This window comes from Hemiscyllium ocellatum, chromosome 3 (assembly GCF_020745735.1).
Source record: "Hemiscyllium ocellatum isolate sHemOce1 chromosome 3, sHemOce1.pat.X.cur, whole genome shotgun sequence".
Classification (NCBI taxonomy): domain Eukaryota; kingdom Metazoa; phylum Chordata; class Chondrichthyes; order Orectolobiformes; family Hemiscylliidae; genus Hemiscyllium; species Hemiscyllium ocellatum.
In genome coordinates this window covers 134,894,411-134,947,770 of record NC_083403.1, presented here as the reverse complement: position 1 = coordinate 134,947,770, position 53,360 = coordinate 134,894,411, and the positions used below count along the sequence as shown (strand labels likewise).

The window sequence follows — 53,360 nt, the reverse complement described above, 5'->3', positions numbered from 1 at the left end:
TCCAATCCACCACAGCCAACGTCCTTCTTCTTGATTGCTCATGCTTACATTTAAGATGCGAAATACAGATTGAACTACATCTTTTTCAAACTTAATGGAAGACTATGAGACTATGCTCACTCTTACTTAAAAATTATCTTACAACAAAATTACTATTGAGCCCTTTACCATTGCATAGAAATAGATCCACAATAGCCTGTACCCTAATTGGTTCCTCAACATATTACTATGAATTATCAATATGTTATTGTAAAACTGTCAAACACATTACAGGAATGATTCATCCACAGCACAGATGCTCTTTAGATTTACTAAGTCCAGATTGAAGTCACTTAATTCCCCTAATTACATGCACCTCAAATTTTCTTATTTGTACCTTCCCTGCATTATCACTCCTGACTGATAGCCTATAAAGCATTCCTACCAATGTTGGCTGACACTTGCTGTTTCCTGATGAAGGGCTTATGCCCGAAACGTCGAATTTCCTATTCCTTGGATGCTGCCTGACCTGCTGTGCTTTAACCAGCAACACATTTTCAACTTGCTGTTTCTACATTTTTTTCTAATTAGAGATGCTCTCTCACTAACACACTGATTCTCTCCCCTACCATCAACACTACCCCCGCTCTTTCCCCTTTTTGCCTATCCCTCCTACATGTCAAATGCTTCCGGCTAGCAAATTCCCTTATTCGCCAGCAAAAATATAATCCCTTTAACCAACTGTCACAGCTGCAACCATTTCCCGACCCCTGCAGGCACTGAGCAAAAGCCAACTGACTCACTTTAATCTCTTTATGAATATTTAATCAGGCTGACATTGAGAAAATGGGCAAAGTCAGTTATGTGCAATTTTAGCAAGTACAAAATTCACTATGACTCAGTTCTGTGACAAGAAAATGTCTCCGCATTTCTGTTCTGAATTTACCCCCTCTAAAAGCACCATTGTGCTACTGAGACTTTATAAAGCTCTGGTTAGGCCCCATTTGGAGTACTGTGTCCAGTTTTGGTCCCCATACTTCAGGAAGGACATACTGGCACTGGAGCATGTCCAGCAGAGATTCACACGGATGATCCCTGGAATGGTAGGTCTAACATACAAGGAACGGCTGAGGATCCTGGGATTGTATTCATTGGAGTTTAGAAGATTAAGGGGAGATCTAATAGAAACTTACAAGATAATACATGGCTTGGAAAGGGTGGAGGCTAGGAAATTGTTTCCGACATTAGACCCATGGACACAGCCTGAGAATTAGAGGGGGCAAATTCAGAACAGAAATGCGGAGACTTTTCTTCAGCCAGAGAGTGGTGGGCTTGTGGAATTCATTGCAAGGCAGAGATTGATAAATTCTTGATGTCACAAGGAATTAAGGGCTACGGAAAGAATGCGGGTAAGTGGAGTTGAAATGTCCATCAGCCATGATTGAATGGCGGAGTGGACTCAATCGGCCGAATGGCCTTACTTCCACTCCTATGTCTTATGGTCTTAAGAAAATACATTTTATCTTCTCTCTTTAAGCAAATGCTCTTACAGAGAGATCACAATACCTTGTTGGTTAAAGAGTATGAGGGGTTTCAAATTAGCATGTTTATTCCCTTGTCAGAACATAGATAATGCTATCTTGCAGATTACATCAAGACTGGAAGTGGCTACGAGTCACAGACAATAGTTCAAATATAGCAGCGCATATTGGACAAAACATAGTGAGCAGATAAGATTGCATTTAATGTAGGCAATTGTAAATGTTGCACAAAGAAAGAATAAACAAATCATCTGTACCATGAATGAACAAAGAACATCTTAAATTTCACTATCGTTCCTGCCCATACCACCTCCACTGGTAATGCATTCCAGCCACCCACCACCCTCTGTGTAAAGAACTTTCCACGTGTATCTTCCCTAAACTTCTCCCCTCTCATTTTGAACTCGTGATGTCTAGTAATTGAGTCCTCCAGTCTGGGACAAAGTTTCTTGCTATCCACCCTGTCTACACCTCTCATGATTTTAGGCTTCAATTAGGTCCTCCCTCAACCTCCTCCTTTCCAATGAAAATAATCCTAATCTACTCAACCTTTCCTCCTAGCTAACACCCTCCATACCAGGCAAAATTCTGGTGAAGTTCCTCTGCACCTTCTCCAAAGCATCCATATCCTTTAGATAATGTGATGACCAGAACCTTACGCAGTATTCTAAATGTGGCCGAACCAAAGTCTTATACAACTGTACTATGACCTGCCAACTCTTGTGTTCAGTACCCCATTCAATGTAGGCTTTCTTGACTAATCTACTGACCTGCATTGTCACCTTCAGGGAACAATGGACCTGATCTCTTTGTACATCAATTTTCCCCAGGACTTTTCCATTTACTGTATAGGTCATTCTGGAATTGCATCTTCCAAAATGCATCACCTCATATTTGTCTGGATTGAACTCCATCTGCCATTTCTCTGCCCAACTCTCAAATCTGTATATATTCTGCTATATTCTCTGACATTTCCCTTCACTATCTGCTGCTACTCCATCAATCTTAGTGTCATCTGCAAATTTGCTAATGAGGCAAACTACACCTTCTTCCAAATCATTTATGTATTTCACAAACAACAGTGGTCCCAGCACAGATCCCTATGGGAGACCACTGGTCACATGCCTCCATTTTGAGAAGTTCCCTTCTACTACTACTTTGTCTCCTGTTGTCCAACCAGTTCTCTAACCATTTAGCGAGAACACCCTAGACCCCATGTGACTTCACCTTCGTCATTAACCTACCACGGGGAACCTTATGAAACACCTTACTAAAGTCCAAGTTTATGACATCTACATCCCTTCCCTAATCAATAAACTTTGTCACTTCCTCAAAAAAATTCTATTAGGTTTGTAAGATATGACCTTCCCTGCACAAAACCACGTTGCTTATCACTGATAAGGGCATTTTCTTCCAAATGGGCATATATTCTATCCCTTAGTATCTTCTCCAGTAGCTTCCCTCGCACTGGCGTCAAGCTCACAGGTCTGTAATTACCTGGATTATCCCTGCTACCCTTCTTAAACAAGGGGATAACATTAGCAATGGTGCTGAAATACATATGTGTGAAGTTAAGAGACCAAGGAAATCAACATTGGTTATGTTTGATATCTGATCAATCACACAAATCATTGTCAACAAGGTCAATATGATAGTCAAATACGTACCTGAAACATTGGTAAATAAATCAAAGGACGTAATAATCAAATTTTATATTAGGCTTGTCAGAACACACATTGAATATTTTATCTAGTGCTGTTCTTAAAGAACAAAGGAAATATTTAAATACTGGATGAATTGCTGAGAGCAGCCACAAGGCTGCATTATGAGGAAAACTTGGAGAAACTTGGGCTTTTCAATCTATAAAAGATGTATAAAGTTGTGATGGATACAGATGAGCTAAAAATGTGTTGCAGGAAAGGCGCAGCAGGTCAAGCCCTTCTTCAGGACTCATGCCCGAAACATCGATTCTCCTGCTCTTTGGTGCTGCCTGACCTGCTGCGCCTTTCCAGCAACACATTTTCAGCTCTGATCTCCAGCATCTGCAGACCTCACTTTCTCCATGGACACAGACGAAGTGAACTCAGAATATTACAGATAAATTTAATTCTATAATGGCGGTTTGGGGTGGGGACTATAGTTTCAAATATAATAAAATTCAATTTCAGGGAAAAAGTTTAAGATATAAAGTGGCCAACATCTGGAACAGAACTCCAGCTAAGGTCATTAAAGAAAAGAAAATCACGAAATGATTTACAAACAATTTGATACAAAGGTTGGGGAGATGTTCTTATTTTACTGCATGTGTGAATGAAAATGGTTCAATTGACCTTACCCCTCTGTAACCATCTAACGGTTGGTTTCCACAAGAAATGGGGGATGCATGAAATAGGGAAGGAATCCCAATTGTCTTCCATATTGTCAGCAAAAGATCCACAGAATTTTTAAAGTGACATTTACTGTATACACTTTTTTGGGATTGCATGGATTTCCTGTTGAAATTATAGTGCAAAATGAAGAAAAAACAGCAGCGGTTAAACTATAGTGAGCCTCCAAAGTGGTTCGAACTGAATTGATGCAAATGCCTTATACGAATTAAATTTAAGAAATGTTAATCCATTCCTGAACTAACACTACAATAGATATCCACGTTGTCAGAAAACAGTTCAATACTTGTGGATGAACAATGCCAGTAATTAAATGTGTGGTTTGTGCTTTACTGGCTTGTAAACATGACACCAGCCACAGTTCTGAGAAAGATTCCATCCAGCCCAACAGAAAAAAAATCTTTTAACTGGCTGACTTGACAAAGGTACTGGTCTCAGCTGAAAGTGGCAGAAGATAAAACATGTGAAAGAATCAAAGTAGAGAATATTATACATGGACAAATTGTTGGACCTGAAAGGAACACTGGATCAAATTAGCTTTGTAAGTATGTTAGCTTCTGATTCTTGGTCTAGTTTCTTCAACTACTTATAAGCCAGGAAAGCACAACTATTTCAGTTCTCTGCTTCAAAGCAGGTTATACCCATAGGCTTCATTCCTGATGAAGGGCTTTTGCCCGAAACGTCGATTTCGCTGCTCGTTGGATGCTGCCTGAACTGCTATGCTCTTCCAGCACCACTGATCCAGAACATAGTTTCAAGATATCCATTTAATGGGAGGTAGTGGCATTGGGTTTTTTTTCCTTCGGGATATGGGTTTGAATCCCATTGTAGTACAATGAAACTTGAATTCAATGAAAATCTGGAATAAAAGGCAAGTTTAACAGCTACCAAATAACCACAATTGTCATAAAAAATAAACATCTGGTTCACCCACATCCTTTAGACAATTATATCTGCCACGCTTTCCTGGTTTGGCCTATATGTGACTTCAAAACTACAGCAAAATGTTTGACTCTTAACTGACCTCTGAGCAATTAGGAATGGGTAACAAATGCTGGCCTCGTTAGCAGCACCCACTATCTGTGAACAAATTTTGAACTAAAACACGACTAGGGTAAAGAGGCAGCTCCTGAAGCCACCTCAATTGGAATAGGGATTGATCCCCGTGTTATTGGCACCAACTTAATTCATATTGGCCATCCAGCCAACAGCCCCTCAAAAGACCATTACTGAATTTGTAACTGTGGTTGTAAACAGGCAAATTCAATCTATTCGTGTGCATGATTTTTTTTAAGTATGGTAACAATAGTGAGCATGGGTGGGACTCCATGGACCTATGAGAGAACATGCTGATTTCAAGAAATGCATGTTTGTGAGCCTTGGTTCAGTGGTATCACTTACATGTGAGAGTCATAAGGTTATGCAAGAATGAGACAACAACCATCATTTAACCAACTTATGTTCAATTTCAACTTTCTTCACCTCTAGTTTTGTGCCAGAGTTCAAAAGGTATGGGTGTTCTACTACTGCAGTTGTTGGTTCAATCTTTGCTGATATTTCAATGCTGTTATAAAAAAGCTAAAACTGTCAGAGGTGCTGTTACATAAAATGTTAAACCACCTGTCTGTTCAGTTGGTCACAAATGTAAATTCGGTGAGTAACTCACCTCCTGACTCCCCAAAGCCACCATCTACAAGGCACAAGTCAGGAATGTGATGGAATACACCCCACTAGCATGGATGGAGGCAGCTCTAACAACACTCAAAAGGCTTGACACCATCCAGGATAAAGCAGGTGACTCGACTGGTACCACAACCACAAAACTCACTCCCTCCACCATTGATGCTCAGTGGCAGCAGTGCGTACTATCTACAAGATGCACTGCAGAAATTCACCAAAGATCCTCAGACAGCACCTCCCAACTCATGACTATTTCCATCTTGAAGGACAAGGGCAGCTGATACATGGGAACACCACCATCTGCAAGTTCCCCTTCAAGTTACTCACTATCCTGACTTGGAAATATATCACTGTTACTGGGTCAAAATCCTGCAATTCCCTCCTTTACAGCATAAGGCATAAAAACAGAAATTAGGCCAATTAGCCCATCGAGTCTGCTCTGCCATTCAATCATGGCTGATATGTTTCTCAAGTAAAAAGTGAGGTCTGCAGATGAAGGGTTCTGGCCCGAAACATCAAATTTCCTGTTCCTTGGATGCTGCCTAACCTGCTGTGCTTTAACCAGCAACACATTTTCAGCTCTGATATGTTTCTCAACCCTATTCGCCCACTCTCTCCCCGTAACTCTTGATCACCATGACAATCAAGAACCTACCTACCTCTGTCTTAAAAATACTCAATGGCCTGGTCTCCTCAGTCTTTTGTGGCAGCGAATTCCATAGTTTCACCACTCTCTGGCTGAAGTAGTTTTGCCTTATCTCCATTTCAAAAGCCTTACCTTTATTCTAAGGCTGGGTCCTCAGGTCTTGCAAATGGCAACATCTTCCCAATATCCATTCTGTCTAGACCATTCAGTATTCTATCCTTCTAATCTTCATCGAGTATAGTCCTCAAACATTCCTCATACGTTAAGTTTTTTCATTCCTGGGACCATCCTCTGAACATGCTCCAGTGTCCTTCCTGAGATATGGAGCCCAAAACTGTACACTACTCCAAATGTAGTTTGGCCAGAGCCTTATAGAGCCTCAGAAGTACATTCCTGCAATTATATTCAAGTCCTCTCAAAATAAATGCCATAATTGCATTTGCCTCCATTACTACTAACTCAATCTGCAAGATTACCTTGAGAGAATCCTGGATTAGAACTTGCAAGTATCTTTGTACTTCACACTTCTGATTTCTCCCCCCATTTAGAAAATAGTCCATGCCTCTATTCTTACCAAAGTGCTGACCTCACATTTTCCCAAATTGTATTCAATCTGCCATTGCTTTGCCTGCTCTCCTAACTGTCGAAACCCATCTGCAGCCTTCCCACCTCAATACTACTGTCCTTCTACCTATCTTTGTTTCATCTGAAAATATAGCTGGAATGCCCTCAGTTCCTTCATCTAGATCATTACTGTATGAAGTGAAAGTTGTGGTCTAAGCACTGACCCTTGCGGAACACCACTTCTCACTGGCAGCCATCCTGAGAAAGACCTTTTACACCCATTCTTTGCTTTTCTGCCAGACAGTCAATACTCGCACTTTGCCTCTAACACCATGGGCCCTTATCTTACTCAGCAACCTCCTGTGCAGCACCATGTCAAAGGCCTCCTTGAAGTCCCAGTAGTTTACATTCATTGGCTCTCCTTGATCTAACCTGTTCATTATTTCCTCAAAGAAGTTTAATAGATTTGTCAGGCATGACTTCCCCTTGATGAAATCATGCTGACTTTGCCTTATCCGGCCATAAAATTCCAAGTACTCAGTAATATCATCCCCCAAAATCTTACCGACAACCAAGCATTCTGTGTCAACCCGCAGCAGGTGGACTGCAGCAGTTCACCACAAACATGTCAAGGGCAACTCTGGCTGGTCAATAAATACTAGCCAGCCAGCAAAGTCCACATCTCATGAATGAATTAGAAAAATAAAATTTGAACAAGAACAGGGGGTCTTTGAATGTTAGCTGAAAGCATATAGCCTGCTCAAAAGCCACCCAGTAAAGATCAAAGGCTTATTTATTTCACTGTTGTTTGTGACATTTTTTTTGTGCACAAGTTAGTCACTGTATTTGCCTGGCATGGCAGTGACAACACTCAAAAATAACGTATTGATTGTGAAGCACTTCTTACATATCTAGAAGATATGCAAGGTACTAAATACACAATTTCTTTCTTCAAAATGCTATAATTTGGTGAACATATTTAAACCCAAAATGAGTACTTTACAACATAAAATGCATTTACACCTGGTTACCCTTACAGATCATTCTTTTTTGCCAACTGTGCAAATTCACATTGCAAACTAGATGCTTAACGCAGCTTCATAGTCATGCAGGTTGCAAAATTGATTTCATCCTTTTCTGTCCACTTATTTGATTCCATGTTAAATCGAAAGACTTACTAATTAAATAATATAGCTAGAAGTTAATATTTTGTTATCTTTAAAGTTACACTTACAATTAGTAAATTATTATTTTTGTAGAGTGGATTTTAGAAGCTCAGCTCATAATCAGAATTGAAGATTTTAGGATGAATAGAAATATATTTGGGAATAAGGAAAATAAAAATGTAAAATATGAGAGCTCAACAAAATAAAGTAAATCTGCAAAATATTGTAATGGTGTTCCAAACATAGAGAATTCACTTATTGGATAAAAGAGTTTTAGAGTTCTTGGACAACGTAGAGCACCAAACTAAAATATTTTTCTAAGATCAAATGGGTAGTTCTCTTGGCCAAATTGAATAAAGTACAGATTCATTTTACATACAATTCATTCTCAGATCATTAAACCTAAAACAGCTACTTCAATTTTAACTTTAACTTCCTAGCTTAAAAATACATATCAGAAAGATTATTATAATTTCCAAGGATCATGTTGACTTGTCTAGATTGACAGGAAAAATAAAGGGCACTTTAACAGCAAGTTAAAATGTGGATTTCACCCACACAAAAAACAACGCAATCTGTCCCCACGCCAGCTGGTAATCAGAGCATAGCATTAGCTATCTCCCAGAAGACAGCATGCAGGAGAAATGTCAAGGCAGTTGAGTCAGATTTGACTCCTCGAGTCTTTTGGTGTGACAGCATTAACACAAAAGAATTAAGTTATGTGCCTATGCCTACTGCAATGTGGGTCTTGCAATCATATACTGAAACTCATCAGCACCCCACGGAAAGAAAGTGGGCGTTAAAAGAAAAATCTAGAAGTGTGGGAATTTGCAATATTCCCTCATCGGCAGGAAGTTTCCCCAAGTAAAAGGAATGTAACCTATATGAAACAAGTAGCTTGAAATTACCCTGATTCATTCTGTAAAAACTAAAACTAAACTGAAGTAGTAATTTTTCTGTTTTAAATTTGGTAATGCCTTGTTGTAATTAACTAAAGTACAAAACAAATCATTTGAAAATCAAATAAATTTTAGTTGAGGATATAAGTTTGCTTGCTGAGCTAGTAGGTTTGTTTTCAGATGGTTCATCACTATGCTAGGGAACATCATCAGTGAGCCTCCATTGAAACGCTGGTGTTCTGTCCCACTTTCTATTTTATGCATCTTGGTTTGTGCAGGTGGGTGATATCATTTCCGATTCTTTTTCTCAGAGGTGGTAAATGTTGTCCAAATCAATGTGTTTATTGATGGAGTTCCGCTTTGAATGCCAGGCCACTAAGAATTCCTGTGCATGTCTCTGTTTAGCCTGTCCTAGGATGGATGTGTTTTCCCAGTCGAAGTGGTGCCCTTCTTTGTCTGTGTGCGGTCATGTCTTTTGGTGGCTAGTTAGTACTTGTGTATCCTGGTGGCTAGTTTTCTGCCTGTCTATTCAATGTAGTATTTGTTGCAGTCCTTGCATGGTATTTTTTATATGACATTTGATTTGCTAGTTGCTGGTATAGGGTCCTTTAGGTTAATCAGTAGCTGTTTCAGTGCATTGGTAGGTTTGTGGGCTACATGATGCCAGGAGGTCAGAAGAGCCTGGTAGTCATCTTTGAGATGTCTTTGAAGTATGGTAGTGTGGCTAGAGCCTCTGGGCTTGTTATGTCTTCTTGTTTGGGTTCGTTATTTAAGAATCAACGGACTGTGTTTATCAACTAGGCAAAAGTGGGGATTGCAGATGCTGGAAACCAGAGTCGAGATTAGAGTGGTGCTGGAAAAGCACAGGTCAGGCAGCATCCAAGGAGCAGGAAAATCTATGTTTCAGGCAAAAGCCCTTCTTTATTGGGTACCCGTTATTCTTGAATACGCTGCATAAGTAATCTTCTTCTGCTGCTCATAGTTCCTGAACGCTGCAGTGTTTTGCGGCCCATTTAAATAATATCCTGATGCAGCTCCATTTATGGGTGTTGGGATGATTACTCCTGTGGTTGAGTATCTGGTCAGTGTGTTTTGCTTTCATGTAGACGCTGGTCTGCAGCTTTCCATTGACTATCCGTTCCACTGTGACATCTAGAAAGGAGAGTCTGTTGTTGTTCTCTTCCTCTTTGGTGAGATCTATGCCAGTAAGGATGTCGTTAATGATAGTGTATGTTTCCTCTAATTTGCTCTGTTTCATGACGACAAGGTGTCATCCACATAGCGGACCCAAAGTTTGGGGTGGGTCGAGGGGTCCAACTCGTCCATGCCGACCAGATATCCCAACCCAACCTGCCAGCACCTGGCCCATATCCCTCTGAACCCCTTTCAATTCATATACCCATCCAAATGCTTCTTAAATGTTGCAATTGTACCAGCTTCCACCATATCCATGCTCCTCATAATTTTGTAAACCTCTATAAGGTCACCCTCAGCCTCCGGTGCTCCAGAGAAAACAGCTCCAGCCTGTTCAGTCTCTCCCTGTAGCTCAGATCCTCCAACATCCTCGTAAATATTTTCTGAACCCTTTCAAGTTTCACAACATCTTTCCGATAGGAAGGAGACCAGAATTGCACGCAATATTCCAACAGCGGCCTAACCAATGTCCTGTACAGCCGCAACATGACCTCCCAACTCCTGTACTCAATACTCTGACTAATAAAGGAAAGCATACCAAACGCCTTTTTCACTATTTTATCTATCTGCGACTCTACTTTCAAGGAGCTATGAACCTGCACTCCAAGGTCTCTTTGTTCAGCAACACTCCCTAGGACCTTAGCATTAAGTGTCTAAGTCCTGCTAAGATTTGCTTTCCCAAAATGCAGCACCTCGCATTTATCTGAATTCAACTCCATCTACCACTTGTCAGCCCATTGGCCCATGTGGTCCAGAACCTGTTGTAATCATTGTCCACTAAACCTCCAATTTTGTTTGTGACAGTCCTTGCATGGAATTTTATAGATGACGTTGGTTTTGTCTATGGGTTGTACTGGTGTTTTAAAAGACTTAACAACTTAAAAGACCCAGTACAACCCATAGACAAAACCAACGTCATCTATAAAATTCCATGCAAGGACGGCCACAAACACTTACGTAGGACAAACAGGAAGAAAGTTAGCCACCAGGATATATGAACACCAGCTAGCCACAAAAAGACACAACCTCCTCTCCCTCATAGCCATACACACGGATGGAAAAAAAAACACCATTTCGACTGGGACAACACATCTATCCTGGGACAGGCTAAGCAAAGACATGCTAGAGAATTCCTAGAGGCCTGGCATTCCAACCACAACGCCATAAACAAGCACATAGATCTAGATGCCATCTATCAACCCCTCAGAAAACGAACAGGAACTGACATCACCACAAACCCAAGGAACCCCATCCAGGAGAAAGATATAAATAGAAAGCAGGAGACAACAGCTTCGCTTCACTTGGAGGTCGCCACTGATGATGTTACCTAGCCAGGTAATGAAACGTCTGGATATCAAACCTACAGCTCAGCGAGCAAACCTACACCTTAAACCTCAATCTCAACCTGTGCTACAAACCTTCACAAACCTTGCGAAAACTTAAGAAATTCCTCTCCATCTAAACCTTTAACACTGTGGTAGTCCCAGTTGATGTTTGGAAAGTTAAAATCCCCTACCATAACCACCCTATTATTCTTACAGATAGCTGAGATCTCCTTACAAGTTTATTTCTCAATTTCCCTCTGACTATTGGGGGGTCTACAATACAATCCCATAAGGTGATCATCCCTTTCTTGTTTCTCAGTTCCATTCAAATAACTTCCCTGGATATATTTCCAGGAATATCCTCCCTCAGCACAGCTGTAATGCTATCCCTTAGCAAAAAATGCCTCTTCCTCTCCTCTCTTTCCTCCCTTTCTATCCTCCCTGTAGCAGTTGTATCCTGGAACATTAAGCTGCCAGTCCTGCCCATCCCTGAACCATGTTTCCATAATTGTTATGATATCCCAGTCCCATGTTCCTAACCATACCCTGAGTTCATCTGCCTTCCCTGTTAGGCCTCTTGCATTGAAATAAATGCGGTTTAATTTATTAGTCCTACCATGTCCCTGCCTGCCCTGACTGTTTGACTCATTTCTGTTCTCAGCTGTACCCGTCTCAGATTGATCTCTTTCCTCACTATCTCCCTGGGTCCTACCCCCCACCTTACTAGCTTAAATCCTCCCAAGCAGTTCTAGCAAGTTTCCCTGTTAGGATATTAGTCCCCTTCCAATTGAGGTACAATCCATCATTCTTGTATAGGTCACTTCTACCCCAAAAGAGATTCCAATGATCCAAAAATGTGAATCCTTCCCCCATACACCAGCTCCTCAGCCATGCATTCATCTGCTCTATCCTCCTATTCCTGCCCTCACTAGCTCATAGGACTGGGAGTAATCCGGATATTACTACCCTTGAGGACCTCCTTTTTAAATTTTTGCCTAACTCTCTGTAGTCTCCCTTCAGAGTCTCAACCTTTTCCATTCCAATGTCATTGCCCACATTGGAACCAATGACCTCCTGCTGGCCCCTCTCCCCTGAGAGAACATTCTGCACCCTCTCTGAGACATCCTTAATCCTGGCACCAGGGAAACAACACACCATTCTGCGTTTTCTCTGCTAGCCACAGAAACATCTGACTGTACCTCTGGCTACAGAATCCCCTAAAACAATTGATCTCTTGGAAGCCGAAGTACCCCTCATTGCATTAGAGCCAGTCTCAATACCAGAAACTTGGCTGTTCGTGCTGAGAATCCATCACCCCCTACATTTTCCAAAACAGCATACCTGTTTGAAATGGATATATCCATAAAAGACTCCTGCCCTAGGTGCCGACCTCTCTTACCCTTCCTGGAGTTAACCCATCCATGTGACTGTATCTGAGACTTTCCCCCCTTCCTATAACTGCCATCCATCACATACTGTTGCTATTGCAAATTCCTCATCGCTTCTATCTGTCTCTCCAACCGATCCACTCGATCTGATAAGATTCACATCCAACAGCATTTATGGCAGATATAATCTTAAGCACTCTTTAAACTCCCACATTGAAGGTGAAGTGGGTAGTGAGACAAATGACTACTAGCTTGAGGATGCTGTCCTTGCTGATGGAGTTGGTGCCGTCTGGTATTTAAGTCCTTGGTTCGGCTAGCAGTGAGACCAGTGTTTCTTTGGCCAGGCTGATGTTAATTCATGTGAATAGGGTTGTTGCGTCAAAGGAGACCATGATTTCGTTATCTTCTACCTTGGTGCCTTTGATAATGTTCAAGAATTCTTGGGTGGAGTGGATGGAGTGGCATGAGTCTTCTACTAGGTATTTCAGTTTATGGCCAAGTTCCTTTGCTACTTTGTGCACTTCGACAGGGCAACACATCCATCCAAGGACAGGCTAAACATAGCCATGTACAAGAATTCCGAGAGACTTGGCATTTGAAAGGGAACTCCATCAACCAGCACATCAATTTGGACCCCATTTACCAACCTCTGACCAAAAGAACCAGAAATGGTATCACCCATCTTAACAGATGAAAACACATAAATAGAAAGTGAGACAAAACACCAGCGCTTCAACGGAAGCTCACTGATGATGTCATCTAGCATGGAGATGAAACGTCTGAGAACAAACCTACCAGCTCAACGAGCAAACAAACCTCAACCTGAGCTACAAATCCTCTCAAAAATCACAAATCTTAGTTGTTTAGACAAACAATTTTATAGCTTTGAAAAATGAAGATCAATAAGCTCTAACAATGCATTTTAATTATTTTGTTATGCAGAAATTCTGCAGATCTTTGATGATTATTCCCCAATGATTTTGTTACGGATGAGGTGAGGAGGCACACTGAGGGCCAAACTTAGTTAGAAGGGGAAACCAACCCCCATGATGGTGGCACAAACTTGATTCACATACTTGCCCATAGACAAGTGAACTAACTAGTCCCCAACCACCCATATCACTAGTAAAATTTGATGTTCCAGGTTTAGAAACAAAGTGTTAAAATATGAACATTAGCATGAAACTATTGACAGAAATAGTTCACCATAGTTTCTGACCAACAAACAGAAGGTCTTGACTTGCTACCTCCAAAGCTTAAACACCAACTTTCGGTTTTGAACAGCCATCTTAGAAATACTTCAGCAACAGATATTTTGTCCACTTAATAGTGTGGCAACCTCCCAGGAAAAATTAAAATAAAGGCAATTTAACAATGTAAACTAGTAGTAGGAAAGGATCCCTCTTGCTATTAGGTACACTGCAAATCAACTCTATTGTCTACAGTTTAGCCTGAGAAACAAACCAACGGTTTTATATATAGCTTCCACTTAGGTTAGCAAAATAAAACAAAAAAATGCAATATTAAGTGATCTTTCAATTTACAGAATTGTTCAATATTTAAGGTTTTCTTTGAAGTATGCAATACACAAGATGAGATTTCCCAGAGGTTTCTTGATACAATTCTCCGCTCAAAACTATTATTGGTAATTAAAAGTGTAGATACTAATGTAATTGATTTTAAACAGACAAATTAAAAGATCACAAAAAATACTTCATAACAGGAGACTGAAAGCTTTGGGTAAAATATTCTGTTTTTCATTGTCAGTCACTATTTCTTATAAATGGTATGCAAATACACTCGAATAATATCAACTGGAAAATATACCAAGCAGTTGAGGTAACTCCAGATGTGGGTACAACAGCTGTTGCCAGTATTTCCCCCGGCATGTCAAACTCTTCGGATGTTCTGCTAAAACTAATGGGACGCATAGAAAATATCCACCCAAATACTCAAGAGAATTTCCAAACATGACACAAATTACATGAAATGTCACCTGATGCATTTGTCATCTGCATCATAGTAAAACTAGACAACATTAATGCTGGTGTATCCAGCTGGTACAATATCAGATGGACCATTTAAAACTTATGAAGGAAAACATACATTCATTGAAAAAGAATTTTAAAAAAACTGCTGGCTAAGTTATGGAAAGAACCATGCCTGGGAACAATTGATCTCTGATCCTTCTAAAAACAGACTTTATGTCAGAAATAGAGAGTCCATTCAATTATTTAAATGACACAATATGAGAAAACTAGCCAGAAAATCATTGTGATGAGCTAATATGTTCCCAAACGAAGATGCAATAGCATGTAACCTAGTCTGCTGTCTTTAAATTTGAAAAGTATTTCCTTAACAATATGATGTTGGATTGACAATATGAATTGTTTCATTGATTTTATTGGTTATAATATGAATGCCAGACTTAAAACCTCCTTACATTTCTTGTAAATTTCATATTCTTGTTCTTTCCAATGCAAAGAAATACAGTTTATCATCAGTTATTATAACTTTAAAAAAAAAGAGGAAAAATAGCTAAGTGAGTCTTGAAATCATTCTGAAGACTTTGCACACAAAACAATCTGCTCCAAACCTCACCCTCAACTTTCAAGTTACTTCACATACATAAATGTCAGACTTCCAAGATTTATGATAGACATAGGTGATCTCTTATAAAAGATTTTGCTGCAGAAATCTCTACAACTTCTACAAGACAATGAGAAAATAATTCAAATGACTACTGTTCAAAGCTGTGATTTGTTTCTTTATCTCCAGTAATACTTCAATCTTCCTGTTACTACAAGAATATCAGTAATCAGTTGTCCTCCAGGAGGGCTGCAATTTTCAGCTTCTTCATTTGTCAACTGCAGTTCTCTGCTTGTTAAATAAATGGACAGGAAATTATAGGTTGGCAAGCATAAAAATGGCCAATCCCACTGTGATCTTTCGATTTTTCAACTTTAAATGCTGGCGTGGCTTCCTTGAGTTTTGAAGGCAGCCGAGATGGAAAGTTATTTTAAATTAAAATTGCGGTAATTCAGAAAATTACAATGTTGACAACAACTGAGTAGCATGCAAGACAAAGGCATCCATGCTTTCAAAATCTGAACAGCTCAAATAAGTAGTCTGATTAATGTAATATGTTTGCTTGTTTAAACTACATTGGCTCACAGTGAACGTGTATAGATTTTAAAATTCTGACCCAAAATTCTAATCCCTCCATGATTTCACCAATACTTTCTCAAAAATTTCCTCCAATCCCATTTCCTGCCGAGATATCTGTGCTCCTTTCAATTCAGTTCTCTAGTATATCCCTGATTTTAGTCAATCCACCAGTAGTGGGCATGCAGTGAGTTACCTAAGCCTCTGCTTTAAACTGTCCTCCCTGCCTCTCCACTTCACTTTCATTCTTTAAGAAATTCCTTCAAACCTAGCTCTTTGACCTAGATTTTGATTTTCTGACCTGATTTCGCCTATGTGGTTAAGGGTCAGATTTTGTTTTCCAATGATCCTCTCAAGTGCACTCAGATATTTCACACACAAACACACATATATATATACATATAAAACTCCTTTAATGTAATAAATTGTTGCTGTAAATATCTAAACAAAAAAATGAATAAATTATGCTAACAAAACCTTTTCTTCAAAAGTGAAATCGGTGCTGCGTTTTACAGGACAGCCATCAAAATAAACAAAATTATTTCTTAAAAACACTAAATTTTGCTAAACTTCCACTCAAGAAATGACATTCGTAGAAAATCAGCACAAAGTACTGAGAATGTTGGAAATCTGAAATAAAAATACAGACCTGGAGAAACTCAATAGGTTCAGCAGCATCTGTGGAGAATTGAAGAGTTAACGTTTCAAATCTTCTGGTTCTTCTTTGGTTTCAATGAGCAGTCATACTGGACCTGGAACACTAATTTTGTTTTTCTCTCTTCACAGATGCTGCCAGACCTGAGTTTTTCCAACGTTAAAAAAATAACATTTTATTTTCATAGAATTTCCCAAAATCTCCATGTTTCAATCCCTCCAGTCAGGTTCCAGCCATGGCACATTACTGAAACAGTTCTCATCACGTGACAAATGATACCCTGTAACACTGTGACAATGGTAAACATTTCCTTCTTGTCTTTCTGGACATGTCTGCTGGCTTTGATACTGTTGATCATATGACACACCTCCAACACCTCCCCCACTGTCGTTCAAATGCAAAGAACTCATCTGGCTTCATTTTTATCCATCCAAATCATAGTTCGAATAACATTAGGTATCTCTTTCTGCTGTTTCAGCATAACTTCTGATGTCCCTTAATGATCCACCCTTAGTCACCTATTATTTCGCATCTGCAATGCCCATCAGTGACATCTTCTGAAAGCACAGTGTGGGTTTTCACACATATGTTGATGGCACTCATCACTTCTTCTCCTGACAACTTCTGACACAAAAGCAGACAATCTGCAACCTTATTTTATATTTGACCCAAAGATGAACTGACCACATATGCATGTCATGTACTATTGCCAACTCTGTACCATCTTGGGACTTCATTAGCTCCACCTATCCCCTAATCCTTTAACATATCTGCATTGATCTAATTCAGACTCCTTAAGCAGTTTCAATTTTCAGCCATAGTGGCTAAACTTTCAACTATGTAGGCCCTAAGCTCAGGAAATCCTTCTCCACCTCACCACCATCATTAAGAAACTCCTCAAAACTCAGGATGTGACCATGCTTTTGGTCATCTGGCTTATCATATGGTTTGTAATGTCACTTTGCTTTATAAATTTCTGTGGAAAACTTTGTTACTTGAATTGCTCTAGAATAAAGGCTAGTGACTCGGGAAGCCTCTGTCATGACTAAAGAAAGTAATGGAGTGATTTGATTGAGTTTCTGAGAATGTGAAAGGAATTGATCAGGTGGTTAATGGGAAACCTTTTCAGTGGGTATAGCATTTAGGACAAAGGGACATAACTATAAAATAATCACCATCCTATTCAGAAGATGAATTAGGAAACATCTCTTTGTGCAAAGAGTGATAGTAGTTTGGAACTTTTCTCCCACAAGATGATGATGCTCGGTCAATTAATATTGTTAAATTCCAGACTGACAGATCTTTTCTTCTAGCCAACGGTTTAAAAGGATATGCATCAAAAACACAGAGTTATAGAGATGTACAGCACAGAAACAGACCCTTCGGTCCAACCCATCCGTGCTGACCAGCTATCCCAACCCAATCTAGTCCCACCTGCCAGCACCCGGCCCATATATCTTCAAATCTTTCCTCTTCATAGACCCATCCAAATGCCTTTTAAATGTTGCAATTGTACAAGACTCCACCACTTCCTCTGGCAGCTCATTCCATACACACACCACCCCCTGCATGAAAAAGCTGCCCCTTAGGTCTCTTTTATATCTTTCCCCTCTCACCCTAAACCTCTGTCCTCTAGTTCTGGGCTCTCCCACCCCAGGGAAAAGACTTTGCCTATTTACCCTATCCATGCCCTAAGCATTTAGAAGACAATTAAGCCATTGATTGACAGAACAGTCTTGAAGACCTGAATGTCCTTCTCCTATGTTTACATTTCCAATGCAGGAGGAGAAAGTGAGGTCTGCAGATGCTGGAGATCAGAGCTGAAAATGTGTTGCTGGTTAAAGCACAGGTCAGGCAGCATCCAAGGAACAGGAAATTCGACGTTTCGGGCCAGAGCCCTTCATCAGGATTCCATTTCCAATGCAGGCTCCAGCAAAATGAACGAACACTTTATGATCAGCCACCTGCCATATAAATTCGAATTACTTTGCTCAAATGTGAACACAATACATAATAGCTAAATTAAACAAAGTATTTCACTACATTCTGACCACGTGCAGCACAGGTCACATTGTTCTCTGAGTTTCCAAACTGATACTGTCGGTTGGAGACGGAGGTGGTGGGAATTCTATAGATCCTGTATTTAGCCTCCCATCACGAATAATAATTTCCTGATTTGGTTTGAATATTAATGGAGCAAATCCATCATCATCTGCTGTTAGAACAATCCAGTTAGAACCTACAAGTGAAAATAAAAAGATTACTTACAAGATGCTATTCGAAACAGTACCAAATAAGCTTTAATCGCTTAATGGCTATTAAGCGAGTAATGTTTGAAACAAAAAAGGTCAAAAACGGACCTGTAATGATTCTAGTTCCTACAATATAACTTCATTATAAATTTTCTTTCAATCTCAATTTTTTTTCCTAGTTGGTCTGGTGCCAAACATCGCAAACAAAACATTATATATGATTGGGTTAGGGTATTCTAATATTATCAATTTCACAGTGAATTAATGTTGTTGCCTTTGATTTAATGTTTTAAGGTATCATGATGCTCAAACCAAAACTACTGCACATAAGTTGCGTGCAGCCATAATCATCCAAGTGGTGGTGTGACTCTAGTGTAGTCTGACACCTGCAGCTGTCCCACCACTCAAGAAACTGGTATGTACATAAATCAGGATATAAACACGTTTTCAGTTTCCTTCTTGATTTACCCCTTATACAACTATGAAGATCAGCCAGCATGAAAGTAGAGTTAGGGATCTCCATTCCTGGGACAATTATCATCTTACAGTAGAATCAATGTGGTCTATGGAGATTAAGGTTAATGAACATTACCAGTAAGTTCATTTCTTAGGTCAATGCTTTTCAACACCTGTATGTCCAAGCTTATACCTTAGAGGACTGCTAATAAATTCTTAACTTTGTTATTTTGAAATGTATTGTGTGAAGTATAATTACAATATGCCATTTTCTTTCACCTGGTTTTTAATAGAAATTGATTTTTTTTTGTCTGCTGTGCAATCTATTAAAGTGTGTTCAGTACAGCAAGTTGTTGGTGCACTGTCCATTGAGGCATCCATTTTATCAGTGATGCTGTGCCATTGCTTTCCATTTTCAGTAGAAGACTAGGTCCACATCAGCCAGGATCAGTACACTACCAGTGCTATTCTGATCTGTCCATGAATCATTTAAATAACTGAACTAATCAAACCTGTGTCTATCAGATGTGGTGCATCTAGTGCTTAGGTTAAAAAAAATGTTTGATGCTTTTGTATGTTAGTTTATTTCTCATTTTCAGGCTAAATTGCTGGCTAGCAGCAATTCAGAAAAGACAACCAATGTGTTTCACTCTATAAGTATACAGCAAGTCATCTGTTGGACCTCCTCAGGTTGACATAAAGAAACTCAAAACACAGAGGTTGTGAAAGGGACACTGATATTTGGGCAGGGTATCATTAACTCATATCTAGGTTTGTGTCCCGGAAAGGAGATTCCAATTTTGCTGCAGAGTATTAACACAAAACAGGAGAAAGTAGTAACGCATGGTAAGTCGATTGGAAGGTGAAAAGGGTGTTACATACTGCCTCCTTTGCTGGGAGGCACAATTATATCCTAATGGTCAGTCATTGCTCACTTCATTTGGGCAGGCCTCAAATAGAAAGCTGCTGACCCACCACAGTCCATGTGTTTCATTGGGTACTCTTAGCTTATAGTGTCTGTTCAACCAATGGGCAGAATTCATTGTACCAGGCAAACAAAACAAAAAGATGCTGCCAACTTTTTGATTGGCAACTTGAAATATTCTGATCATGCACGTGACACTGACTGACAGATGGCTTGCAGCTGGTCAATAATACACATAAGATCCCCTTGGTTGATGTGGAACCGGACAGGGTGACCATCGACACAGCTTCATTGTAAAAGACCAGGCTGGATGAAAACAGATTAAACAAAAACTATTACATGATCATCTGACAAAGGGAGCATTCAGAGCAAATGTGAGCAAGGTGTACATGTCACTGTAAGGAACTCACCATGCTAATTGATAAAATCACAAAAATACTTCAGAACAAGTTCTCTCTACCTAACTCCCAGCTCAAACAGTTAACCTCATTGTACCGATGCTCCAAATGTTATACTGCACCAAAGGCAAAGAAACAGTTCTAACAAAAACTTCATCTGGCTATCAGCAGGATCACTAAGTCAGAATATTATTACCCACCAGAAGATTTCAACACAAGAATGGTTGCAGACCATGAAACATGACTTATGAAAGATGAAGTCAATCTACAGAAGTGGAGAGAAGTATAAAAATATGAAAGAGACTCAGCAAAGGGTACATACAGGCCATCCCACCATTTGCTGTAATTGTTTAAAAATGTATTAATTAAATCTCATCAGCTTCAATTTGTAGTATTATTTGCAGAAGTTGAGAGAGGAGAATAAATGCAAAATGTGAATGCATAATTTTGGAAAAACAACAAAACACAGAGGAAAAGAAATGGAAAGCAGAAAGGTAAGGTCTCTTCCACTGAGGGTGTAGCACAGGGAGGATGTGACCAACTACAGCACACTCTTTGATGACTCAGCTAAGCACAAACTGTGATTGAATTTGGGGACAGCAGCTCAGATAATAGAACAGTTCTTCAGTCAAGTGAAATTTTAAGGCTGACTATGGCTCAAATATATTTTTGTGCATCTCACCAGGAAAAAGAAAGATTGGACTATGTTGAACATTCTTGAATATGGCTCCTTGTGATTTCGCTTAAATTTTAAATACTGCTTTCTACTTGTTGAATTTAATACAGATCTCCAAAGTATTTCCATTGTAAGTCAATGTGAGAATTAATTTCATGAATCTTTAGTAAGCAGTTACACTGTGACACAATTTTCCAATAACTAACCATTTCCACATTAAATGCCAGGCACTTTTTTTTATCTTTTCAATTTCTTTACTAAATAAAGTGGCTCAAGTATGTCAAGTTTGCATATGGTACCTGATAAAAGAAAATGTGTTCCTGGAAGTTCAAACTAGCTGAAGCAAAAATCCTGAACTACTTTTAACTTCAAGATTATCCTGACCATCATATAACAATCAATCAGTGAGATTACCTTTTGTTGCTGCTTCGAAAAGGTGAAATAGCATTTGTTTGAATTGCTGAGAATTGCTAGCTAAGGTAAGATCATAACTGTTAGCTAGATTAAGCAAAACTAACCAAATTTCTTTTAAACAAGGTACATTTTAAATTAATTTGCAAAGGTAAACGGAGTCAGAACAATGCGAATTTAAATTACTTGGAATCACACAGTGGACAAGAGATCCTTCAACCCATCAAATGTGCATCGACACATAAGAACCACCTGACCTTCTACCTAATCCTATCTACCAGCACTTGGCCCATAACCTTGAATGTTAAGATATGCCAAGTGCTCATCCAGGTACTTTTTAAAGGATGTGAGGCAACTCACCTCTACCATCCTCCTATGCACAGCATTCCAGACCATCACCACCCTCTGTGTAAAAATATTTTTCCTCACAACTACATTAAACCTCCTAGAACTCACCTTGAACCCATGTCCCCTCATGACTGACCCCTTCAACTACGGGAACAGCTGCTCCTTATCCGTTCTCTCCACGCGCCTCAATCTCATTGCACCTCAATTAGATCACCCCTTGGTCTTCCCTGCTCCAAGAAAAACAGCCCAAGTCTACCTAACCTTTCCTCATAACTTAATGTTTCCATTGCAGACAACATCTGGGTGAATCTCCTTTGCACGCCCTCCAGTGCAATCACATCCTTCCTGTAATGTGGTGACCAGAACTGCACATTGTACTCTAGCTGCGGTCTCACCAAAATTCTACACAACTTCATCATGACTTCCCAGCTTTGGTCATCTATGCCACGATTGAGAAATGCAAGTGTCCCATATGCCTTTCTCACTACCCTAACTTGATTTTCTGTCTTCAGAGATCTCAGGACAAACACACCATGGTTCCTTTGTTCCAAAGAACAATCTAGTGTCAAGCTGTTCTTTAAATACTTTCTTGTTAAACTATTCTTATCAAAGTCCATCACCTCACACTTTGCAGGGTTCAATTCCATCTGCACATTGATCTGTTTGACCATCCCATTTATACCTTCGTGTAGCCCAGGATACTCAACCTTACTCTTAACCACCAAACCAATCTCTGTCATCTGCAAATTCATTAATCCAACATCTGACACAATCAACTATGTCATTATTATAAATGATGAATAATAGGAGACCCAGCAGAGACCCCTGTGGTGTGCCACTGGGACACTGACTTAATCATTAGAACAGCCTTCGGTCATCATCCTCTGTCTCCTACAACTGAGTCAATTACAATGTATCCCAAGTGGATTTGCATTCTTAATAAGTCTCCTATGTGGGACCTGATCAAAGGCTTTGCTGAAATCCATATAAACTACATCAACTACACTCCTCTCATCATCATGCCTGGTCACCTTCTCAAAACATTCAGTTAAATTTGTTCAGCATGATCTTCCTCTGATGAAGCCATGTTGACTATCCTTGATCAAGCCTTGCCTCTCCAACTGGAGACAGATGCTCTCCTTCTGAATTTTCTCCAACAGTTTCCTTATTACTGACAAGAGACTCACTAGTCTACAGTTCACTGTCTTACCTCTTAAATATCAGAACCAAATTAGGTGTTCTCCAATCCTCTGGCATCTCCTCCGTTGCCAGATAGGAATTAAAAATTTGGATCAGTGAGGAGTCAGGTTCAATCGTAAGATGATGGAAAAATTGAGATTGAACAGAAAACATGAGCCAATAAATAACATCTGTAATCTTTTGAAAAAGGGACCAAAAAAAAATACACAAAAGTACAACGTTTAGTTAAATGCTGGAGGCATGAGGAGTAAAATATCTGAACCAGAAGCAAAAATTGGTATTTTAGAAGTTGTGCAGACACTTCAGAATCTCAAGGCTATTTTACAGTATCATTATGGTGTAGAAGGAACCTATCATGTCTGCACCATCTCCATTACTTAATCTGGTGGTCTTTCATCTAATACCAATCTCATATCTTTTCACCATATCCCTGCACACCATTACTATCCAATAAAAAATTCTAATGCTCTCTTGAATGAGCCCACCTCCACCATATCTTGGGGGCGGCACAGTGGTTAGCATTGCTGCCTCACAGCACCAGGGTCCCAGATTCAATTCTAGCCTCGGGTGACTGTCTGTGTAGAGTTTGCACATTCTCCCCTTGTCTGCGTGGATTTCCTCCGGGTGCTCCAGTTTCCTCCCACAGTCCAAAGATGTGCAGGTTAGGAACTGGCCATGCTAAATTGCCCGTGGTGTTAGATGCATTGGTCAGGGGTAACTGTAGGGGAATGGGTCTGGGTGGGTTGCTCTTTGGAGGGTTGGTGTGGACTTGTTGGGCCGAATGGCCTATTTCCACACTGTATGAAATCTAATCTAATCTAATATTTCCAGGCAGTGCATTCCATACTCTAACAACTCACTGCATGAAAAGGTTTCTTCTCACGTCACTCTTGCTTCATTTGCACATCACTTTAAATCTATCCCCTCTTATTTTTGTTTCTTTTACGAGCAGAAAGCTTGCACATTAAGACATAGTTTGTTTACGTCAGGCAGATTATCTTTGGCTCCTCAAGATATTAAGCATGCTAAAGAATTTGTGAATCTGAAAGGAAAGTAAAATTTTAATTTTTAGCTGGATCCAAAATAAAAGGATTACACTAGCAAATTATTTATGACACAAGAGACCATACATTTTTTTGTGATGAAACTATACAATCGTATGTCAACAATGTTGCAATTACGAGATTAACTGGGAATACTTGATAAAATAATAAAATGGATTGATTCTTTTTGTCAAAAGGGCAGACAGAAGAACCTAATTCCGATGTGTTGTGTTCACCCAAAACACTTGAAACAATAATTTTCAAGCTGATAAATAATGGATTATATGACAGGAACCTCGAACTCAGACTAATTATATCCATTTTAATAGTGGGAAGTTAGAAGTAATTGAACCTCTTAGGGTAAGTGACTAAAGTTTTATCAGAGTTCAGATCTGACAAACAGAACCACCAACTTGTCGGCAAAGAAAATATACTGAAATACAACAAGGAGCAAACTAAATAATTGAAAACGTGCTATTGAAAGAGACAATAATGAAGAAAAGTGGAAAATCTTTGCAATTTTCTTCAATATAAAAGACACAAACATATAGAGGAAGAAATATAATCTAGTGGATCCATCGAATTTCTACATGTCTGGGAAAATCCAAGACCGAGAAGCTGGGAGAGATGAGGATAGGGAAAGCATGCAGACAGCACCAGGGACATTCCCTTTATTACGATTTCATTATATGCCTGAATTAGTGCTTCCAAATAAACCTGTTGGACTATAACTTGTTGTTGTGTGATTTTTAACTTTGTACATCCCAGTCAACACCAGCACTTCCAAATCATTAAACTATATAAAACAGGGTAACTAAAATGAAGAAAGGTAGTATGTTATATATACCCTACAATGAAGAAAAGCTTTAGGGGGAGAATAATAGATCCAACCGGATTAAAATTGATTTCGTGCATGAAGGACACTGATAAAGAAGCAAAACCTATCATTTAGTACTGATATCAAAAGTAGTTAGGAAGAAAGTTAAAAGATTAACATGCTACAATTGAACACACATATTAATTAATAACAAAACTAGGCCATTGGAAATAACTGGTATGATAAGCACCAATAAATATTTATTTCATTTTCTTGCTAACCTTCAATCCTAAAGAAGTTCTCCCAAATCCACTATTTCATTACAATTGCTAATATTATACATTTTTTTCCATTAACAGAATGCTATCTGATTCAGTCAAAAATTTAAACTCACCCCATTGTATGGAAGGAAATATAACATAGAAAAAGTGGTCAGTAATCAATACTATTCAAGACTTTATAGTTCTGTATATTAGAAACAACAAATATACTAACTGTATTCGGTTCAGTAATTTTGCTTGGATTTACTTAAAATACATCACATTGGAACAGTTCAAAACACTTCAAGATGAAAGTTACAATACAATATCTGCAATAATATTTGACATGTTTATCAAATAATTGTGTGTGATTGTTTATTTCTGCAAAGTATTTTTTAAATGAGTCTTTGTTGCTTACATCTGTGATTCTTCTGATGCCCACCATACTTAGTTTATAATTTCCTGGTCCTAACTGCCTCCTCCTCACTGTGGATGTCTAATCTTTGACACCACGAACACCCATCAGGATAATCCAAGGGCTCTGGCAATCTCCTTAAACAGAGGTCCAGATCTCTACCTGTCTGTTCTCATATTGAACAATTTATTTAACTTCACTGAATTCCTTCTGTTAGGAGTGTTAGATTGGTACTTTCATGGATCCTAGCTACCCCTTCCTTTTTCAGGATATGTGGAACATTCCTTTTTCCAGTCTTTGAAAAGGGAATGTCAACTTGGCACTAGGACTCCCCTCAAATTCTTCAACACACCCAGTGCACTCCCTTTACCTTCATCACCATTCTACCTACTCCTCCCCTCAACTTCTATTTCTTCTCTAAATACAGATCAATACACTCCTAGCCCACAGAGCATGGGATTCTCCCTAGCCCTCCTAAGTGCAATGTTTTCTCCACAAGGATCATGAGTTGCAGTCCCCTGCTACAGATGGTCCTCATTTCCTGCTGCTAACCAAGCTGTCTATTTGGCCAGCTGCTAAAAAGAAGACTGGTACACTAAATATTAACAAGGACCTCAAGAACCACAACCTGGTCTTACCTGGTCTCCACTTGTTTTTGTCTTCACCCACATCCATCTGCCTTCTCAAAATGCCAGGATCAAGGAATAGAGGAAATGTGAATAAATCTCTAACATCTAATTAGATTGTGATGTGAGGTATTGGAGTTTAAGGAAATAAGGCCAAACAAAAAGCAGAGGCCATACTCTATGCTTCCCAAAGTTTCTCCCACTGTATTTCCCACCTCAGGTGCAACCCTCAGTGAGAACAGTGAGAGTGAGAGCATGGGAGGGGATTTGGAGCACAGATCACTATGACAGCTATAGGTGAGAAAATATATCAGAGCAGTTTAGGGGAGGGGGTGGTTAAAGAAGGGGCTGAATTCTATGGTGCCATGGAGCACAGGACCCAAACTCACGACCTCATTTGGGAAGCCATGCACTACATTGATAATAGTAACAACATTAGAAGGGTCAAAATATAGAGAAGAGCAGTCTAGAGTTTAATAAAATAATTAGAAACGAAAGTCTGAGAAAACGATATTGACATGAAAGGTAGCTCCAAATATAGGAAGAATAATAGCATTTCATAAATGAATGTTTGATTACTTGATGCTACAATACTATTTGCATTTGTTACTTGGAATAGCTGACAACTACGATAATCAAGTAGGGAGTATTATTTAAAATTGCATTTGGACAACTGTCAATATTCTCAAAAGATGTTTCAATACTGTCATTGGTGGCAGAATCTTCTCACCTGAAGCTTTATAAATTTCTGTATACTATTTGAGACTACCTTTAATTCAAACACTAAGAAACTAACTATCAAATAAATTAGATCAACCAATTGTCCTATTTGTTGAGGTCACAGGAATAAATACAAATGTCACACATTAAGGCATAATCGGATTTCAATTGTCAGCCTTAGCTCAGTAATCTCCAAAGACAATCTCAAGAATCTATTTCTGTTCATAATAAACATACATTGCCTGAACTAGAAGATACAATTTCATGTAGTTGCAATGACTTGTGTTTTATCTGGTTCTGCAAACAATATAATTTTAAACAGCATACTGAAACATTACAAATCTAACTTATTTTTAACTATGTTATCACACAAAAGGAATGTATTAATTAGAGTGTTCTAATTTAAATAATACAAGTTACCCATCCTTTGGAACAGCTACAAGTAGTAAAGCTGCTCTAAATTAAAAACCAAATAAGATTTTCGGAAATGTATTTCTTAAGAGTTTAAAATTGTAAAAAAAACAGATACAACACAACTACCTGTGCACTTTTCAAACTCAACAGCATAATTATTGAAATACAGTTAAATATTATAAATCGAACAAAATGACTAGAAATTTGAAAACAGTCCCTTTGAAAATTAAGATCATCGAGTTATACAGCATGGAAACAGACCCTTTGGTCCAATCAGTCTATGCGAACTATAATCCCAAATTAATCTAATCTCACCTGCCTGCGTCTGGCCCATGCTCCTCTAAACATTTCTTATTCATGCACTTTTCAAATGTCTTTTAAACATTGTAATTGTACCCACATCTACCACTTCCTCTGGACGTTTACTCACACATGCTTTAAAAAATTGCCCGGTATGTCTATTTTTAAAACTTTCTTCTCACCCCTTAAAAAAAAGCCCCCTTGCTTTGAAATCATATGATCAAAAAATTGGCTAAGGTTATTTGAATGAGTTTTGGATTACGTATTTGGGAGCTTTCAGTTCCATATAGATCTTTGATCTTCAAAACTTTAATATTCTGTGGCATAGCACAGGAAATGGTTGACAATTTTTTTCCCACCTCCTCAGAGGTCACTTGACATCAGCAGAAAATGTCTGATTCCCAAGTTTTGGCATAAAAAAGCACTTTATCACACAACTCCGCATGATTCCACTATTGGTGTCAAGAATGGAAATGATTAAAATTGTGTCTGAAGACTAGCACTCTGTGAATCCTGTTGCAAGTCACAGTTCATCTCCAGCTCATTGGGTGATAAAGTGCCAGTGGTTGTGCGCACAAGGATTTCTGCCATCCACATGCAGATAAAGATACTGGAAATGGCCGATTCAGTGTGCATCATTCTGTGATGGCCCTAACCTTCAAACTTTCTTTTACCTTCAAGCCAAGAGTTTTCAAACTACGTAACAAGTTACCGTGATAATTTAAAGACCCAAAAATGTTATTCATTAGCAGCATACTATTGGTGCTTTCTCCCATTATTAACAAAAAAAAAGTTAACTTGGTTTCTCTAGTTAGGGAAATAAGTGACTGATGTTGTACCAGTAATTACAATATAGCAATCTCTGGAAAATAAATGCACAAAGACATAGTGCATATGGGTGATAGATCCACCTTTTTATTAAATTATTGTTTCAGCACATAATGATATTTAAGGACTGAAAATCTTGTATCTCGGATTTGCCTAATACTTCTAATTCCGAAAATTGCTGCTGTCACCTCAGGAAGGCATCATACATTTTCTGTTTATAAACCAAGACTACTTACCATGAAACATTTCAACAGCAAAAATGTTAAAAACTTCCTGCACTGTATTCAGGCGAAGCCTGCCTTCACAAAGGGTAAATGCTCGTTTTTCATCCACAATGGTATTTTCTTGCAGTATTTTCTTCAAAAACAAAGTTGATTTGAAAAAAAAGTTAAGTATTTCAAAAATAATTTTCAACCAAAAATGCAAATGAATTTAACCATTAGCAATTGAATGTTTCATACAATTATGTAACTTGTGTTTCACTATATTCATCAAAATATGCATATTTGCCACAGGACGTTACAATAGGTTATTTCTGGGCTATAAGCTCTTGAGACTGAATGCTGCCCAGACTGATACAACTTTTCTTTCTCCAATGCCTATGGTGGTCCTAATGAAAATTATTTGCAACACCTTTCAGATTCGCAAATTTCTGTTGAATACAACTGAGTTGAAGGGCAATTTCACTCAGCTAGGTCAGACAGTTGGCATGGTAAATGGAAATGTCATACAGCAGAAGTTCATTAGTCTGAATTTAAGAAATATTGTAATTATCTGTATATAGAAAAAAGGATTTTATTCCTCACTTTATAATGTATTTAACTGGCATGGAATGTTGAAACTGGATCCCAAATTGGAAGGATATTCCATTTACTAATTTTAATGAGTACATAAATAAATCAAAAACAAACTAAATGTCACAGCAGAAATTTACAACTGAAATTTTAAGATTCGAAAGTAAAATATTATAGGGGCTTTTATAATGGATTTAATCATAGCTATTTTAATTGACTGGAAGAAATTTTTTTTTTCCCCAATTTGCAAATTAACTTTGGGTGTTCAATCTACTAATGACAGAGATGTACTGTCCAGTTTTTCCTGCTGTCTCCTTTGAATTGCTGCAGCCAACTGTAGGTTGACTGGCTTTGGGTGGTTTCCATAATTGCCTGACAAAAATGTCTGGTGAGCAGAGTCTCAAATGACAGTTAGATTGATCATGCTGGAAACCATAGAGACAAGTCAATACACAGCACATTTTGAAAAGCACAATGTTGAGCTGCATTGAGAACATAAATAACATAATTGATTCTTAAACATAAAACACTTCACAATGAACATCTAAGCTTCAGCCATGTTTATGTTGACAACACCATGTAGAATAGAAAATCCTAAGTGTTAAGAGTGTTTCATCACTGAATACTGGCTTAACATAATTTTAAACATACTATAAAAAGAAATTGCATCAATAGTCACCAAGATTCAACTAATTACAGTAGTACGGCATACTATCAAAATAATATGCATCATAGGCCATATTTAAAAGCATCAACGTTTATGTTGTCAAAAACCAAGTGAATAAGTTTACATCCAATTTTTCGTTACTTGGATGTCCTTGTGACTACTATATTGATTAACATAGAGACATCACTCATTGATTGAGCTCTCAAGAAAGTCTGGCACAACAAGTCATTTCATATGCATAATGTGTTCTGAAATATTTGTATTAACTCTCTACACAAAAGCTTCCTATTATTGTAATTTTTTGTCATTTTCCACATTGAAGAGTTTTGTCTATGTAGAGAATGGGAGTTTCTTCAATAAAACTAATCCCCATACAGTATTATGCAATCAAAGAACCAGACAATGATAAATTGCTCAAGCTTGTATCCAATGTTTATCAGTAATGTAAATGTCAAATTCAAATCATAAGTCTAACTTTCTAAGAAAACAGATTAAATATAAATCAAGTTTTTTTACTGCTAGAGTTTGGGCTTGATATTTTTGGCCCAAATTGTGACACCAAATTTCACAGAATTTTAACTTGTTCAAAATTCATTTGTTAAAGTTAGGCCTCAAGGTAAAAGTTAATAGGCATATACTTAAAATAGACTGTGCGGCTGACTTCCCAGATTATATCAGCACTATCCAAATTTTGCTGAAATTGTGCAGTCTGTTCATTTCTAACTCATTCTACAAAGTAGCTTTTCTCATATAATTTTGCAAACAGAGTAAGTTTTAAAAGCTTTTCCAAGGCAAAATACATATGAAGTACCCATTTTTTAAAAAGAAAGACAGTTTGTCAGACAGTGAATGATCTGACACATCATTTGTAGCTTTTGGTTTGCATTCCATAAATGATAATTAAGAGGTGAGAGATGAGAAAGACCAATAGAGATTGAACTCATAGGTTTTGCTCGTTGACAAAAGATATTAATTACCACTCATCTTTTGAGTAGAGATAAAGATGTAAAAGCAAATAAGGTTAGGAAAGATAATAACAGAATATAATTGAAAAAGGTGGTCACGGAGTGCTTCTTATTTCAATTCAAAGACACATGAAGTTTGCGGAAAGGATCTGGAATGTATGAGTGAGCACTTTTATTATTTCAAAATATACTTTATTCATAATATCATCCATAAGCATATGCAAATGTTTTAAATCATATGGTTACAGTCTTTGCAGAGAAAAAGAATCAAAACATTGGAACTTTGATACTTTGCAGAGCTTCCCTTCAGATGCAAAAAAAAAGCCTTTTTCTGCTTATGAAAGAAGCAACTTAAGTTTATTTTGAGCCATCGAAAGGGTCTGACAACTGAATAGACCACTGTTATACATTGACAGAAAGACCCTAGATGGCCATCTTTCCCACTGCACCTTGGCAGCAGCTGCCCCGAGCTTGAGGATATCCCTCAGCATATGGTTGCTGGAACCTGCAACACTCAGTCAAGATCAACTCTTTATACTGGAAGATCAACAAGTTTCAGGATATTAAATATCTTTCACTGAGTTAATGGCCCTCCAGGTGCAGTCAATTTTTGTCTATGTGCATCCGAGGGAATATCCCGTAAAGCACAGAGTCCTGCATGACAGAACTGCTCAAGGCAAACCTCGAAATAAACCACTGCATCTCTCTCTAAACCTTTCCTACAGAAATGTGTTAAGGGAGCTGGTTAATAATCTTCAATTAAAAGCAGTTAACACCTGACAATTTGAATGTCAGTACCTTTGTATCCTCATTACTGCCAAAGAGTGGTATAGGGTTTAGTTTATTTATTGTGTAAAAGTAGACTGATTTTCGGACATTTCATGCTTCAAAAGAAAATAATCAAGCTTACCGGATAAATCCTTCTTGGGATAAAAATTTAATGCTGAATCTTATCCAGCATTATTTACATGTACACAGCCAAACATAAATAATGAGTTCATATTGAGAATAATTAGAACAATGAAACTTTTGAAAGAAGAACAATGAAACTTTTGAAAGATCCAGTTTCAGCCACTATAAATAAGCAATACCTAAACCAGATCACACGACGTATCAACTTTCTTGAGCTTCAACAGTTCTTGGATTAAGTCTACCTTCTACACAGTAGTGGATCGAGATTCAAATTTTGAAGTCTTCATGTAGCAGTGAATACATTAAACAAAACACAATTATGACTTCTAAACTAAAAGCAAATAATAAGCACCTACATTTTGAAAGTATAGTTAACATTGTCAAAATAAATACCTGATAAATGACGTAAAGGATGGATGGATCAGATGAATAGGCTACTGAAGACTTCTTTCCATTTTTTGCATAATCTGATATTTGAGAAAGGCACTGCTTTATCTCTGTTAAGCTTTCAAATAATCTATCCATTTTTTTAGACAGTTGTTCCATTTTGTCAATTGCACTGTCACCAATATTCAGTGGAGTACTAGCAGGTGACTGGGTAACTTGGTCTCCATTAAATAAGACTGGGCTAATCAAATTCCTATTTGGTGTGCCAAGTCCATGATTATCTATGGATCTATTTACAGATTCAGCATTGTAGCTTAAGATCACTGCAGGTTCACTAGGTGAGACTTGTCCGGATTGTTTTGGCATACTTGCTTCTGAGCTCTGCTCATTACTGCTGTTCTTTACTTCCTCAATCAACCTCTTTTTAATGTTTGGAAATTGAACTGCACTGTTTCCTGGCAATAATAGTTCTTTTCCTGTAAATCGCTCTTCCTTGGACAGATCTTCAAAATACTTCTTCATTCCAGAGATATTAATGCTGGACTGCCCAAGTGTCTCTGATGATACAGAACCATCATCCAACAGTAGCTTTTTAGTCATAAGTCTGATTAAATAACGGTCCGAATTCGAAGATGGGAGAAAAGCAACATCATTAATTTTTTGCCTCCCAACTAATAGTAATAGTAGTTTCTCAGTCAGAAAACACAAGCCCTTTGGCCGTTCATTTTTGTGCAACTGTATTTGCTGAATGTTGGGCATACTTGAAGGGGTCACTGAATACACTAATATTATATTACAATTATTTGATGATACAGCTATTGTACTTCGACAAGGGTCAAAACACACAATATCAGGGACCAGAATTCCAGGGATGCTTACTTTTCTAGTTATGGTCACCTTTCTTTCAAAAGTTACTAGAATCAGATATGAAGCGTCATGGCCACTTCCAGTAAGGCAATCCCTGCGCTTCAAGTGAATAAGGGGGCTGGGATCAGATTTGCGATGAGTTGCCAGAAGATGAGTCAGGTCTAAAGGACTAGCTGTTGAAAGTATTGGGCCTTCTGCCAAAGACCTTGAGGAATCTACTGATTTTCTCCTCATGTTCATTGACTGGTTTTCTTCAACTGCCAACATTGTGGGTCTTGACATCAACGATCCAGTTTCTGACATAGGAGAAATATCGAAGGTAGCACCAGCATTCAGACGACAGATTTTATCAAGGGGCAATTCAGTTGTCACAACCACTTGAAAATCCAAACATGCCTCTATTGCACAGATGCATCCTCCAACATCAAATATGGGGCAAAAATTACATGCATGAAGTGTCTTTTGGTTATTATTCCAAATGTATGAATGAAGGGCACTGCCTACAGCAATCACTAGACGGTTCCCATCTGTAGTCCAACAGGCACAGTGAATCAAGCCACTACCTTTAATATCTGCTTTAACTCTACGGTTATCAATCTGTACTGCAAACAATACAGAGGCATCTCTCTTTGTTAATACCACCAAGACATCATATTTTGGATGCCATACACAGCCTTGTTGCAATATTGGAAAAATCTCTCCCAGTTCACAAGTTTGCGAAACCAAAAGCTTGTTGTGTTCCAAGGTGCTGTTTTGTAACTGCCATACTGTTACATGCTTTTTATGCTGCACAGCAAGCAATGCCAAAGCCCCTGTACAACAAACAGGACCCCAGTGAAGACCACTGACGTGTTCAAAACTTCCAATGACATTGCTGTCACCAAACTTGACCTCACCATTGATTAGGTAAATGGCAGTGAGAGCAACCTGTTTTCCATCTGTCCAGGCAATCCCATGAAGTGGATGAACAGCTTGATGTAATACATTAATTCCAGTCCGCAGTAATTTTGCTTTTCCAAGCTCCATGTTGATCATCTGAAGAATTCTAGAGGTAATTGAAAAAAATATTAGCATCATACCTGAACTAGCAGCATATTTTCTCCAATAAATATTACTTGCGTAGACCTTAATGCTGTATACATATGATCAAGTCAAAGCAATTTCATCTGTTAATACCTGCAGTACCATTGAAGGAACGGCTCACTGAAATGATCAGCACAATCTGCTCCTACAACACTCCGTCACCTATCTAAAACTCCTTCAATACAGCGGTCCAAAAGAAGAAAGCTGCAGCATTTAATCCATAATGACATCTGAGCTGATTATTCTTTTTAGTAGTCCAAGCTAAAAATGACAGATAATTGAGCCTCTCAGCAGAAATTACACTAATGAGTCACATGAATACTAAATGAGTTGCTTTCCCATTGCAAAAAGTATATCAGGAATGAATATTTATTGGTGTTTCTTAAACATTTAGAGGAAAAGAATATATTTCTTGGTGTTTAGTAACAATTGAGGAAAATGGAAGCAACATGGTGCAAATTATGATCTAAATTGTTGAACTCAATATTGAGTCTGGAAGGCTCTGAAGTGCCTAACTGAAGGATAAGGGGCTGTTCCTTAAGCTTGTTTTGTGCCTCATTGAAACAGTGCAGTATGCAGAAGATAGACATCAACATGAAAGCAGGATGAAGAATTAAAACGCCAGACTATCGAAGAATTGGGTCACACTTGCACACTGACTGCATGTGTTCTGCAAAACTGGTTACCCAATCTGTGTTTGGTCTTCTCAGTGTACAGGCGACCACATTATGAGCAGCAAACATAGCAGGCTGGATTGACGTCATGTAAATAACTACTTCATCTGGATGGAGCATTTAGGATCCTGGACAGTGAGGAGAGGTGTTAAATGGTAGGGAGTTACATATTTTGCATTTCCATGGAAAATTATTCATTAGATCAGATGGCGTGAATGACTAGTGTGGGTTCAATTCCCATTGGTTGAGGTATACTTGGGGCATACCTCCTTAATTTGCACTTGAAAGTGGAAGGTGAAAACAAACCATTACCAAGGTAACTCAAGTTGAAGCATGAGCAGTCAATAGGCCAAGGACATAAAGGCAGTATACCTTTCCCATATCATATCATCATAACTATGGGATAGCCAAAGCAGTTCCCATTCCTTACTTTTAAGATTATCACTACAATCAAACACACATCCATTGCTACAGATATTCCGGTTAATTTGGTGTGTTTGCAAGAGGAATTAAACTACAGTACTGGAGAAATTTATGTTCTTTGACAAATAATATTGTTTAATATTTTATGTCCACCTGAAGCAGCAGATTGGGACGGTTAAGATCTCATCAAAAAGTTGATATGTCTCAAAATGTATTTTAAATGGTAGCCCTCATCCAATTTTTAAAAAATATGTTGGGAAGGCAAGGCAGCGTTCGCAGCCCATATTTGAGTATGAGGGCAAGTTGACTGGAACTGGGCCACCACCAGACAGGGATGTCCATAAAGGAAATCAGTGATTTTTGTTTAAGACAATAAAAGAGCTTTCATTTTTATTTTTGACAAATATACAAAAATCTGATTTGTTTAAAATTAATCTTGTTATTTACCTTGATGAAATTGCAAGGCATAATCAAAAGTCTGCTAGCCCAGCACATAACCACGGTACTGATTTTAATAATTCAGTTGAGTTACTTTGATGTCCTATTGCCTCATTCTAATAATAAAAATGTTATTTAAACTTTAAGAAACACCAAGAGCTAAAATCTTTCATACACAGTTCTTTCCAATCTTACTATTTAATAGTGCAGCTTGCATTGCCTCATATAGAGTATCAACACTCTATACATAAACTAGTCCAATATCCAGTAGCAGATTAGCAGAAATTTCTTCCAACTAAAAGCCATTATCTTTGATGCCTACTACAAATACTAATTCCTAGAAACTGACTTCATCCCTTTCCCTTGCAACTGAGGCTGATCAGTACTTAGTTATGTTTGATCTTGAGATAAGCTACGAACTATATACCAAAACCACCTACCTTCATCACAGGAACATTATTCAACTCTGTCCCTGCCTCAAAACCAGCATTTACTACTTCAACATTCTCCTGTCCAATCTTTCACCTTGCATTCTTCATCAAAATGACCGCATTTAAAACTATGTTGCTGCATTCTAAAGTAGTCCTGTTCATCCATCACCACTGCTCTCTCTGATCTACAATGGCTCCAAATACAGTAATGCCTTGATTTTTAAATCATTTTTAAAAAACTCCCTCTATGGTCTTTTCCCTTACCTCTGTAACCTTCTCCAGTGCTCCAATTCTGTCTTTTTGCACATCTGTATTATTTCCTCAGTCATTAAAGATCCTGCCTTTGGCTGTATGAACCAAAATATTCCACCTTTATTTCTCCATCCTGCATTAAGATATGCCTTAAAACTAAGCTCTAAACAGGCTTTTAGTCATCTGTAATAACAACTAAATGAGTCAGTGTCAAATTTTGCTTAATAACTATCACTTGAGGTGTTTTATATTTAAAAAAGCTGTACTAATGTTATGAAGTTACCGTAGCCCCCACAGAACATTAAAACTGCATTCCAGAGAGAGATAACTTGTGGTGTATTAGCCCAAGGGTCACCATGCCTCAGGCAAGGTGAGAGGTTGAGAAGGAGAGTCCTTCAAGGTAACCTCAGTTAGTGCAGGAATTGAACCCACACAGGAATAACCATGCATCTCAAGCCAGCCATCCAGCCGACTGAGCTAACTCGTTTTTTAAGATGAATAGTGTATGAACAATTTTTGAAAACACTAATAACTAAATACATTAGAATAAGTTTAAAATCATGAGGGAAATCAGTAAAAAGAGAATCCTTCCTTCATTGTCAATCTTTTAATTATTTTATTGAATGGCAAAGCAGACTCAATGGACTGAATGGCCAAGTTCTGCTGCTACATTGGATGGTCTTAACATACCGTCTATTCTACTAGTTTCCCAAAAACACTCAACAATAACTTCACACCATTTCAAGAGACAATTCCTTTCAAGAACATGTTCACAATGGCAAACTTTGTTCCGAGGATCTGAAACAGAAATAGATTTCATAATTATCACTTCAAAAGTAGAGTTAGGAGGCTCATAAACCATTTGAGGATGCCAGCCTGTCAAGACCCAAGAAACTTAGAAATAGGATTCAGGGCAGCCCATTCCTGATGGCGGGCTTTTGCCTGAAATGTCGATTTTCCTGCTTCTCGGATGCTGCCTGAACTACTGTGCTTTTCCACCACCACTCTAATCGTGACTTAATCTCCAGCATCTGCAGTACCCACTTCTGCCCATTCTACCCTTTGTGCCTGCTGCTTCACTCAAGACAAGTAGAAAAGCCCTTGAAGAGGAAAGGTTTGGAGGGATATGGGCCAGAAGCAGGCAGGTGGGACCAGGTTAATTAGGAATTATGTTCAGCATGGTATGGTTGGACCAAAGTGTCTGCTTCCGTGCTGGCTGACTCGCTGACTACAAATCTATGATTGTGGCTGATTATCCAACTGTGTCCTGTTCCCGCTTTCTCACCTTACCCTTTGCTCCATATCCAACTGCTTCTTGAAAACATTTTGATTTGGCCTCAAACGATTTCTGTGACAGCAAATTCCACAGACCAAATACCTTCTGGGGGAAGAAACTTTTCATCTCAGCAAGAGATAACTTGCATTTATGCAGCTTTCTAGTACTTTGGGAAGTCTCAAAGCCAATGCAAGTGAGTTGCAACTAATCAGGGCTGGGCGAAAGTGAAGACTGGAGTGTGGTGCTGGAGAAGCACAGCAACTCAGGCAGAAGGAGGACGTTTGGGGCAAAAAGCCCTTCATCTGGAACTAATCAGGGCTGGTCATTCGTGCACAGCCAAGCCCCGCAAACAATAAGAATAAATGGCCAGCTGAATGAGTTGTTGTTGTTGTTGTTGAGCAGGTTACCAAACAGCGCAGCCTGTGGGGTGCAACCCACCCGCACATGGCGGGGGAAGGGAAGCAGGTGGCGCCGGGAACAAGACGAGAGAGTTGGGCGAAACCCGTTGCGTTTCGACGAGCCCGAGTGATGGCGGTGACACTCACCCGGCGATAGCCTTCCCGAAGCCTCCCTCCCCTCATTACACCACCCCCCCCACCATCAGGAACTGCATCAAAATGAGAGAAAATTCAACTGCTCTGCCACGGAATCCTCAACCGGAAGCTCGCCCCTAGCAACGGTCTTACTTCCGGTTTGAGGCGCGAAGGGCTACACGCATGCGCAAAGGGGACAGAAGGGGAGTTTGGGTGAGGGAGTGTGCCCTGAGCTATTGGTAAAATACTGGCTATCTTCCCCTCTCTACCTCCATAATAAACCTCAACAATGTGAGGAACTTTTAACAAAGAAAAAAAGGAGACAAGGTATCGAATTTTCTGCTTTTACATTGGTGATGGATGACCAGAGAGCTGCTAGCATTTGTCAAACAGTTGGGAACATCTTGAAGTTAAGATAAGGGAAGATAAGTTCAAACCACTCGAAAATAAAGTTAGAGCTGGATGGAGGAATTTGTTACTTTTGTTTGTTAAACAAACTTAATTAATGATTTTGGTGAGACACCTTGAATGTGAAAAGGAGAAAGCCAACACTAGGGATTAGATTACTTACAGTGTGGAAACAGGCCCTTCAACCCAACAAGTCCACACCAACCCTTCGAAGAGCAACCCACCCAGACTCACTCCTCAACACTACAGGCAATTTAGCACAGCCAATTCACTTAATCTGCACATCTCTGGATTGTGGGAGGAAACCCAAGCAGACACAGGGAGAATGTTCAAACTCCACACAGACAGTTGCCTGAGGCTGGAATTGAACCCAGGTCTGTGGTGCTATGAGGTAGCAGTGCTAACCACTGAGTCACCATGCTGCCCAACTGCTCCATTTATTGGAATTCACTACACCATTTAAAGAGAAGCAAGCATTTCATTTCTTTCGTGCTTTTCATGATCACTAAACATCTCAAAGCACCTAGCAGCCAATTATGAATTTTTGAAGGATAGTTACTGTTCTAATGTAGGAGGTGTAGCAGTTATTTTGTGCTCAGCAAGTATCTACAAAGAAATGTGATCGTGAACAATTTTTTGTGGTTTTGACTGAGGGATAAACATTGATCGGCTCACCATAGATAGCCTCTTCCCACCCCACCCCTCCCCACTAGCTTTTCTTTGAAATAGTGCCATGGAGTTATATTTATCTACCTGAGCAGGCAGAATGAGGCCTTTGATTAATTTCTTATCTGAGACATGGCATCTCCAATAGTGCAATACTCCCACATATTGCACAAGAGTGTCAGCCTTAATTTTCTTCTCAAGCCCTCATTTACATCCCAGGTCTTAAATTAGTTGCTATATCTTTTTATTAATATGCTTAAATTCCTGAACATTGTATTTGTTACTACATTCAAGAGGAGCAAAAAAACTTTCACAAGCAGAAAGACGTTTCAGATTTAGAAATACCTGTATAGTATTTTTGCAATGAACTAACCTTTATCTTGTTTACCACTAAAGCTTTTTTGTTATTTACTTTTATCCCAGAAAACTCAAAGCTAACAAGTGACTAACTGTATAAGATTGTATTTCACTGGCTACTCTGCAGACATGTCCAGAGTCATTATGACAGCCTTGGTGTCATTCTTTGTTTTATAATGCTCATGTTAAGCATCTTGGGCCATTTCATTTTGTTAGATACATTATATCAGTGTATTGTGCAAAATTCAACTGAGACAGTAATAACGTGTTATCATAATTCGAAATCTGAAACTCTTTTCTCTTTGTGATGGTTTACACTCCATAAATACATAAGATGTACCTCCAGTTTCTTTGGTGCTGTTTGGAATTTAAGTTCCCATTAACCCCCATTGATGGTGCTCATGACCAGCAGTTGAAAATAATGATTGCCATTAAAGGATAAAATCATTTTTGTAACTCAATCAAACTGTTTTAAGTGTTGGAAATGAGGTGGAATGAACTGTAGTTTCTTTAAGTTCAATGTTTCTAGCCAGGTAATTGGGAGGCCTTATCCTTGATTGAACAATTTATTGGCCACCTACTCGTTTACTAACTTGTGAAAATGAAAAACACTTCAGCGGATTTTTGTACAGTGTTCCAAACTTTGCAGCTCTTCAGAAGTGGCAGGTGGGATCTGGATACAGAAGTTTTGACCACATTTCTATCAGGACTGTTTTTTGCCAGCAGTGGAATGGGGATAGTTTGTGATTCATTAAGGATTTCGAACTCAACAAGGCCATTCAAACTCTATGCTCAGTTCAAACAAACCCCACCTTGGCTGATAGTGTCTGATGATATAGGCCTCAATGTTATTGTCAAGCATCTACAGTCTATGTAACTACCATTATCTGAAGGTTTGTTAAAAAAATGGCTCGTTCTTTAAACTTCAGGAGAAAATGCCTGAGAGTGTAAAAAAAGCCTTGGATCAGTTTGAATGAAGTGCACAGGTTATAAAAAAAATCAACAACTCCCCTTCCACTCCGCCAAGGACATAAAAGTCCTGGGCTTCATCCACTGCCAAATTCTAGCCACCCGACGCCTGGAGGAAGAACGCCTTGGTACCCTCCAACCACACGGGATCAATGTCAATTTCACCAGTTTGTTCATCTCCCCTCCCCCTACCTTATACCAGATCCAAACCTCCAACTCAGCACCGCCCTCTTGAACTGTCCTCCCTGTCTATCTTCCTTCCCACCTACCTGCTACACCCTCCACTTCAACCTATCACCATCACTTCATCTATTGTATTCCCAGCTACCTTTTCCCCACCACCCTCCACTCCAATTTATCTCTCAGCCCCCTTGGGCACCCCCAACATTCCTGTTCAACATAGACTCTCCTGCTCCTCGGATGCTGCCTGACCAGCTGTTCATTTCCAGCACCACACTTTTTGACTCTTTGAATTAGTTGAACTGGCACAAATATACTTCAGGCCATAGGGTGGGTAAGGTCATTAGAACCTGTGAGATATAATGGGCTGGATGGCCTAGAAACTTCTAAAACAAATGGAATAAAGTGTTTTGGTGAGTTGGGAAATATCCTGACCAAAATGCTCTGCTTCATTTGCCAAAATCTAATCCATGTGTGTCAAAAAGCTGCCCATCCATTTCAAATTCAGTTTTTCAAACAACTCCCCTGATTCTGTATAAAAATGGATCTGGAGGCTTTTTCCTGTTTGTGAAATACTAATTGTCGCTGAGCTGAAATTAAGTAATTTAATTTCCTGTGATGCTGTTATCACATTATTGTTGGCTAGAAACGCTATCAATTGTGTAGCCTACATGAAACAATGCACTGTTAAGCACCAGAACCATATGACACTTGGGAACCCATTATTGCCAAAGATCGCCACTAAAGACAATATCCCAACAAAGATGGCAATCATATTACATTGGGTTGTGCTGAAGGAGTTTGATTGAGTATTTCTTCCTTTATAGTAGGTGTATGAAGAAAAAGGGGAGCAACCCTTTTAAAGTGCATGTGAGTCAAGGAAGGCTGAACTACAGCTCACTCACAATGAGTCATTTGTATCCATTATCTAAACTGTAAAATATCACACAGTGCGCACTCATAGAAATATATGCATTGTAACTCCTACTTAAAGCAGGAGTTCATGATTCAGCTCATAAGATAACAATCAGAGAACTGTAATTTCACTCCCTACGTCAGTATGCCGTTGCCTAACAACTTTGCTAATGAGCTAGAAATAAAGAAAAATAACAAACATTTGCCCAATTACACAGTCACAAAATCATATGAGCAGAAAGCTAAAGTATCAGTTTGTACTGCCAGCCAAAAAAACGAAATTTTAAATTTGCCTTTCCAAACTAAATAATTACTAATAAGGCTTATTAATCACTGCAATATCAAACATTTTTTTATAGTTGTTAAAATATAATTCCTGGCAAGATTCCACAATCCAGCACCTCTCGTAGGAAACAACACTTGCAGATTGGATTACAGGAAATATCTTTTAGGCGAAGCTCCATTTGGGAAAATGTAGATATTCTGTTACATTCTATTTCTGTTTATTGGTGTATTTTAAGTTAACCTTTTATACTTTGCGTATAGATCATAGAAGGTTATAGAATGCTTCCAGTATGGAAACAGGCCATTTGGCCCAACAAGTCCACATTGACCCTCTGAAGAATAACCCACCCAGACCCATTCCCCTACCCTGTTTCTCAATATATATTTGTATAGTATGCATTTCTCTCCTATCTCCACTCACTATAACCAGTTAACCCATTATTTATTATGAATGTCTATAGAACATTACAGTGCAGAACAGGCCCTTTGGCCCTAGATTTTGCACTAACCTGTGAACCCAATCTGAAGCCGATCTAACATACACTATTCCATTTTCATCCATATGTTTATCCAATAACCATTTAAATGCCCTTAAAGTTGGTGAGTCTACTACTGTTGCAGGCAGGTCATTCCACATCCCTTTTATTCTCTGAATAAAGAAACCACCTCTGACATCTGTCCTATATCTATCACCCCTCAATTTAAAGCTATATTCCCTCATGCTAGCCATCACTATCTGAGGAAAAGATTCTCACTGTCCACCCTATCCAACCCTCTGATTATCTTGTATGTCTCAATTAAGTCATCTCTCAACCTCCTTCTATCTAACGAAAACCGCCTCAAGTCCCTCAGCCTTTCCTCAAGACCTTTCCTCCAATACCAGACAACATTCAATAAATCTCCTCTGAACCCTTTCCAAAGCTTCCACATCCTTCCTATAATGCAGTGACCAGAACTGTATGCAATACTCAAAATGCAGCTGCACCAGAGTTTTGTACAGCTGCAGCATAACCTCATGGCTCTGATCCAAACCGCTAAATCACCCTCAATCCCATGCCTCCATTTTTTGTGCAATAGTCTACCGTGAGCTACCTTATCAAACATCTTACTGAAATCCATATACACCACAACAACTGCTTTATCCTCGTCCACCTGTTTGGTCACCTTTTCAAAGAACTCGATAAGGTTTGTGAGGCACGGCCTACCCTTTACAAAACCATGTTGACTATCCCTAATCAACTCGTTCCTTTTCAGATGATTTTAAATCCAATCACTTATAACCTTTTCCAACACCTTACCCACAACTTAAGTAAGGCTTACTAGTCTATTATTACCAGGGTTGTCTCTACTCCCCTTCTTAAACAAGGGGACAACATGTGCTATCCTCTAGTCTTCTGGCACCATTCCTGTAGACAATGACATCATAAAGATCAAAGCCAAAGGCTCTGAAATCTCTTCCCTGGTTCCCCAGAGAATCTGAGGATAAATCCCATCTGGCCCAGGGGACTTATCTATTTTCACACTTTCCAAAATTGCTAACACCTCCTCCTTGTGAACCTTCATCCTGTCTAGTCTAATAGGCTGTATCTCAGTATTCACTTTGACAACATTGTTTTTCATCCATATTCACAATGAAAAATGACATTCATTTAGCATTTTTCCTATCTCCTCAGACTCCACGCACAACTTCCCACTACTGTCCTTGATTGGTCCTAACCTTACACTAGTCATTCTTTTATTTCTAATATACCTATATAGAAAGTTTTAGGGTTTCCCCTGTTGCTATCTGCCAAGATTTGGAGATGCTGGTATTGGACTGGGGTGTACAAAGTTAAAAATCACAACACCAGGTTATAGTCCAACAGGTTTAATTGGAAGCACACTAGTTTCACTCCGAAAGGTAGTGTGCTTCCAATTCAACCTGTTGGGCTATAACCTGGTGTTGTGTGATTTTTAGCTATCTGCCAACAACTTCTCATGTACCCTCCTGGCTCTTCTTAGCTCTCTCTTTCAGTCTTTCCTGGCTAACTTGTAACTCTCAAGCACCCTAACTGAGCCTTCACAACTCATCCTTACATAAGTCGCCTTCGTCCTTTTGACAAGGGATTCAACTTCTTTCGTAAACCACGGCTCCCTCGCTTGACCACTTCCTTCCTGTCTGACAGGTACATACTTATCCAGGACATGCAATAGCTGATCCTTGAATTAGCTCCACATTTCAATTGTGTCCATTCCCTGCAGCTTCCTTCCCCATCCTATGCATCCTAAATCTTGCCTAATCACATTGTAATTGCCTTTTCCTCAGCTATAACTCTTGCCTGTGGTATAGATCTATCCCTTTCCATTGCTAAAGTAAACATAATCAAATTGTGGTCACTATCACCCAAGTGCTCACCTACCTCCAAATCTGATACCTGGCCTGGTTCATTGCTAGTACCAAATCCAATGTGGTCTCATCCCTTGTTGGCCTGTATACATATTGTGTCAGGAAACTCTCCTGCACACACTGGACAAAAATGAAAGACCCATCTAAAGTACTCAAACTATATTTCCAGTCAATATTTGGAAAGTTAAAGGCCCCCACAACAATACCCTTTTACTCTTACTCCTATCCAGAATCATCTTTTCCTCTACATCTCTTATACTATTCAGAGGCCTATAGAAAATTCCAACAGGGTGATCTGTCCTTTCCTGTTTCTAACCTCAGGTACTTCAGTAGACAAATCCTCAAACGACCTTTCTGCCACCATAAAAGTGTCCTTGACAAACAATGCCACACCTTCCCTACTTTTACCACCTTCCCTGTTCTTACAGAAACATTAAAATTCCAGAACTTGCAACAAACATTCTTGTCCCTGTTCTATCCATATCTCCGAAATGTCCACAACATCGAAGTCCCAGGTACCAACACATGCTGCAAGTTTGCCCGCTTTATTCTGGTTGCTCTTGATGTTGAAGTAGACACACTTCAAACCACCTTACTGCTTGCCAATGCACTCTTGTGACCTTGAAGCCTTATTTCTGACCTCACTTCTCAACCTCCTGGACACTGGAGCTACAAGTTAGTTTCCCATCCCCTGGTCGAGTTAGTTTAAACCCTCCCGGAGAGCATTCACAAATCTCCACACTCTCCCCCCCCCCCACCCGGATATTGGTACCCGACTGGTTCAGGTGCAGACCATCCTGTTTGCAGAGGTCTCACCTGCCCCAGAATGAGCTCCAGTTATCCAGGTATCCGAAACCCTCCCTCCTGCACCATCCCTGTAGCCACGTATTCCACTCCTCCCTCTCCCTATTCCTCACCTTGCTAGCACGTGGCACGTGTAACAAACCAGAGATAACAACTCTGTTTGTTCTAACTCCAAGCTTCCACCTTAGCTCCCTGAATTTCTGCCTTAAATCCCCATCCCTTTTCCGACCTATGTTGTTAATGCCTATGTGGACCATGACTTGGGGCTGCTCCCCCTCCTCATCAAAGATCCTGAAACGATCCGAGATATCATGAACCCTGGCATCTGGGAGGCAGCACACCGACCGTGAGTATCTCTCCTTTCTACAGTACCTCTAATCTGTCTCCCTAATTATGGAGTCCCCAATGACTAATACTCTGCTCCTCCCCCCCGCCCCTTTTTCTTCTGAGCAACAGGGACAGAGTCTGTGCCAGAGACCTATACCATATGGGTTAACCTTAGTAACTCGTTTTCTTACTCTCCCCCCTCCCCCCTAAAAAAATCACAATATCCAAAGCGGTATACTTGTTATTGAGGGGAACAGCAACAGGAGCTGTCTCCTCTTCAAATTTAATCAATGTCACAGCTATACTCTGAGGTAGTAAATTTCACAGATTCATGTCCCTTTAAGAGAAGTAATTCTGCTCATTTCTGTTTTAAATCTGTTTTCTGTTATCATAAAACTATGACCTCTCATTCTAGATTGCTTCACATGAGAAAACATCCATTCTTTGTCAATTTCATATATCCCCTTGTGCACCTTACATATCTCAATTAGATCCCTTCTCATTCTTTCAAACTTCAGAGAATATAGGCCTCAACTGCTCAATTTCTCTTCATAAGAAAAACAGAATGGACAAACAATAGGAATATTGCTGAAAAAGACACCTTGATGAAGATTTCTGTCTTGCACCCATCAGGACAATTTCACAAGAATACCAGTTCAAGGGAAAACCAACATTTTACTGCATGAGAGGAAATTGATTCGTTCACAAATAGATTCTGATTGGTGGGGATACCATGGACAATGCACCAAATAATATTGTTAATCAGAAGGGTTAATGGGCTGAGAAGTAACAGGTAGAGTTTAATTTAGATAAATGCAGAACTTACACAGTTAATGGTAGGGTTATGGGTCGTGTTGTCAAACAGAGAGACCGAGAGGGTTCAGGTACATAGTTCCTTGAAAGTGGCATCGCATGTCGTGGTGAAGAAGGGTTTCAGAACGCTTGCCTTCATTGGTCAGAGCATTGAGTATAGGATTGGGCCATCTTGTGGCAGCTGTAACAACATTGGTGGAGGCCACTTTTGAAAGACTGCATTCAATTCTGGTCGTCCTGCTTTAGGAAGGATGTGTTAACCTAGAAAGGGTGCAAAAAAGCATTTGCAAACATGTTGCCAGGACTGAAGGTTTGAGTTATAGGGAGAGGCTGAATAGGTTGGGACTTTTTTCCTTGCAGCATCAAAGGATGAAAGGTGACCTTATAGATGTTTATAAAATCATGAGGAGTATAGATAAGGTGAATAGCCCAGGTCTTTTCCCCAGGGAAGGGGAGTCCAAAAGTAAAGGGCAAAGGATTAAAGTGAGATGGGAAAGATTTAAAAGGGACGTGAGAGGCAACATTTTTGCACAGAACGTGGTGTGTGTATGAATTAAAGTCCCAGAGGAGGTAATAGAGGCGATTACAATTACAACATTTGAAAAACATTTGGATAGGCACATAAAAAGGAAATGTTAAGAGGAATATGGATCAAATGTAAGTAAATGGGACTGGTCCAGTTTGGGATACACAGTCAGTATGGACGAAAATATCTGTATCTCTGCTGTACGAGTCTACGTGTTTGATAGTTAACTTCCAAGCTTTGCTTAAATTTTAAAACAGACTAATTCCAATTGGTTTGGGCATTGCCAAGAAAAATGAACCTGTTGTCACCTCTTTTGTTGAGTTAAAGCAGGCCTCATGTGTGTACACTTCTTTTCTGTTTGCAAAAATACAGGATTCTGTGTATTTAATAACAAATTAGTAATCTTTCATAAAATATTTAGGCCATATATAAAAAATTTACATTTGCCTTGCATCACTCACAGGCCATAATCTTCAACTTTCTGCAGCCTAAATTGTGGAGATGTTCTTTCTTGTTTCTCACCATGACCAAAATATTGTCTAGGTAACAGTGGACTCCTAATCCACCAAAAATCTGACTGTGGCATATTAAAATACCACAGGTGCAGATGTGATTGGGTCTCTTGCATTTGAATAGTCCTTTGCATAGCAATCGTAAAACATTTCTAGGATTCAGGATCAACTTTCGTCTGAAGATAGCCTTGGCTAAAGTCAGCTTCACTGAAAAGCTGATCTCCAACTAGTTCAGCAAATAGGTCATTGATTGAAGACAAAGGATACAGCTCAGCACACAGTACTGTCCGTAAAATCACCCCTGCTGTGTACCAATCCAACTTTCTTCATCACTGAGTTGATTTGGTTTGATTTATTTGTTGTCACATGTACATAAGTACAGTGAAATGCTTTGTTTATGAGCGGTACAGACAGATCATAGTAAGCGAGGACGTACAGATCGTGGTATGCTGTGCATGAACTAGTCACTCACATTTACAAATTCAAGGAATCCCATCTCAACCAACCTCTCTAATTATGCTTCATCCTTTGATCTGGATGCATATGGACTGAGCTAGTCTTGCTTGAATCTCTTCATTGATTTTAATTGGCAGATCTTTGCCATGCTTCCCAAATCCCTGTTAAAAACAACAGCATGGTTTTTTAGAATCCATGATGGATCAGTCTCAAAATCTGACAATGTACCAATTGAGTTTGATTTTCTCCAACCACATTCTTCCCAATAAAGTGGGAAAAAGTAGACAAATCTTCAGACTGACTGGATAACTGAACATGCACATCAATACAACCCTTACTGCATTACTTCACCTATGTACATTTTGAAATTGCAGTGCAGTGTGAGCTGTTTCTGATAAACAAGTTCATGTATCAATGAAAGCTCTACTCAGGTCCTCCAGTGACCAGTTATGTTTAATAACAACTCCTCTCTGGACTGAGCGTTTGCGCTTTTCTTATGCACGTTTTGTCCCATATAAGTTACTTTCTATTTGTTAGTCTCTGTACTTTTACTATATGTTGTTCACGTTTCTTCCTCAAACATCCATTTAATGTGTCCTTTGCTTCCACAGTTTCTGCATATAGCCTCTTTATATCAGCAATTTGCTCCTGCATGACCTGTTTTTCCACACCGATGGCAGTTTTGAGTCTGCATTGGTGCCTATTCTCAGCTCCCATTTTATGAACTCTCATTACTGAGCTTAATTGTTGAGCTTCCTTCTCTGTTAGTTCCATTGAGACTGCAATTTTCAGTGTCTTCTTTAAGTCTAGATTCCTTTCTGCAAGAAATCTCTTATGGGTGGTTTCACAACTTGAAACCACACACCCGTCTGTCTCTGATAATACCATTTGAGTTGTGTTTGAATTCACAAAATTCTGCTAACTTCTTTAGACGAGAAGATAGCGTCATCATCATGCTGTTTGTGACCTCTGGACTTTCAGCAATCACTAATGGTTTTCATGAAAAATGGTTCTATAATGTTCCTTCTTTTTTTCAAAAGCTTTGAGACCTGACTTAATATGCACACAAATACACAACAATGCATGCCGGCGCATGCGGGAGGATCACTGCCCTTTATAGAAAAGGACATTTTGTTTGTCATTTATATGGAATGATTTAGATGAGAATAAAGAAAGCATGGTTAGTAAGTTTGTAGATGACACCAAGATTAGTGGTATAGTGGACTGCGTAGAAGGTTATTTAAGATTGCAAAGAGATCTTGCTCAATTGGGTCAATGGGCTGAACAGTGGCAAATGGAGTTTAATTTGGATAAATTCAAGGTATTACATTTTGGTAAAACAAACAAGGACAAGGCTTATCAAATTATAAGTAATACCTTGGGCAGTATTGTAGAACAGAGAGACCGAGGGGTTCTGGTACGTAATTCTTTGAAGCTTGCATCACATATAGAAAATGATGGTTAGGGCATTTAGCATGCTTGCCTTCATTGCTCATCAGACGTTTGAATATAGGAGTTGGGATGTTATTTTGAGGTTGTACAGGACATTGCTGAGGCCTCTTCTGGAGTACTGTGTCCAGTTCTGGTCAGCCTGTTACAGGAAAGGCATTATTAAACTGGAGAGGGTTCAGAAGAGATTTACCAGGATGTTGCTGGGAATGGAGGGTTTGAGTTAAAAGGAGAAGCTGGAGTGTAGAACGTTGAGAGGTGACCTTATTGAGGTTTATAAAAAATTATGAGGACTATAGGTAAGGTAGCATGAAAATCTTGTCCCTTAGGTCTCTTCTTTATCTTTCCCCTCTCACCCTAAGTGGTGACCTTATAGAGGTCTATAAAATCATGAGGGGCATAGATAGGGTAACTAGTCAATGTCCTTTCCCTGGGGTACGGGAGCCTAGAACTAGAGGACATAGGTTTAGGGTGAGAAGGGAAAGATATAAAAGAGACCTAAGGGGCAAGTTTTTCACGCCGAGGGTAGTGCGTGTATGGAATAAGCTGCCAGAGGAAGTGGTGGAGGCTCGTATGGTTGCAACATTTAAAAGGCATCTGAATGGGCATATGAATAGAAAGGGTTTAGAGGGTATGGGCAAGTGCTGGCAAATGGCAAGATTGGGTTGGGATATCTTGTCAGCATGGACGGATTGGACCGAAGTGTCTGTTTCCGTGCTGTATTATATCTATGACTCGAAATGGCAGGTGTCTTTTCCCTAGGATGGGTGATTTCATGACTGTGAATATATTTTTCAGGCAAGAGGAGAAAGATTTAAATAAAAATGAGAAGCAATTTTTTTTCACAGAGTGGTTCATGTGTGGAATGAACTTTCAGAGGAAGTGGTTGATGCAGGTTGTGTTACAGCGTTTAAAAGACATTTAGATAAGTACATGAATAAGGAATGTTTGAAGGGATATGGGCCAAGTGCAGGCAGGTTGGACTAGTTTAGTTTGGGATTATAGTCAGCTTGGGCTGTTTGGACTGAAGGCTGTTTCTGTGTTGTATGACTCTATGACATTTTAAAATGTTTTATACTTCTGTAATTTAAGTTTTACATCTGAGTGACAAGTTGAAACTTTTACCTTTTTTTAACCTTCTTAAATACAAAAGCTGTAGGTCAGAAATGGTTATAGAGTGCATAGCAACTCCGGCTCTGTTTTGTCTCGTAAACATTTTTTCATGCTTGTCCATATTTATGAGTGAAATTATTCACAGAAGTAAGGGTTTACAAAGGGTTTATATATTTCTGGCTTCTTGTTTAGAATAGACCCAGTCAAAATAATGTTAGTGAAACAGAAACACAGCAACCATCTTAGCTATAGAAAGGCGTAAGTAATGCATATATGAAGATATCTAATTTTACAAAGAGCAAAGGGGTAAGTCATTCAACCACTGAAATATGTTGCACCTTTTAACTAGATCTGGCCAGTCTGTATCTCAAATCTATTTTCTAAATGGAAATTTTTGCGATTTTAAGATTGTACCCTCTTGGTCTGCATTCTCCCACCAGAAGAAATAGTTTATCATTTTCTTCCTATTTATTCAATTCTTTATTTTAACTACATTGTTTAGATTATCCCCCATATTTCAAAACTCAGAGGAATATAGGCCAAGTTAATGAAAATGATCTTCATATGTTCATCCTTTATCCCTGGCATTTTTATGGTCTATTTAAATAGTATCCCCTTCGAAGCTGATAGGTCAACAAAAAGTACTCAGCAGGTCAGTCAGCATCTGTGAACAGACAAATAATGCTAACATTTCAGGTCAATGACCTTTTGATGGAATTGGAAATGATAGAGGTGGCAGATTACTTGCAAGTATAGAGGCAGGGAAGGTGGCGAAGAGAACAAGGAACAGAAGGAAAGAGGGTGGAAATGTAGAAACATAGAAAATCGGAGCGGGTGGCGGCCATTTGGTTCTTCGGGCCTGCTCTGCCTTTCATTATGATCATCCAACTGTCCCTGCTTTTATCTCCATATCCTTTGATCCTGTTAGCCCCATGTGCTGTATCCAATTCATCTTGAAATCATTCAGTGTTTTGGCCTCAGTTGCTTTCTAGTGTAGTGAATTCCACAGTCTCATCACTCTCTGAGTGAAGAAATTTCTCCTCATCTGAGTTTTCAATGGTTCACCATGTATCCCTGGCCTGGACTCTCCTATCATGGGGAACATTCTTCCTACATCTACCCTGTTTGGTCCTGTTGGAAATCTTTTGTGTTTATGAGATTTCCCCCTCCTTATTCTTGTCAATTCTGGCGAATCCTAACCAATTCAACCTCTCCTCATATGCTAGTCTGGTCATCGCAGGAATCAGTTTGGTAAACCTTTGCTGCACTGAAGACAGGAGTAATTAAATAGCACTGAGCATGTTGGTGCGAGATAAAAATGGATGATAGCATGACAAGCAAAAAAAAAGCCATGACGGTAATCGTGACGTTGTCATTGTCAGCAGATTTAAATGGATTGAATTTTCATTCTGGGGTTAGCAGCCTAACACCTGGAAGATTTCTGAGTCTCAACCTTACTGTGATGCATTACGCTTTTCAAAGTGTCAGCAACTAATTGGCCCAAAACTGAATTTGGTGCCCAACTAAAGGTGAGGATTCAGCCAGCAGGTGGGATCCAAGCACAGATAGATAAATGAAAAGGCAAATGACCAGACTGGCTGTTGCCATCAGAAATGGATGCACTGGAAACTCAAAGAGTATCATGAGTAGTCCAAAGAGGCAGGGCTGTTGGCCTCAACCTGATCTGCATTGTTTGGGCAGCCATCACTTATTGCCCTGCTTAAGTTGTGACAGACAGGAGATTTCTAAACTTCCCTCACACTGGAAGGAGAGTCAAGAAAGAAACAGACCAACAGGCATGGCTGGAGCTGGCCATGGATGTCAGCAGCATCAAGCACTGTCTCCTCACAAAATCAAGTCTCTCAGCTGATGGCAATTCTGTGCCATTGCATGAACAATTGAATTTAATTCTATCCTTTTAGACAACTTTTTCACACTGCAGTCACAACTACAAATGGCTCCTCACTTTATTTTTGACAATTACATTGAGATGTGTCCCAGAACTCATGTTGCCCATGTTTTTAATTTGAAAATTGTTGAACATTGCTCAGGAGATCTTGTGGCATAAAAGGTAGTATCCCTCATCTGAGCCAGAAACGCAGTACTTTATGACTAACAAAGGTGCATTCATAAAATGGCCAAACTGGTTGAATATTAACTAGTAAACCCTTCCAACATATACCAAAGACAGGCTGCAAGAGAGGGAGAAGTTCCTGGTTGTCCATGTAATGGACAGAATGCTGGAGACTTTAATATCCATATTGCCAAACCACAATTTGCAAGAAAAGTGTATATTGCTACAGCAACTTGAGACTTCTTTGACGGAGGGGTGCAGTTGGCCAGACAAACAGTGAGGATTAGGTAGATACCAACAGCACTAAGTTCAGTCCCTGTCTGGCTTGGGTAGATTCTGAAACTGCCTTTTTGCCCTACTCATGATGGAGGCTATGGCATAGTGGATCAGATCTGCCTTTGGGCAGAGACCTCAAGATAACAAAGAATTGTTACTCCCCATATCCTTAGTAGGCCCTACAATGAGCTATTGACAAGTTATTGACTGGAGGTGTGAAGGTTTCTGACTCCACCTTTGAAAATCTAATCACGTCACTGAAGCATGTGGAACCAGTGACACCTTTTGCATTTGCAATTTTTCAGGTCTTCACACACTGAAAAACGTCCATAGGAACTGAAATTTCAATGTTACCATAGTTGGATCTGAGAGAACAGATTGCTCCACATTGAGAGAGAAATAGGTTAGCATGAATGAAGAAAGTCAAGAAATTTAGGTGGTTGGTACAACTCTGGTACTTCCTG

General features: G+C 39.2%; 1 protein-coding gene across 2 annotated transcripts; it reads right to left on the bottom strand.

Annotated features, from left to right (window-relative positions):
• Positions 1-15,239: 15,239 nt before the first annotated feature.
• wdcp (WD repeat and coiled coil containing) lies at positions 15,240-38,480 on the bottom strand. 2 transcript variants are annotated; one of them, XM_060853650.1, is made up of 4 exons: positions 38,393-38,480; positions 32,410-34,315; positions 28,915-29,035; positions 15,240-18,828 (listed from the first exon to the last, which is right to left on the bottom strand). In XM_060853650.1, exons 2-4 carry the CDS (start codon positions 34,303-34,305, stop codon positions 18,656-18,658), a joined length of 2,190 nt encoding a protein of 729 aa, XP_060709633.1. In that variant the 5' UTR covers positions 34,306-34,315; positions 38,393-38,480; the 3' UTR covers positions 15,240-18,655. The 2 variants fall into 2 exon arrangements, with proteins under 2 accessions (XP_060709633.1, XP_060709625.1); XM_060853642.1 differs by lacking the exon at positions 38,393-38,480 and adding an exon at positions 36,584-36,655.
• Between the last annotated feature and the right edge of the window lie 14,880 nt (positions 38,481-53,360).

Coding starts and splice junctions, on each gene's coding strand:
- wdcp (XM_060853642.1), bottom strand. CDS start 36,648: ATGACTGAGGAAATAATACAGATGTGCAAAAAGACAGAATTGGAGCAC. Junction 34,316..36,583: donor CACTGGAGAAGGTTACAGAG/GTAAGGGAAAAG, acceptor AATTACCTCTAG/AATTCTTCAGATGATCAACA. Junction 18,829..28,914: donor TGCTGTTGAAATGTTTCATG/GTAAGTAGTCTT, acceptor TTTCACTTGTAG/GTTCTAACTGGATTGTTCTA.